Genomic DNA, 72,089 nt, shown 5'->3' with positions numbered 1-72,089 from the left:
TAATACCACATGTCATGTCTTAAATAGGGTGGCCATTTGACCCATCCTAGAGAAGACACCCTATGAGTTACTCAAAGGTATAAAATCAAATAGTTTTACTTTTGCGTTTTCGGTTGTAAATGTTTCGTTTTAAGTAACGGAAAGGAAAATATTGGTAAATTTGATGCTAAGTCCAATGAAGGGATATTCTTAGGGTACTCATCTATGAGTACAAATTATAGGGTTTAAAATCATAGAGCTGCTTCCATGGAAGAATCTATTCATGTTAAATTTGATGAGTCTTCACCCCAAAAAATGGGGAAATATATTTGTTCTGATATTTCATGTGATAACGAAGAAGTTGATCAACGACGAAAGTTCCAAAGACGATCATCATCCTACACCAAAGGATTAAGATATTATTGGAGATAAAAAGTAAATCTTACACGAGGATTATAAACAAGATATCCCAAACCAGCTGCCTCAGGATTGGACAATCGCAAAGGATTATTTGTTGGATCAAATTCTAGGAGATATCAAAAGAGGTATAAGTACTAGAGTATGAGTCAATAATTTATGAAAGTACTATGCTTTCATCTCTCTGATTGAACCTAAATTGATATATGATGTCTTACTTAACAAGGAATGGTTACATTCCATGCAAGAAAAACTTATCCAATTTAAACGTAACGACGTTTGAGACCTTATTCAGCGTCTAGTTGATTAAACCGTCATTGGCACTAGATGGGTATTTAGGAACAAGATGGATGAAAATGTCATAATTATTAAAAATAAAGTAAGATTACTGGCAAAAGGATATAATCAAGAGAAAGGAATAGACTACAAGGAGACTTTTGCTCCTATAGCTCATCTAGAAGTTATTAGACTCCTTTTGGCATTTGCTTGCTGCCTGGATTTTAAGCTTTATTAGATGGATGTTAAATATGCTTTTCTTAACGACTATATAAACAAATAGGTGTATGTTTCACAACCTTTGAGTTTTAAGGATGATGACAATCCTGAATCTGTTTTTAAAGTGAAAAGAGCCCTCTATGGTCTCAAACAAGCTCCAAAAGATAGATATGAGCGATTAAGTGGATTTTTAATCAAACAAGGATTTAATCATGGTAAAGCGGACACCAATTTGTTTATTATATGTAAATAAAAGCATATTTTTTCAATCCAAATATATGTCGATGATATTATTTTCGATTCTACTAATGAATCTCTTTGTAGAGAGTTTGCAAGTTTAATGTTGGGTGAAATTGAAATGTCTCTTATGGGAGAGCTAACATATTTCTTAGGATTGCAAAATAAGCAAGTCGAAAAAGACACTTTCATAAGTCAAATAAAATAATCCTTAGAGCTTCTGAAGAATTTTGATATGAAAAATTTGAGAAGTATCTTGTATTATCCAAAAAAAGTAAGGTGTGTGCGTGTCCCCCCTGCAGAGGAAGGGAGACTCAAAGTTCCTAAAAGGTATATTATACGAAATGGGTGAGGGCTAGCCCACGGAGGCGAGTATCCATTTTTATTGTGGTTTTTGAGATTATTTATTGAGGCAATTCACGTGAGATGAGTGGTCCTAATGGTGACTGGCGTTGCTAGGTTGCAGGCGAGCGGTTAGGGTGGTGTTTTAGGTGGTTACTCGGAGCAGAGAATTATTTGAGTACTATTGGGTGGTAACAAATGGTTGTGACTTGAATGAATGAGGATCCTTTATCCCTTTGGGGGGAGAGTATTTATAGGGATTCTTGGCTCTTAGGATTTTCTTGGAAAATGTCACCGCCCACTCAGTCAAGAGGTGGATCGTTGAACTCGTATTTCTAAGGGATACATGGGTTAGTAAGTATCTTTACTTTCCAACTATCTAAGACACGTCCTATCCCATGTTTCCTCTTTTTGGGGTCGAGGAAAACTTAAAGGGTGAGGTGATTCTTCACTTTGAGCGACCTAGTGTCGTTGCCCTTTTCTATGGCGGTCCCAAAGATATTACCCTATGCAAGATTATGCACAAATATAACACTACAGAGTCCCTCATGCACGAGTCCTTTGATATAGGGCAGAGTTTATTTACTCTATATTAATGGGAGTATCCCGAGGTCTACTGTTTTCCCTTATGAGGTTTTGTTTTACCTTAGAGAATCCATACTTTTACCGCTCCATGTGTAACATCCTAAAATTTAGATTAAATTATTTAATTGATTATTTATGAATTATTGGTGAATTTGGGTGACATATGATGATATGTGTAGGATATGTTATGGGGTAGTAGTGGATTAAGGTGATGATTAGGATTATTTAGATTTAAATAATCGAGTTTATAGTATTTAGATTAATAATAATAATAAAATAAATAGTTAAGGAAAGTTGAGTGAGGGCATAATGAGAATAACATAATAGGGGTTTATGGGTTACAAAGTAAAAGAGAAAAATAAGAGAGAAATCGATCATTCTGTGCGATCGTAGAATTGGGAGAACGCGAAGAAGAGGCCAGGGCTCAGAGGGAAATTTTGTAGAACGCGAATGTAGAAATCAACTTGCTAGGAATTTGAGGTAAGAGGTGTAATCGAGTTTATTATGATTTATATGGGGTTAGGGTAGATGTAGGTTTGTTGTATGTGTGGGATGAAGATTCTGTTTTTAAGTCAATTTCATGTTTATGCCATTGTTAAAATTTTGAAGGTTTTATGTATAATGCAAAGTAATGAAAATTGTTGAATAAATGTGCTTGGATTGATGAATTGTATGAAAATTGATGCATATATGTTATGTTAATGGTATGCGAATTATATGTAATATTAAATTATTGATATAAGATGTTTGGGTATGTTAGAGCATATTTTGAGATTTTCGGGATCGATAATCGATTACCACGTATTGGTAATCGATTATTGCAGACTGGAGGGAATTTTTTTAGTCAAATACTGTTTTAATCGTAACTTTTGATCCGTAAGTCCAAATCGAGTGTCGTTGAAGCATTAGAAAACTAATGCATTGAACTATAAAATGATATAGACCGGAGAATCATTTTAGTATTATGTATATGTCCAATATGTTTGTGAAGTTGATTGTTTACGTGTTTTGTTAATGAGTTATTGTACTGTTGTGATGATGTTGCGTTATGATGACTTGTTATGATGATGAAGCTTAATGTTACTGTTATGAAGTTGTTATGATGTAATTGATGTGATTCATGATGATATTTTAGTGATGTGCATGTTTAATGTGTTTACATGCTATGTGAAGATGATTATATGAATGATGATTCAATTGACTAGTCGTGGTCGAATTCTATATGACGTTGTTGTGCATCATGCATTCATAGCATTTTTGGACGGTGGTTCGCTTACGACGAGCCTCAATCCCATTGTGTGGATTGTGTGCATTTTGTGATGTGCTCCGGTTCCAAGAGAGAATCGATCCTATGGTGGGGATCTTTGGAGGGTGATGAACCAATTGTTCATAAATTTTGGTACCACATGCATTGAGTCAGTTGTGTCGCATTAACATCCTATGTGACATTGCATAACTTTTGTTGATGAGTTATGATGTGATGATAATTGTGAACTAAGTGAATATATTATGATTATGATGATGAAAGATGTACAAGTGATATTATGATGTATCTGTGAGTATGAAGTATTGACGAATAGTATGTGTTGTTATGTGATGATGTTGTCATAATAAATTATGTTTACTTACCCTTTCTGTTTGAATGTTGCTTCCACGTAGGTAACACGCTGGTGATCCGGAGTAGTTCGTAGAAGCTTTGAGAATAGCTTCAAAGTATGTTATTTATTTTAGTTAATTAGAGGTGTCTTGCTCTGATATGTAACATCGGGTTGGAAATGCTATGCTTTGCGAATGACTATGTTTTTATGATGTTGTCATACTTTATGACGATCTTTGATTGTTAAACCAATTTTAATACTTGATGACAATATAATATGATTTTTAAGGAGTTAATCAAGATGACTTGAAGTTGATTCCGCTGCGATGATTTTTGTTAATATATTATTAGATGTATTATTTTAATTGATGTTCATCGTGATACGGAGCAGGATTGTTGTTATGAAGTTTTATGTGATGTGTGACACCCTTGTGCGGTGCATTTGTTTGATTTATTTTCGTAAATTATATGTGAAATATTTGCGGGTTTAGAAGGGTGTTACATTATTGGTATCAGAGTAGGTCGGTCCATCCGACCAGGTTTTTATATGATGTATATCCCTATTAGGCGATTAATGTGAAAAACATTATCGATATGTGATTCTCTTGATAATTGGTTGTATATGTGAACAATATGGCTGGAGGAAGAAATGATGATTCTATTGCTCCAACTTTGGAAGTAATGGCTCATGCTCTACAAAACCAACAAGGTCCACAAAACTAGAACAATGGAAACGATGATGAGGCTCATGCTTGGGGGAGGTTTCAGAGGAACAACCCACCAATCTTCAAAGGTAAGCACGAACCCAATGATGCTCGGAGATGGCTTAAAGAAATTGAGAAGATTTTTCAAATAATGATTTGTTCGGAAGAGCAGAAGGTACTGTTTAGCACTCATATATTGGAAGAGGAAGTTGAAGAATGATGGAATAATGCACTTCAAAGGATGGAGATTATGGGTATAGGGATTACTTGGGCCGTATTTAGAGCCGCTTTTTTGGAGAAGTACTATCTTGAGGATGTGCGTAGGAAGAAAGAGATAGAATTCCTTGAGCTAAAGCAAGGGAGTTCAACTGTTGTTGAGTATACTGCTAGGTTCGAAGAACTAGTGAAGTATTGTTTATATTATAACAATTCGTCAGTTGAAGTGTCCAAGTGCATTAAGTTTGAGAATGGACTGCGTCTAGAGATCAAGCAAGGTGTTGGGTATCTTGAGATTCGCCAGTTTCCTATACTAGTGAATAAGTGTAGGATTTATGATCAAGATACTAGAGCCAAGTCTTCTTTTTATAAGAGTTAAAACGAGAAGAAAGGGAAGAATCAAGACCGTGGGAAGCCGTATAGTACCCATGCTGATAAAGGGAAACGGAAAGTGTCTGATGAGAAAAGCTAAGTGGGAGAGGAGCTCCTGTTTTTGTCAAGTGCTTTAAGTGTGGTGAACCAGGTCACCACGCAAACGATTGTACTAATAAGGTGCTGAGATGTTTCAAGTGTGGTAAGACAAATCATCGTGCCCTTGAGTAGGGGTGTTCAAATCCAAACCAATCCAAATAGTTTTGACAACACACATGATAGTTAAGAAACCCAAAAGGTGGGTTAAGAATTTCTCTTTTAAATTTAAAAACAATTAAATTGAAAAGTCTTGGGAAACTACTTTTAGAAAAGAAACCTCCCAAACATATTTTTCCTTTAATAATTTTAAAAACTAAATCAAGTTCTTAATCTACTTTCCTTTTGATTTCTTCATCTTGTCAACTGGGGGATTCCTTTACACAATTTTTGATTACATAGTATTTCTAAATAGTTTTCTTTCCTCTTCCTCACAATCAATACCTTGTGTTAGATTTTACTTGCAAAGAGTTTTCCATGGAGTATCAACTAACTATAACTACAATTAGAGCCGCCTCAAGTTCATAGAATCTTTGTAAGTTAATCTCATTTCAACTATGACAAAATAATTAGAGATCCTACCTCATCACATTTTGACAGTGACAAAATATTTATGACGTCCTATTTAAGTACAATTTAACCATAACAAATTTTACGTCATATGATAGTCTACCCGACACGTTTTCAAAAACGGCTCTACTCCAAGCTACACAAATAATTTGACTAAAACTAAAAGCCAGAGAACAATTTTGAAAAACTACATTAGCTTTATTTATTGAATCTTACTACACAAACAAACATGAATCTCGAGACTACTACACAAAATGTAAGCATTATGTATTCAAGACAAGCAGCATTCTTATACAAGAATAATCACTTATAAGTCACGTTAAATACCAAGAAAGAAAAACCTGAAAGTCCACTATATAGTACACAATATTGAGTAAATGAATTCATTTTCAAAAGCTAAACCACAAACTGAAGCAGTCCTATTGTAGAAAACAGAAACAGCTCCATTCTTTTGTGTAGAAAATGGGAATGAACTGTCCATTGGACTTTAACACCTTAAGTATATCATTTTTTGTTTTATAATATAGGAGCAATCGGAGATGGGGTGGAATGGAATGGAATACTGCTCGTTTATGCATTTTATTATTACACGGTGAAGGGATCTCGTACCCTACGATGTTCTTTCGAAACCGCCACCTACCTGCATATGTAACCATTCTGGGGATGAACCCCTGCTTGGCTCTCTTGTAGCTTGTGAAACAAATGGCATGCCGGCTAGATCATATGTTTGTTGACCATACTGGAAAGAAGAAGAAAAAGTCATGTTTGGTAAACAACTTAATTAAGCATTTATAACAAACTTTCTCAGACATTTTCACGAGTATTTATGCTAGTAGATAAACTCGATTTATCCTAACCGATTTTATCCATAATTTACATAGTAACACAGCACTAAATTTGCAATTGAACCAAAATTCATGGTTTATCAAAAGTAAAATCTTCATATAAAGAGGATTAAAAAAAGCTTTCTACTTGATTAGAGATTCATTGTTAAAAGAAAAACTTGATTATAGATGGAGAATTAGAATCAAGGGATGTCTAGACTTACATCTTTTGGAGGAAAGGCTTCAATGCCAGTGTTAAGTCTAGAATTAACTGCTTCAAGTTTCATCGACAAAAACTGTGACATCCAGTAACATATCCTCAAAAATCAAATTCAAAACATATAATTTTTTCAAAGATTATAATTCAGCAGATACCGTAATCAGAAATAGAATCGATACCTCCACTTGGCGCTGAAGTGATTGAATATAATTAATTATTTCATCAAGGACCAATGCTTTCCCAATAACCTGAATTGAAGCAAGTCTAACAATTTATTATTTCTTACAAATATGATAATATTAGAATGTTTTTACTGCTTTAAGTAACTTCCTTTTATTTATTATTATTAATATTATTATTGTTATTATTATTAATTTATTAATTCTATTTATGTGTATATAAGAGAAGAAAAAGTTTACAAGTAGAAAAAAAATTACCTTATTACAACCAGGAACTAAATCCTGAAGAATTTTCATCCTTTCACTAATCTTTTCCCTTCTAGCCTGTCCAATTAGAAACACAATCATAAGCTCTAATTGCAACAGAATCATAAATTTACATTTTCCTTAAACAAATACAAACAAGGCTTCAAATCACGGCCATAATCGCGTCCTAATTCTTATATTGTGAAGAATCAAAGTCAAATATGGCTGATTATGTTGCAGCCACAATTGTGATAGCAGACTGCTTTTTAATTTTACTACTAGTTGGAGGAAAATTCAAGCTTCTCAACCCAATGATGATTTCTTGTTTCAGAGCCATCTTAAGTTTTTGCGGAGATTCTTTGTAGGTTAGTTACAATGTTGTTGCAAAACAAATAGAGGTCATATTTTGTCACAATTTTTTAACCCTCCTTTTTAGTCATGGTTAACCATGTCAAATTTTGGGCTCTATGTAGTAGCTTGTCTTGCACGCCCTCAAAATCAGTCATGTCTTGTCTAAGAACTTGCTCCTAACAATTAGAAAAAGGAAAAGCACCAAAAACAATAACTCAAGAATTTGAAAAAGGTGTAAACGAAGAGTAAATTACGCGTTCTGCAAGACTGTGGCTATCAGTAGCTTGACCCCTTCTAGCTCGAACATGAATGTAATCTTGCTTCGGAGGGTCGGGAGGAGGCGGCTTACTGCTTTGCTCCGCAGGCTTTCCTGAACTGGCTTCTCCTTCAACTTTACCATCATCATTCCTGTTCCCTAACGCTTTCGACCGTTTTCCATCACCATCATTCTGCACAATCCAAACAACTCTTTCATTAAATTGCAAAGATATCAATAATCAAATACGGGTTAAGATTACACTTCCACAACAATGAAAATAGTTTGTGAAATTGCTAAAATCATCATTACAATTTATAACACTATTTTATTCCTTTAAAATGCAAAAAAAATCAAGAAAAATCTTAAGCGGGAAAATTGCAAAAAATTCCCAAAAATAAAAAACATGTTTTTAGCATAAATACATATTTAACCATAATTAACAACATAATTAGATCCTTTTCTATTCATTATAACAACAGCTCACTTCCTTAATCAACAAATTAAGCAAAAAAAAAAATGGAAGAAAAAAATACCAAAGCATTGGCACCGCCATTACTAGTGGAAACACACTTAGGTGAATCAACATCTTCGGAGTCACGCCTCTTCTTCCCACCACCAACACCACCATGGTTCAAAACAACTCTCTGGTCCGGTCCATCCACATCCCGGTTCGAACCGGTTCCAAATTCCCCAAACTGTCCCAAACCGTTTCCAAATTGCGGCCTCCTAAGTCCCAATCCACCTCCGCCGCCATTAATCGCAGGCGGAAACTGCCAGATCTCCGCTAAACTAAACGGCGTCGTATTCCCACTCCCATTCGGAAATGAACCCTCGTTCATCATCGAACCCGGATCCATCACCCGGGTCAAAATCACCAAACCGGAATCTTCCAACTCAACTCAACATTAATCAAAGTAAACAACACAATGAACTAGAGTAGTGTTGGTTGAACTTGAAGCACCGAAGACTAGAGAGAGAAAACTAGAGAGAGAAAGAGAGAGAGAGAGAATAGTGTTAGGTTCGGTGCGTGATCTCCTTGGACAGTGGAGAATGGTGCGCGCTGTGTGTTTATATCTCTCTTCTCTCTATCTCTTTCTTCACTCACACTGTTCTTACAGACACACTCCTCGGTTGCAGCGTACATTGTCGCTTTCGCTGAGGTTTTTACGGTTCTTTCTTTCCACCGTTGGATCTGATTACTCTCTATTCTAAATAAAAGATCTGGACCGTTGATTTGTTTTAGCCAATTAGGTTCTGCCACGTAAAATGAGGTTGGGATCTGAGATTCAAAGCGAGAGTGCGTGTAATCACGTACCCTTGGATTACGAAAAGTTTTGGATTAATTAATCATTTAAGATACGATTGAGTTTGAGAGAGGTCAATTTGTAGTAAAGTTTTTAATAACGATGGTTATGTATGTTTATGGATATTTTTATAAAATCATAATCGTGTTTATTTTTATAATTTTTTTATTTTTATTTTTGTAGGGTCAATGGATAGATGATAGCCAAAGAACATATGAGAAAAGTGGAGGACATATTAGAAGGCCCACAGGGTTAACTGTCTCAGCATGGAGATTGGTTTGATGTTGAAGCTAAACTTGACTAGTTACATTGATCTTGGAGTGTGTTGGATTAGTTACACCGATAGAAGTTGGTATTCTCGTCTTAAGTCGGTATTGTCGTCTTAAGTCAGATTCGTATAGTCTATAGATCTTTATTTTGATTTTAAACGGAATTCAGTAAATAGTCGGTAAAATTGATTTTTTTTTTTAAATTAGTCGATCATAAGACTGAATATCAAAATTTAAGTCGATATTATTGGTTTAGACATCAGAAGAGTTCAAATTCGAAAAATTTATGGTAGTGGTTACCATTTTGTATAAGGACAAAATAATATATCTATTTATTTTTGCAAAATTATTTAGGGAAAACTAATGTGTGTCTAACCACTTTTTAAGTAATAAAATGATCAACATGCATTAATTTAGTGGCGCCTTGATGAGAAGTGGAGAAAAGACCCAATTAGACATGAGCACGTGAGGGGAGTGTTATTATAAGATTAATTAAAAATGGATTACTTAATGAATCGGGTCTTAATTAAGTCTGCTACAAAGTTAGAACATTATGATGGATTGATTGCACTTAAATTTGGTAGGGGAATCCATAAAAAGAAATCTAAATGGAGTTGTGCTGGGGTAGTAAAGTAAAGGTGTTGGGGTTTTGATGATTGGTGTGGGTGCACTTAGGTTCAATAATTGTCATCTCTTCACAAATGGAAATATGGATTGTAAATATAGTTGAGAAGATTTACAGATAGGAATCTATGACCTACTTAACATCTTTAAGTTAGGCTAAGATTAGGTCATACTTCCTTTTAATAGATAATGTCAAGTTTATAAAATTTACTTTCTTTTAATAGATAATAGAAGTTAGTTATAATCCACTAAACAAATTTTTTTATATATATTTTGTATTATAAAAGGAGGTGGCAAGAGTTTAGGCTCTCATTTTAATGTGTCCGTCCCATCCTGTTTTTTACGCGGATTTTTACGGACACAAATATTTACATAATTTTTTTGCATTTTTAACCTTAAAAGGTGCAGTATCAGCAAACTTTTCCCGCCCTTACTTTTTTGCAGGACGAGATTAAGTTTTAGGTCTGTGCCCGCTTCGTCCCATTTTATTTTACAAGTTTTTGCGGGACGGCTCTAAACGGGAAGAACATGCCCATTTACCATCCCTAGTTATTTGTTACTCTCTCGATAACAAATTATAAACAAATTTTATTTTTTAAATTTATTAAATAATTAATGTATCTGATTTATATATACATCAGAATTATTCAATAAATTTAAAAAGCAAAATTTATTTAAAATTTATTATATTTTACATTTTGTGTTAAATCATAAATTTATAATTATTTTTTTGTAATTTAATCATATTTACTTATATTAAATTTGAATATATTTAAATGTATCGTTAAAAAATATAATTAATATAAAATGACACACACACACACACACACACACACATATATATATATATATATATATATATATATATATATATATATATATATATATATATATATATATATATATATATATATATAATTGTATTTTCTTTAATCTCAAAATAGAATTTAATTATATTAATCTATTAGCTTGTCTATCTCCAATCTTATCAAAATAGAATGTGCATCAAATTTCATACCAGAATGGTGACTATAGTGTCATTGATCCATAACTGACTTGTAAGGGTTAGTTCTATTTATTAGGCTCCCTCATGTTCACATTCCAGGCAATTTTATATTTCTTAGATTCATAGTAGGTCTCCTACTAAGAAACCTAAAACTCTATTCACACCCTATCAGTAAAGCCTCCTATCATAATTATCTATACTTACTAAATTTTGAAAGGTAACGTGTTTGAACTTCTAACGTTAACTTCATTGAGATCTTAAAATAACTCAACCGAGATTCTGTTCTAATCTGAGATTAGTCTTACCTTATCCTAAACATAAACGTTTAGATCCTCGAACATGAGAATAATCCAAGAAATACAAAATTACCTGGAATGTGAACATGAGAGAGCCTAATAAATAGAACTACTCTTACAAGTCAGTTATGGATCAATTACACTATAGTCACCATTCTGATATGAAATTTGATGCACATTCTATTTTGATAAGATTGGAGATATATTAGCTCCATAAGTGGTGCCCCACTTACCATGACTTACCCGTCTCGTCGTATAAATGGAGAATGCACTTAGCCATGGTGGATCCTTTATTACCACTTAGCCCTAAGTAATCGTATAACTGAAGGATAGAAAAACACTTAGAAAGAGGGGGGGTTTGAATAAGTGTGACTTTAAAAACTCTTAAGATAAAAACAATTGCACAATGATTTTTATCCTGGTTCGTTGTTAACGAAACTACTCCAGTCCACCCCCTTAGAGTGATTTACCTCACCCGAGGATTTAATCCACTAATCAACCTTGATTACAATGGTTTTCCACTTAGATACCTTCTAAGTCTCCTAGAGTATTCTGATCACACCTTGATCACTCTAGGAACCTTTTACAAATTAATGTAAACAAATTCTTACAAGAGTATTACAATGCTTCTTAATAAGCTATAATCACAACTGTGATATTTCTCTTAAGTTCTAAGCTTAAATCTCACTAAGATATTACAAAAGTAATGTGAGTGAGGTTGAAGATGAAGTTTGATAGCTTTTGAATTCAGTAGAGTTTCAGCAAGTTTGAAAGTGTTGTTCGTGAATTGGTAACCTTGCTTTTGATCAGAACTTCACTATTTATAGGTGTTTTGAGAAGATGATCGTTGGGAGCATTTAATGCGTTGCGTGATCCGTACAACATTGCATTTAATGTTTCACTCTTTTGTCAACTACCTCGAGCCTTGCTTTTCCTGCTTTAACTGACATTGCCTTTAATAGCTTCTAACGTTCCCTTTGTCAGTCAGCGTAGCCTGCCATCTTGTACTTGCTTCTGATCTGATCTTTGTAGATACAACGTTTGAATTAATAAGAGTCAAACAGCTTGGTGCAGAGCATCTTCTTGTCTTCTGACTTTGAAGTGCTTCTAGCGTGATACCATAAGAACTTCAGTGCTTCTGCTTCTGATCTCAAGTTCTTCTGATGCTTCAGTAGACCATGTTCTGATTCTTCTTGACCATCTTTTGATGTCTTGCGAGAGCATGTTCTGATGTTGCATACTGAACCTTCTGAGTCAGTGCTTCTTGTGCTGATTTGTGCATACTCTTTATATATTTCCTGAAATGGAAAATGCATAGGATTAGAGTACCACATTGTCTTATACCAAATTCATATACATTGTTATCATCAAAACTAAGAATATTGATCAGAACAATTCTTGTTCTAACAATAACAACATAAAAATCCTTACATTACGAGCATATATACTTTCTACACAAAAATCCTGATAACTTAATCATTTATAGCCATGTTCTATTAAAGAGATACGAAGTACATCTCAATCTATTATTCTATATGGGCCTCATACATTTCAACTTATTAGCCATGTTTACATCACAATGTATCATAAACTCTAATGTTTTTTCATCCCACCTTACCTAATAATAATAATCATGTCTTACGAGTGTTTAATGGTCAGTATTATGGTAGTTACTTGAGGGATGCTTGCCTATTTATTTGGAGTTTAAACATGTAACTTAGGGATTTGTGGTCATTAAACAAATGAAATTATGGCATAGTTGTAATTGACCCAGTTGTAGGAAGCCAAATGACCTCCCATAGTGTGAAAGACAAGGGGAATTACGGTCTAGCCATAGTTAAAATTATGACTAGGTTATTGGCCCAGGCCCAAGAATCCAACTGACCTCCCCTAGTGTGAAAGCTTGAGAGAAATATAACTTGGTCGTAATCAGTGTTACGACCATAATTGGCAAAGGTGCAGTCACAACTTGCACCGCTTCCCCCTTTCATTTCCTGCAACAATGCTCTATTTCAGCCAATCCAACTCCCTTACCTCACTCTCTTGGTCCTTACTACCATCCTAGACATGATATCAAGTTTATTACTACATGGATTGGTATCTTAAACATCAACCACGCAACCAGAAACCTAAGGAAATCAAAACGCATTCATTAATTCATTGAGTTATGGTTCACACAATTGAAATTCATAATCTACAAGGGAAAGCCACCTTTATTTCAAAATCACACTATTCACTTGACTCGAATCACACTTAAAGGGAGCTAAGGAAACTTTTCATATTTTCATGATTTGAATCGCATGCTTCATGATTCGAATCACACCACTTTGATTCGAATCAAAAGACTGTATGATTCAAATCACACCAAACTAAATTTTTCCTATTTTGATTCTAGAACTCTGATTCAAATTAACATCTTTCATTACTCGAATCATGTGATCCGAATAATAAATTGTGTGACTCAAATCATACAAATGGGTTCTTATATGTTCATTGTTCTTGATTCAAATCACTAAATTTCACACTCGAATCACACCTATTGCTTATGACTCGAGCCATACACCATTTTGTACTCATTTTTGTACTAGATATCCAACACATATAAAATCTTTTTCTCTCAAAACCTCTCACAATGTTGGAAAACACACACTTCCACTATTGATTTGAAAATTCATAGCTCACGTGTTCTCTCATTTCTAAAGGATTTTGAGTTTTTCTTGAGTGCTTGCAAACGATTTCTTTAATCTTATACCTCATTCTAATTCCATTTTCGAGTGGATCTAAATATGATTTTTTTTGATATTTGTGATTGTTGATGAGATTCTGTTATTGTGTTTAACATTTCTTTAAAGATTTTCTTGATATTTCAGAGGTTTGTAAGGTGTGCGGTGTTGTGGTTGGTTTTATAAGTCCAACAGAAAAGAATGAGGTTCTTCTCTCCATAATTCCTTTGGTAGTGTTGTGAAAAATCCTATGGACAAATTGGGAGTTATTCTCAATATTCGAACAGACCAATCAACATACAAGTAGGCTTGAGGAAACATTATTTTAGAACGGAGACTTTGGAGCATAATTGTTGGGGCTGGAAGATTCAAGACAATTTTGAGTAAATATTTCGTAAGAATTCAATTTTGATACTGTGTACAAGTCAAGGGGTCCAGATAAAAGATTTTTATATTTTTAGCATTATTTGGATATTGTGATTGTACTAAACATCGTATAATTTGTCACAAATTATAGTTGAAGACCAAAAGTTTCAATGGGAAACCATTAGAGAGCTGAGTAGGCTTAGTGAGGACAAAAACCAAACCACTATAATCTGGCGTACACTATATATATTAATTTATAGAATTTCATGTTTAGGTTGTTTTTATTGCTTTCTTATAACCTTATGTTGTTAGGTTTTTGCATTGATAGTGATTTATCGATTAAGTGTAGGGTTTGTTAGAATCAACAATTCGAATAATCTTGTTGTTGATTAAGGCTGAAAATTATCGTAATAGAATCCATATTGTATTGATTTTAAATATTTATACGCCTTGTGTAAATTTGATATTAATACAATACATTGTTTTAGTGTTCTTTTGGTCAGCTGTTTGATTCGATCTTTACAAAATTATATACCGATTGAGGTGTTTCGTGTATATACCATTTGATAAACATAATCATTCTATACGAACATTGCTTCCGCCACACAAACTAATTTTTGTTTTCAAACTCTGATAAACTTTTCAAAACTATTTTTCAATTGGTCAATTTCATTTTGGAGGACTATTCATTCCCCCTTCTTGACCATAGCAACCTTGTATTCTCATCCAACAATTTGTATTAGAGCTTGGTCTATTGATCATGTCTAAGCGATCCAAAAGTTTGAGAATATGGGTAATGATGATCTGAATGAAGCATATAATAAAACACTAATTTTCAAATGTAAAAATTATGCTTATTGGAAGGGAAATATGTATGTACACTTAACATTAGTAGATAAAGTATTTTTGGTAGCAATCACCGGCGGACCTTTTATTCCCAAAAACGAAGGCAATGGTTCTGTTAAACTCCCTACAGATTGGTCATATGATGAAACCAATATGTCATCATATGATTTGAAGGCGAGGAATATACTTATCTTCATGTTAAGCTCTAAAGTATATTAATTTATCTCACATCATAAGAGCTCATAAGAAATGTGGAACGCTCTTCAAATCCTTTACAAGAAGGGGACTGAATACCTTAAGGGTTCTAAGATAAACATGTTAACAAAGGAGTATGAACTTTTCTGTATAGAACCCGATGAAAGTGTGGAATCCCTGCAGACTCGTTTTCCCCATTTAATCAAAAAGTTAGATAATTTGGGAAATTCCTTTTCTAACAAATATTGTGCCAACAAATTTTTAAGGTCTATGTGAAGGGAATGGCAACTGAAGATTACATCCATGAAAAATTTAAATAATTTAAATAATTTGGATATCACAAAACTATTCGGAAAGCTGGCCGAACATGAGTATTATAATACCATACTTCCCCATTAGCTAATTATAATTAACAAAAATATTTTTTTCGCAAAATAATCAGAGTTTACACAAGTAGAAATGTCACATCCCGTAAAACATCACGGAGTATCAAGTCACTTAATCTTTTATTGCTTAAAATTTTAATCAAATAGCGGAAGTTAAAAATTAAATTATTTTTATGGCTCCATGGCCTTAACAAAAATAAACTCCACCAACTTGTGGTTTAACATAATCCAAAAAAACAAGATACGTAACAATGAAACAAATAAAGCAACGCAAATAAAATAATTACATGTTCCCTGTGTTACATATTAGAGCGACTCCTAAGACTCGACCAAGCAACACAAGCTCCATGCTTACTCAAGTACCTGGATTATCTGTACTTTCTAATTAGCATAGACACAACAATAGAAAAGGGGTGAGAATTTCATTCAAATAATAATTGGTGAATATCACATGCTAAAGAGTAATATTCACAGAAATAACACAATAAGTCACGTACACAATTAATTCGCACAACAGAATCCCGTAAATTTACTATACACAATCCACATTTAAATTATGTATGCGAAGTGATCGATTCACTTATCACGATACTATGCATGCGGTACCAACTCAAACAATATGGTTCACAATTACGGAAACACCCACAAATGTGTCAAAACGTTGGAATTTTGAGATGAAAATATATTTAGATGAAAGTATTTTAAATCAACTTTCCACAGGTTCAAACGACACGTCAAACGGACACCCGAGTCAAAAGTTATGGATTTTTGAAGTTTAAATAAATCTGCCCTACACAGTGATGTAACCGGTTACTTCAAAACATGTAACCAGTTACATGCATTCTAGTAGCCAATTTATGCAAAAGTTTGAGTGGTAACCGGTTACCTCAAAACATGTAACCGGTTACCACTGTACCAAAGGTACTTTTCTACATATTTTTCAAATATGAAATTAGTCCCGACACGTCCCAAAATGCTGATTTTATCAGATTAAAACACGAATTCAATTACGGGTCTGTATTCCTGTCAACACGCAACAATTATATGTTCATTCATAGATCAAATTCATCATTCCTTGCACATACAAAGCATCAATTCCAACACATTAAGAGGAACAACATGTAATTGCAATTCAACAACACAATTTATCATACCCACATAACACAACAATGAATTTCATCCAATGATCCCACAAGCATACACACAATTTTAGAATTCAAGCATATTACTAAAAATCCTAACGAGAGGAAGGAACCCTCACTACCCTCTCATGTTCAATCACCATTAAAGAACCCATTCTCACATTTACCTTAACTCCAAGCTTTGATCCCCTTGACAATGGTGAAAGTAGTTGCTTCTCTCTTCCTTTCTCTAGTTCTCCTTTTCTCTTTTTACGTAGAATGATTTTCTAACTTTTCTCTTCTCTCCCTTTATTCTCCATTTCCTTATTATTATAATTATTAGTTATTTATCCCAATAATAATAATATGAATAATAATAATAACTTATATTATCTATTATTAGTATTCCCTTACTATTATTTTATTATTCTAATTCTACCTCAATAATTAGTTAACCCCTTTAACTCACAATCTACCCTCGCACTAGTGCCCTTAGACTCGTCACAATCAATTCAAATTATTATAATTATAACACAAATGGCTATATATATTTAAATGGGGTGTTACAAGTATGAGCTGAAATGACTCACTCCAAGCAAAGTAAGCTTGAAAAAAGAAAAAGAATGTCAAATAAGAGAATCAAGATATCTCCTTGAAAGTTTCGTCATCCAAAGACAAAGAAGGTAGATGAAGATAGTGATAGTTATAACATAGACTCTTCTAAAGAAGAAGATACGGGGTTATTCGTCGAGCGCTATAATCAAAATACAAAGAAGCTAAAGCTCAAACGTTTTAACAAAAATTTGTTCAACTTCAATATTTCTCATCTGTACAAAAAGGAAAATAAGAGAAAGGAAGAAGATGTCATATGATTTGAATCTGGAATGTTAGGTTATTACCAAACAACGTGTCAGAGTCTTAAAAAGCACAATAAGAAGAAGGATAAAGACTCCTACAATACAAAGGGAAATCGTGCCAAAGGCCATAGGGCCTATATCTCTTGGGAAGAAGAATATGAGAGCTCCTCTTCATCTTCTAACTTTAGCTCAAATGTTGAATGTGCAAATATGTACTTGATGGAGCACAATAAAAGTAAAGACTTAGAGGTATACGATTCTGATCCTTAATTTAAACCTTCTTACAAACAATTATGAAAAGCATTTAAAGAAATGCATGCAAACGCATCAGACACTTTTAAGAAAATTTATTTCCAAAGAAAACTTATTTCAAAATTTGAAAAGGAGACTAGTGATTTTAATAGTACTTTAGATTCCTCAAAAGAAGAACATGCTTCTACCATAAGTGAACAATTTAATGTTTCTAATACTTTAGCTGAAAAGATAGTAAAGATAGATTGTGATACTTGTCCAATTTTGAAACTTGAAATGAAAAACTTAAAAGGAAAATTAGAACAAACTATTTCTCTATTCACTATTATTTCTACTTCTTCTAGTGAAAGTGAGAATGAATTTAAGAAAAATCCTCGCTTAGCTAGAAGAGATAGAAATAGTATTTTATCTAAAGTAAATTGACATTATTATGGTGGTAAAGATCACATCAATCCTCTTTTCCATATTAGGAAAGTAAAAGTTCCTAATGGTACTATGGATTGGATACCTAAGTATTTTTTACCTAATTATTTGACAAGGCGTACTCAATTGTTTTTGATAGCTTGAGTTGCTTAATTGAATATAAGGCAAGTAAAAGTCTTATGTTTAAGCGTTCTAGAGTTGATAACATCTATTTGCTTGACTTGGATAATGTGTCATTGTATGTTACAAATGTTTAGTCGTTAAGAATGAAGATTCTTGGCTATGTCATAGACGTTTAGGACATGTGAAATTTGACTTAATAAATAAGATAGAATCCAAAAATATAGTAGCTGGTCTACCAAAAATAAAGTTTTCTAAAGATAAACTTTTTGATTCTTGCCAAATGGAAAAGAAAATTAGAGTGTCTTTTAAATTGAAAACTATGTTTCAACTTCAAAACCCCTTGAGCTTTTCCATATAGATTTGTTTGTCCCTTCAAGGACAAGAAGTTTAAGTGGTAACAATTAAAAGTTTTTAATTGTGGACTACCGTTCTAGGTTTACTTGGACGCTTTTCTTAGCCCAAAAGGAAGAAACCTTTAGAGCTTTTGTTAAGTTTGCTAAGCTTGTCCAAAATCTTTACAATTTGAAAATGATCACACTCCTTAGTGATCATTGTGGTGAGCTTGTAAACCATTAATTTAAAAAAATTTGTTACAAAAATGAGATTACTCATAACATCTGATGTTCGAAAACTCTATAACAAAATGGTGTTGTTGAGTGCAAAAACACTCTTTTAGAAGAATTGACTCGGAAAATGGAAAGAGAAATGAGTTTTCCTAAATACTTTTGGAAGAATGTGATTAATACCAATTGCCATGTTATTAGGTACCAAATTGTGTTAATATATAGTATAGTTTTTGGTACCTTTCGATTCGTTTTATCGCGTTTTCCTATTATTCTCCTTTGTTTTGATATAAATATTGGTAGTTTATTTTAATTAAGTTTATATTTCATATTCATCTCTTTTTAGGTAATTTTATTTTAGGCTATGCCTTTATGGTTGGAACTTAGAGCTTGGAGAGAAAAGAGGAATTTCAAGAAGAAAAGTTAAAGTTTTCAGCAAGCTTCAGGGGCACGACACGCACTTGTAGCACGCTTGTAGAGCGTTCTGGGACTTATTCAAGGCTTCTGGAAGTTTGCAGCGCGCAATGCACGGAGAGGAGGGCACGACGCGCCCATTAGGGCGGTTTGATCATTTAATGAAAGTGCATGTAGCGCGCTCTGCGTTTATTTAACTTCTCTATAAATAGGTCAGTTCAAATATTTTGAAAGGCTAGATACTTTTGAGAGCTAAAAGAGCAATATACCACTGTAGAAAGTTTGAATCGAAGAATCAGAGCATCAATAATCGAGATATCACCTTTGATGCTTGATCATCTTCTCCTCTTCCTTCTTGTGAAAGCTACCATGTCAATGGATAGCTAAACCACTTTGGTATCAAGACAAGATGTAATCTTCCTTTCATGTTGTATGTTTTTCTTATGATTATTGTGAATGAACAAGTTATGAATCAATATAGATGATAATGTTTGTTTTATCTTGGATTTCTATGTTTAAATGTTTGTGAAATACAACTTTTATATCTTGACCTAACTATTATCACCTACCAAAGACTAGGTCTAAACATGAAATTAGTGTTTGATATTCACTTTGTATAGGTTTATAAATGTTATATGTATTGTTTAATCAGTTGAGAAATTGTTGGTTGAACAATACGGTAAAACTTGTTATACCGTTGCGGAAATGAACGGTATAGACGAACGATACATGATAATATTGATTGGTAATGAGTTCATATGCATGATAATTGGAAGACATACAATTTAGGTTGATGAAATCAAGTCTTGATACGTTTTTTAAACCTTAAAAACTTTTCAAATTTTAATCTTTGCTACTTAACTTGTGAATGAAATTTGACAAATCAAAATCCAAAGTAAACTCTAGCTACACTATAAATTGTAGAACAACGGTAATATCTCATCAATCCATGTGGAAACGAATTAAAAGTACTCCAATATACTTTCAACACATGTCTTAAACATGTATTCATTCGACCCATCCTAGAGAAGACACTACATGAGTTACTTAAAGGCAGGAAACTTAATATTTCCTATTTTCACGTTTTTGACTACAAATGCTTTATTTTAAATAACTAAAAGTACAATCTTGGTAAATTTGATGCAAAGTATGATGAAGGTATATTTCTAGGGTACTCATCTTCAAGTAAAACATATAGAGTTTACAACCATAGAACGTTATCAGTAGAATAGTCTATTTGTGTAGCTTTTTATGAGACCACACCACAAAAGTCAAGGAAAGGTAGGTCTTATGAAGTTTCAGGTCTGATAACAAAAAATGGGTCAACGTAGATATTCCTAAAGAGGATCTTCCTTCACCATTACAAGAGCACATTATTGAAGACAAAGAGGGAAGTGAACATGAGGAATACAAACAAGAGACATCACCTTAACTACCTCCAATTTGGATTATTGTGAAAGATCATCCATTGGATCAGATACTGAGCGATATCACGAAAGGTGTAAGTAGAAGATTTTATATTAACAATTTTTGTAAGTATTCTACTTTCATATTTGAAATTGAACCTAAAACTATTTTTGACGCTTTACTTGACGAGGGATAACTCCTTGTTATGTAATAAGAACTCAATCAATTTAAACATAATGACGTTTGGACCTTGTTTCACGTCCTAAAGATAAAACCGTCATTGGAACTAGGTGGGTGTTTATGAATGAATTGGATGAAAATGGCATAATTACTAGAAATAAAGCTAGGCTAGAGGAAAAAGGGTATATTCAGGGTGAAGGAATTGACTATGAAGGGGCTTATGCTCTTGTAGCCCATCTTGAAGCGATATGACTCACTTTGGCATTTGCCTTCTACATGGATTTTCAGTTGTACCAGATGGATGTTAAATCACCTTTTCATAACGAATTTATAAACAAAGAAATCTATGTCTCTAAACCTCTTAGTTTTGAGGACCATGAAAATCCTGATTATGTTTTTAAACTTAAACAAACCCTCTATGGCCTTAAATAATCTCCTAGAGCTTGGCATGAGTGACTTAGTTAATTTTTGATAAAACAGGGATTTAATCGCGGTAAAGTAGATACTACTTAGTTTATTAGACATAAAGAAAAACATATTATTTTAGTTCAAATTTACGTTGATGGTATTATATTTGGATCCACGGATGAATCTCTTTGCAAGGATTTTGCGAGTATGATGCAAGTGGGTTCGAAATGTCTCTAATGGGAGAGATTACCTATTTCTCAGTATTCTAGATAAACAAAATAGAAGCTAGGATGTTCATCATTCAGACAAAGTATTACTTATAGCTCCTAAAGAAATTTGATATCTAATATTCGAAAAACATCTTAACTCCCATGGCTTCAAATGTGCTGATAGATAAAGATGAATAAGGAGTAGAGATTGACATTACCAAATTTAGAACTATAATAGGATCTTTACTCTTTTTAACTGCGAGTAGACCAAATATTATGTTTAGTGTGTGCATGTGTGCTTGATTTCAGACGTCACCTAGATAATCCCATTTTAAGATCATAAAAATAATTTTGGGGTATCTTAACAAAACCTTGCATCAAGGTATTTGGTTTCATAAAGGTAGTAAATGCAGCTAAATAGGTTTTTCTGGTTCTGATTTTGCTGGTTGTAAGTCGGATAGGAAAAACACTAGTGGTACTTGTCATTTGTTTGGAAATTGTTTAGTTTCTTGGCACAGTAAGAAGCAACATAATGTTGCTCTTTATACCATTGAGGTTTAGTATGTAGACACTGATAACTATTGTGCACAAGTCTTAGTGTTAAAGAAACAATTATTAAGTTATGATTTAAAACTCAGTTGTGTTCCAATTAAATGCGACAACACTAGCACAATAAGCCTGACTAAGAATCATATGCTTCATTCATGTACTAAGAATATTGAAATCTTGAAACATATCCTTAGGGATCATGATGAAGAGGGTGATGTTATTTTTGAATATGTGGATACGAAAAATCAATTTCTTGACATTTTTGCAAAACCGTTATTCACAAGATACATATGTTAGATGGGAATATAAATGTAAAAAAGGTCTATAAGGGGGATTGAATAGACTGATCCCTTCTGAAAACTATTTCAAAAACTTTCAATATAAAATCAGAGTTTGATGGGAGGAAGCTGAAACAAAATAGAATGGAAGCATAAAATCTCTTTAATATGAATTATAACCACTGAATTTCAATGTATGACTAAGAACATGATCATACAAGGACATAAGCCAAATAGGATAATTCAAGTTGCTTGATCCAAGTAATTTAATATCCCAACATGGTCATGCTTTTTATCGCGATTGACTTAAAGATAATTCAAAAGGTCTTACGCGACACGGAAATACGGTTATAAAATAAACCACTACAAGCATGATCTAACTTAGATGACATACAAATTATGCTATGATTTAACTTATACATGATGAAAGAAGAAAATTAAAGAAAAATAGGGAATAAGAATAGTATATAGAGATATATAGTGGTTTGGTGCTATCGTCATTGCAGGCACCTACTTCAGTCTTCAATGGTTTAAAACCATTAGGAAATAATAATGTCTTCCACTATTTTTAAAATTTAATATACAGGTATTTTGATACAATGAACTACCATCAATACGAACACTAATGGATACATTGCATTAGCCTACATACAGATAAAATGAAAATTCCTTTTGTTAATGTAAATACTCAACTGCTACACCCAAAATCCTCAATTATATTGCTCTAAAAATATTGTTATCCACAATAACCCGCTCCAAGCTTCATTTTTGCATCATATTCTTTCTTGAGTTGGTAATAATCCTTAGTGTGGTGTCCATTCACTTGTGAAAATTTCACCATCTACCTAGTTTTAGACCCATCATACATGCCTTTAGGGCTGGAAGTATGGGAATGTTGTGCAAGTGAAGAACCTCATGCCAGATTTGTTTACGGTGAGTGTTCAGAGGCGTGTGGCTCTCCACCGTCTTTCCTATTCTCTTGAATTAAATTTTGTCTTTGATGGGAGAGATATAATTACTCTCCCTCTAGTGGTGTGAACCTTCGACGTTATAAACACGTTCCTTGACGTCTCGCGACTTCTTCTCAGAGTTGCTCTCCTCGCTATTTATGTAACATTCTGCTATTGTGACCACTTTTGCCACCAAAACCGCTGGTTTTTGGGCGAGAGACACGTTGAAGTGTCTCACCATGAGTCCATTTTAGAATCCCCTTACAAACATTTCTTGGCTTGGGGGAACGACCCTGATGGTGGCTTCATTAAATCGGACAAGATATTCCCTTAATAACTTTGATGAACCTTGTCGTATAATAAAAATGCTAGTGGTGGACATTTCCTGTGATGGCTGACGAAAAATTGGTGCACATGTTTCTTTACAAGCTCCAGATGGATTGCAATGGAGGCACGAGGTAGACTCATATACCATCAAAGGGCAACGTCCCTGATGGTGCCAAATAGTAATTTGCAATTTTTCAGGGAGTCAACTTCCCCAATGATGGCCACCTATGTGTTGGTGGAGGCAACATGGTCGTAGGGATCACTGCGCCCATCAAACTTGGCTTGAGAGGGGGGGGGGAGGGGAAGGGGTTTTAATCCATCGAATATAGGCGGGCCCATATCTCATCTAAGAGTGGCTGGGGATCCAACACTTCCACCTCCTCCGAGGGCTCGGATTTTTACTGGCGTTGTATTATGTTGAATACATTGTCCTTCAGAGTCTCATTCCATCAGTATAGTTCTTTCATGGAGGACCACATCTCGGTAAGGACGTTGGGATCATCTCCACCAATGGTATTCTCCGGTGTGTGGGATGGAACCTTCCTGTTAACCATGATCGAAAGAAGCTAGGTGCATGAGTCAAGGGTGTCAAGGAGTGTGGTGATTGTGATGAATAAGGTGCAGAGCATGTTAGTTTTACCATGGCCCCACAGTAGGGGCTACATTAATGGTCAAAAAGTACAGGTGTGAGATTGTGGCACTATTCAATATCTGACAGTTTGCTGCCAAGGGAAATAATTGATAAACTACGTTGCAATTGGGAAAAATCATGATGCGACGATGAACACTGTAATATGCTATATAAATGGAAAACTTTAGTAATTTTCATGTTCTTGGAATTTTTACAGAGAATAAGCGGCTGCCAATTTTCTAGGGAAATGGATTAATGCTTCTACACCATTGGAGTTAAATTTTTACCTTGTAACTAATGTGTTAGTTTTTGAACTTTTTATCTACGATTAGTTATATTATGGGTATCTAAAATTCCCTTTTATAGGTTTTTAATATGAATTTATTTTGAGTTGCTTGAACCAAGTAATTTGTTTGGTACTAATTTATGAAATTTCCTACCTAATGTTATTGAGTAAAGTTTATTCTTAATGTTTTTATATATTGATGAATTTTTAAATTGATTCCAAGTTTTGAATGCTTACTAATTGTAACTTTTACAACTCAATCTAACTTTATTGTTCAACAAATAATATTTCTAGTCAGTGTACTATTTGAATATGATTGTAAGAACTAGATTACCGACTCGTGCTTCGCATGGGTATGTTAGAAATAATTTTATTAATAATAATTGATATTTATTTGTTATTTGGATATAAAATTATTTTGTAAGCCATATAGATTATATTTGCAATTATACTATGAATTATTTAATGAGAAAGTCAATAAATTAGAAAATTAAATTTTATGATAATTTAAAATGTATAAATTTGAAGAAAGAAAAATTAAGTAACTAAAGAATATTGTTAAATATTTCTTTGTAAATTAAATTTGATGTTGTATCTAAATCTTCACATTCATCATTAGTCACCAATATATTCAACCCTTTTTTTTGAAGTAACCCTTGATATGGCAACATATAATTGTCCATTAGAGAAAATAGGTTGTGGTAGATATACTCCAACATGTTTGAGTGACTGCCCTTGACTTTTATTGATAGTCATTGCAAATGAAACAACTAAAGAAAATTGGCGCCATTGGAATTTGAAAGGGATTCTTTTATAAAAAATAGTCAATGATAACCTTGGGATATAAACCTTTTGACCAATATTGCTTCCCGAAATGACCTTTGTTTCAACGACGTATTTTCCCATTTTTGTAATTATTAATCGTGTTCCATTACACAAACCTAAAGACTGCTCAATATTTCTCAATAATATTACTAGTACTCCAACTTTTAATCTTAACTTGTGATTTGGAAGTCCAGAAGAAATAATTGTGTTTAAAAATTCAGAAGTGTGTACATCGTCCGGGATGTCAACATTTGGGTTTTGATAATACAGAGGATCAAAACTCAAATATATTACTTCTTTTCCACTTATTAAATCCAGCATATAATTATTGAGTGAGTCAACAATGGTATTTTTAGGAGCTAATATAGCCCTATTTGAAAAAAATGTCTGGTCAGTCATATTTTGAAAAAGATTTGGATATGTGTTTTGAATAATAGCGGCAAGTGGATCACCAAAACTTGGAATAAGAAAATTGTTTGGTATATTGATTGTGATATCTACATCATTAATTTGCCCAATACTTCCATCACCAATTCCCAAAATCCACCGAGAAAATTCCGTTCTTTCATCAATGTCAGACGTTGAACTTCCAGCTATAAGCCTCATGTTTGTAGTTAATGTAAGAACTTCACAAAAATTCCAAAGATAGGAAGAATTTATAGTAACATGAACAACGTCTTGTCTAGTTCCTTTAGGTATGACAAGAAGGATTTGGTGAAAATCTCTACCCAAAGCAACTACTTTTGCACCAAATGGTATATCCAAACTTCCATTATTATAAGATCGAAGAATATCCCTTAAAGTGCGAACAACAGCTTCAAAACAATGCTTAAAATAATAGTTATCACTAATTCACCAACAAAAATTGATTATTTGTGTTTGCAATGCATAGAAAGTAGTCTGATGATGTTAGATGTTTCTTTTAGTACAGTATATGCTGTTTCTTCTTTCTTCTTGGAAACTTGTATTAACCGTGAATACGTTGACATAACGTTTTTAAATATTAGTTTGAACATTTTGTGAGGGTGTCATTGAGATGGGATTTAAAGATGACATGGAAACTTTTAGTACATAACTTTTTTAAATATTAACCGTGAGTAAGTTGAAATGGGATTTAAAGATGATATATAAAATTGTCACTAAGATTTGGATAGTATTATAAGTAGAGTTTTATGAAACAGGGTTTAAAGATGTCATTGAGATTTAGTCAATTGTTGAGTTTCATCTTGAGATTTAGATATTTTGGTCTCTTGTTGAAGCGGTAAAGCGGCAAGCAACAAAAGTTTTGGAAGTATTTATCCGGGAATTTATCGTCTCCACAGGGACTAGTGCATTGAACTGCCGTTCAACAGTTTCCAAAGTTATGAGTTTGGATTGAATTAGTAAAGCATAAAAATGGAACAGTAAATAATAACACAAAAGAATTCATTCTTCGGAAAGATAAGACTTATCAAGCCTGGTATATAATCTACTTCTCACAAACTTAAACTTATCGACCAGTTACAATCAACCTATAATACTCGTCAATGTCATCCGACATCGCTCACACCCTAAGTCATTTCTAACCCAAAGTAGAGAGAACTACTATATCATCTTGGCAACGATCTCTCAGCACACCTCAACAACATAGCAGACATCCATGTCAATCGTATCGACGATCTCTCAACCAACACAACCAACACGAAAGCATTCTATATAAGCTAATCCTAAAGAAAAATGGATGAAATTGGCATGGGAGCACAAACTCCCCAGAACCAACCACACAAAACCTAAAATGAACTAAAATAGAATATATACAAAGTTTTGCCCCGACACGCTCGCCCGACGAGCCAATTGCTCCGCCCGGTGAACGACTTTATTCTGGCCACACAGCTTGCGCCACATCAACAAATGGGCAAAAATATCTTCTTTTGCCCGACGAATGAATTGCTTCGCTCGACGACTCCTTATTCTTCCGCCAGACGACTAAGAGGCGAGCCAAGGCAGAAGCAAGACACTTGTTTTCCACGCTCGCCCGGCGAGCCAGTTGCTCCGCCGGGAGACTCACACCAGTCTACAACTTTTTATTTCTTCAATTGCTTCTTCTTTTATTGATCCAAAATTGCATCCTTGAAGCTTTATTACTCAATGCTTCATAAATGCTCAAATACCTATAAAATAAATGAAAAACTATTAGTCGGTACATAAATGAATTAAAAACTCGATTAAACACAAAATCTACATATTTATGTAATATATACTCAAACTAGTCTAAATTAAGGACAAAGAGAAGATAAGTGCCGCAAAACTATACACAAAAATAACTACAATTTGGCACTTATCATCTCTTTCAACCTATCTTTTTAATGATGAGATTTGGATATATTGGTCTCTTTCAACCTATCTTTTTAATGATGAGATTTGGATATATGGGTCTCTTTCACACATGAGGATTGGTATCTTTTAATTTGAGGTATTGTTAAGCTGGATCTCATGCTCAACTATATTTCCAATTTCGTTTTTGCAACACACAGAATTAGGTGAGTTAATAAAAATATATAATTCGATGATAATGCAATGATGTACTGTTGAGGAGAAAGCGGGAAAAATATTGATGCTAACTCGATGATAATATACATCCATTAGTGAGCACAATGAAGTTGTGAGCTACTGTTGTTGTTGTGGAAATAAAGAAACAATGAAGTTAAAGTCCCACATCGGAAGATATTCTTAAAATCTAAGGGTTTATATACCTCTTTCACACAATGAAATTTGAATTGATATTGGACTGTATTGTGAAAGAATAAGGGCTTCAGGCCCAATACTATTATTTTAATAATTAAATTACATAAAAAATTAAATACATTATCGAAAAAAGAAAATTAAAAAAGAAAAAATAACAACGTAACTATTTCCAATACACTTAAAAAAATTAAAAAATGTTAATAAAAATTAAAATATTAACTGTAAAAAAATATAATATATAATTAAAAAAGAAAAAAGATTAAAAAATTCCATATGAATTAAAAAATAATTAAAAAATAAAAAATACCACGTGGAGAATACCAAAATAATTTGAAAAAGAAAAAAAATTCCAGCAAGACTGTCAGCTCCATTAAAAATGGAATCTGTACATTGCAAGGAGGGGATCACAATTTTTTTCAGGGGCTAAAACTAAAATTCGCTAACATTACAGGGAGAATTTCTATATTTAACCCTTTAAAATAATAGCTTCAAAATGATGAATAGGTATCTCCGCAGCATTCACTTTGAATAAGTTTGTAGATCCTATAAAATTAAGCTTGTACTTATGGTTTATTGTTCTGAATGAAACATCATTCAGAGCAACCAAAAACTTTTCAAACAAAATATGAAGAACCTTCTAAAAAATTTTCCTTAAAATATGGTTAGAGATTTTTTTAAATTGTTGCATGAATTTTTTTACACTATTCATAAATAAAAGAAAAAATAAACATATTAGTTTATATATATAATAAAAGAAAATTTTAAATCATATAGAGTAATATAAATAGTATCTTTTCATCCAACAAAAGCATATGGAGACTTCCATTCTCCGTTGGATTTGTGCGATCAGGTATAATCCATAAATGTATTACTCGAAACTTCAAATTAATTTCAATTTTGCCACCCAAAATTTCAGATACAGGAGTTATCATGGAAGGAATACCTACAAACAAAAAACATAAATTTAATCATGTACAAATTACAAAATACAGTAAAGTGATAATATATTTTTAATACTAACTATTGGTAGTCATTTTTCTTAATTCAGAGAGATACATAAATGATGAGATGATGAAAGTAAGATAATAAAATATGTATTTATAAAGAACAACCAAAATACAAATATATAATGATGAAAGTAAGATATTTAATATGTATTATCTATATTTATATATTATTATTACTATTATTATTATTATTATTAATATGGGTGATTTAAAATTAATATTATTATTATTATATAAATATTATTATTATTATTTTATTATTATTATTATTATTATGTATATTGCTAATTGCATTTGTATTTGTTATTATTGTTAGATGAATATTATATTATAATTTACTATTTACATTATTATTATTAGATGAATAATTTTCGATTACAATTAATTGGCCTCAAAAAGTTTTTCGCTTACCGTTAGAACATTATTTTTATTTGATTGTTCATCTTTTCATAATATTTAAAATCATCATTAGTTAAAATAGATTTCAATTATTATTTAAAAAGAAGTTTAAATAAAATTAAAATTCTAATTGCTTCTAATAAAAATATTTTGTAATTTAATAACTTGTATATTTCAAAAATATATTTAGAAATAATTTACTATTTATACCACCAATATTATTTATATTAGAAATAATTCATTATTTATATTACCAATATTATTTACATTAATATATTATTATTATTCTATTAAAATTTATATTTATATTACCAATATTATCTATTAATAACACGTAAATGTATTGCATTTATAGCTTGATTTACTTAATTTATTTTCCATTTTTAATCTAAATTTAATTACTTTGTATTGGTATTACACTGGTATTTGTTTATTTTGTAGGTATCTATTTATTTGAAGACTTTATGAGAAAATGAAGAAAAGGGGGCACAAAATAGCAAAAAGGGAACAAAAAGAGAACAAAAGAAGAAACCAAGCCCAATCCCAATGGAGTCTCACACGTGGTTCACTTGAAGAAGCATGCAACGAACGACATTGCAAAAATCCATGACGAACGACACCCCCTAGTGATGAACGACATGGATGCCTTTTAGGGCTTGACGAACGACATGCATGTCTTAGGCCTTGACGGATTGAGACGCCCGTCTCTCTTTTCCTCATTCCTTTTCTGCCACGTCATGAATTAGGACCAAATAATATGCAACTGAGACGCACGTCTCAAAGACTTCTTCAATTCCCCCATTTTTGTGGCACGTTCCAAGTCAAAATTCATTATTAAGTGGGCTACATTTCAGGAAGACTAGGACCACGATTGAGGAAATGGAAGTTAGGAAGCAAACACTATATAAAGAACCGAATGTCTGTGTGAAAGGGGTAGAACCATCTTTTGTCCCAGACATAGTTTTTTCTTGAGCATTATTTTCATTCCAACATTTTATTTCCAGCAATTGTTTTCTATTCCGTTCATCTCTTCTCACAACAATTTCTACACCGGAAATTGTTGTGAACCTTTAACTGGTCTAACCTTACGTTAGATTCAAGTCTTTTATTTCCTTCTTTATTTTCTGTTGAATAATTAATCAAAGAGCAATCCAACCCACCTGTGGTGGAAGGTTCTTGTATTTGAAGATTCAAGTTTAAATTCAGTATTTCAGGTTTTTATTTATAGCTTTTAATTTATATTCTGATTATTGTATGATCGTTATTGTATGCCGATGAATATATATGAAATTATGAACCTAAATCTTTTATGCATGTTTAATTCAAATAGTATGTGTAGTTAAATCGACCTGGTATCGGTATGTAAATTAATCTAACCGAAGGGATCCGAAATAAACTGGCCTTAATAATGTTTTATTGAAAATCACCTTTTTTTTGGTTTTAGTGTCTAATTGAATTTATAAAAGTTTATAAAATCAACAGAGCGAAAGTTTGAGATTTTAGAACTGGACTAAGGTTAGAAATCAACAGAGCGAGAGTTTGAGATATTTAACCGGATAGTAGACACTGGACATTAGTTTTAAGGACAGCGGGAGCGTATTAGAACTAATTAGATGTTTATTTATTTTCAAAAAGTGTTTTTAAACTCGGCGGGACAGTGAGAGCGTACGTCAGGGGATATTAGCATAATCTAAGTCAATAAAGCGAGAGTTTGAGACAAGGGTTTTAAGTGAATAATATTTACACGAAAAAGGCATTTTATTAATTATGTTGTTTTCAAAAAGCGTTTCTAAATCTGATGGGACATCGAGAGCGTACATTATGAGTTAGGATCGTATTCTAAGTCAATAGAGCGAGAGTTTGAGAGGAGGGCTTCTAAACTGACATATTTAATAAAGGATTTTTGATTTGATTAAAAACCTGGCCAGTGGAACTTCAGATTTCCTAAGTTAGACGAATTACATACCGGTATCCGTTTATTAATATTTTATCTAGATTTAGTATTATTTTCCCCTAGAACATAATTAAAATATCGCTAGCCTTAGCTTTACAAAGCAACAATAGAATACAGTAGGTTGACATTGGTCCCTGTGGATTCGATATCTTTTAAAACTACACGTCAGGACTGTGAACTTGCAATCTCCCGATTTATAGACACGTAAAGTCACGGTCAAGTTTTTGGCACTGTTGTCGGGGACCAAAAGTCAATATTGTTATTCCGTTGTTGCACCGTATAGACTAGGGCGTTCTATTTTCAACTACTATGTATCACCCATATTTCTCCTACAACCCCCACTCCCAGTATTTCGAGGAATCACCTGAATCCTATAAATCCGACCTCGAAATACTATGTGAGAATTTCAATGTTGCGCCACCAATTCATTCTCACCCAAATTACCTCTGCAACTCCCAATCTTAACATTTCGAGGCACCACAAGAATCCTATAATCCAAACCTCGAAACATTAATTGGGGATTACAATTCAACATTAGCTTATCCTTAACCGAATTTCCTCTACCATCACCTCGCCCAATATTCTGAGGAGTCGCAAGAACCCCAAAATTCCACTCTCGAAACATTAATGGAGGATATGAATGCGACACTAAATCGCTCTAGGCTAGAAACGATGATGATGGAGCGCTTTATGGAAACACAAAATGCGACGTTAACCCACCTTGAGGAACCGCAAGAATCCCATAACTTCAACCTCGCAACATCAATGGAGGATTTCGATGCGACACTAACTCACTCTTGGTTGGATTCTATGATAGAGCACTTTATAGAGGCACAAACTGTCCAAAATGATGAGATAAGAAATGAAAGCTTTCAAAATAACGAAACCCTTAGGCAGCTGAACAATGCGGTTGAGTCCCTCGCGACTCACAACATGGCCTTAGAGACCCAAATCTCCTTGCTTGAACAAAAATCTCTAAGACCCTTCCTTGAGGAGCATGTGGATGCAACCAGTAGTGAACAACAAAGTGAAAATCCTAAGGAGAGTGACAACGGGTTTGAGGAGAGTAACGATGAGTTCGAGGAGAGTTCCAGTGAGAAAAGAGTAGAGATTGAGGAAAATCCACCGACACCACACAAAAGGGATATTGTCGAAGAGGTAGAGAATGAAGCACCTATTGTTGTTCCTCCTCCCTATATCCCACCCATTCCTTCCCCGCAAAGTTTTGTGGAAGCTAATGTAAACTCCCGATCCAAAATGTACGTAGAGGTATTGGAAAATATCGACACCAATACACGCTTGTTTGAAGTCTCCCATAAAAAGAGAAAGTTAGAGGACCACGAAACTAGGGATATCATTTATGTTAAGAGGGTAAGATTAGCATTTGAGGTGGTGGGTGAAATCAATAAGCCTAAACTTGAAAAGCTGATGCTTAGGATAGACCCAGAACCGCCACCACGAGTTCACAAGAATGAATCACCCCATAGAAGAAAGAAAAGAAAAGGTGAGGGATATGTGTGATGGCTCGATAAGTGGCCATGGAAAACGACGATTACTAAAAGTTCAACCGAGAAGTCATCCTCGAGAGAACCACTGTGAGTGCTTGCAGTTTTAAGCCGTCGAGCTATCGATGTTAAACAAAGCGCTGCGTCGGAGGCAACGCACGAGATTTTATTTTTCGTTCTTATTTTTATTTTCATTTTTCTATTTTAGATTAATTTAAAATTTTATTCGATTATCTATGCACTTCTTATACTGATACGATTATACTACTTCCATGAAATATCGATAATTGTACTGACACTCGATTTTACCTTGAATCTATTATTCGAGCTTACGTTATTAATATTATTGAGTATTTTACTATCTATATTTCTTTCTATCAGTATACTGAATTAATATTTCCTATCATTTCCTATTTTGATGCTACACATTAATATTATATATATATATACTAAGCTTATGATCCATTATTCAAATATATATATATATATATATATATATATATATATATATATATATATATATATATATATATATATATATATATATATATATATATATATGCATGTGTGACAGCACTAGATTCAAGGCATATTTTGGTCCAATAACGTTGCATGCATTGGTCAAAAGAGACCTTGTAATTTGTCTTCATCCACCCAATATGTCCCCCTGCCGTCTATAAACCTTGTCTGCCGACCGTCAGCTATGTGACTATTAGCTGAAGATTTCGACTTAAGAATTGTAATGTTTTGAAGTATTGGATTATGATAAAGAAATGGTTTTCGTAGAGCTATTTAAGGGTCTTTCTCTTTGGAAGAGATGTTATTCGACCAAGGATAATTTTTATAATCTTTTACAAGTATTCGATGGAAGCGCTGACATAGTCGAAGTGTTGAAGCGGGAAGATTTGAAATTCAAATGGAGCGACTTTGTCTAGCGGACGCGTGGGAACATCTGAAGAGAAGTAAACGTTCGAAACGTCGAACGTGGCAGAAATCTATGTAGAGACCGTTAGGGTCGAAATAGTATAAATAGGAGTGCTATTGTTTAGATTGATATGTTCGAATTAATATACAGAAAATTCATAAAAAATACTCGAAGTACCAGCGTGAGAGAAAAGAGTCTTTGCTGAAACAATGTATGTGTGAAGAACATCATATTTATATTTCATGTTATTTGTTTAATGCAAAGTTATATTTAAAGACGAAAGTCATGTTGTTTATGCATTTACGTTATTTCGTTTTAAAGTCATTTACTTATTGCAATTTACATTAGAAAGTTGTATATATTCACAAACTAGAAAGATTATTGAATATGAATCAAATCACTGAAACACTATTTGACTATGTCCTAGGATCAATCTAGTCGATCATGCGAGTAACCAGATTGTTTAAACACTTTGGAGGACTAGCGGTTGTTTATCAGAAATCACTAGTAAACAAATTGGCACGCCTAGTGGGACTGTGTCATAGTGTTATTGTCAAGTGTTTTTCATTTTAGTTAGTTTGTAGAATTGGTGATTTCGTTGCCGTCTGTGTTGTATGAACCTTAGGAGTGGTAAATTTTTTGAGAATAACCAACCAATACCTAAGAGGAAATATTCTAAAAGAATGGTTAACAACACCAACAGAGGGGGACAACAAGATCCTCCACAGGGATCGGGAAATAAAAATGCTACTGCAACAGGCACTATAGGTTCCAATTCCCAATCACAGGCCATGTCTGCGCCCACGCACTCAGTGGCCGTAATTGGTTCAATACCTGGATCTATAGGAACGATCCAGGGAAATAATTCAACATTCGTTGCCGCTACAACCAGGACAACCACCCCGTCAAATGCACAAGTGAGCCAAATACCACCATTTGGTACTCAGGGGACACCCCCTCCGAACCAAGGATTAGAAACCCAGAGACAATGGAGAGAGCAACCTTATGGGATGCCATATTCCTACATGGTAGGTTTAAGTAGTAGTATACCTGTTTATACAACACCTAATATGTCAGCTTTTTCCCCATTACAAAATTCTGGTTCTGGTGTGAACAATGTGGGACAAAATGTCCAAAGCCAGAATGTCATTCCCACACTAACAACGAATAATCAAGCAGCGTTCCAATAACACGTGGACGCCAGTAATCAAGATATGGTGGGATTATTGGCCAGAGAAGTGAATGCTATCTTTTCCCCTTTAATACAAAACATTAATAGAGCCAATCAAGATAACTCTGAGACATGTCAACAATTGTCAGTACAGATGGGTCGAATAGCAAAATTTTTAGGTGCTCCTGAGACCTCGGTGCGTCGAAGGACAAACCAAATAGTCATTCAGGAAGATGAACCAACCATAAATCAAGTTCGACCACCAAGACCACCCCCCGAAACGGAACCCTTGAGGGCAGGATTAGAACAACAACCAGTTCGACAGGAGATCCTTGAAGAACAACCTAGGAGGGTAGTGATGGTTGATAGAAACCAAAATGATGACGAAGTGATTCACAGGGTTAGACAAAATAACCAGATGGAGACTAATTTGACTGCTATGATAGAGAGGATCATGGCCCAAAATGGTCTGAACACCAGACTTCGAAGGCCAAATTATACATCCCCTTTATCAGATTATGTTTTACAAACTGAATTACCCAGGGGTCGCAAGATCCCTAAGTTTACCAAATGGGGACACTAGTGAATCTACCACAAAGCACATAGCCAGGTATATGATAGAGGCTGGAGATTTGGCGAACAATGAGGATCTAAGGATGAAATATTTCCCTAGTTCTCTAACCAAGAACGCTTTCACATGGTTCACAACACTGCCACCAAACTCTATAGATACTTGGCCTCAGTTAGAGAGGTTATTCCATGAACAATTCTATATGGGCCAAACCAAGATAAGTCTTAAAGAATTGGCCAGTATTAAGAGGAAGTTTACTGAACCTATAGATGATTATCTAAACAGGTTCTGTTTGTTAAAATCTAGATAATTTATAGTGGTGCCTGAACACGAATTAGTCGAAATGGCTGCTGGAGGTTTAGATTATTCTATCAGGAAGAAATTGGACACTTAATATCTACGAGATATGGCCCAATTGGCTGATAGAGTTCGCCAAGTCAAAAGATTAAAAGCTGAGAAGGCTAGGGCAAGTAAAAGCTATAAAAAGGAGAGGGTTACCTACGTCAAAGTAGACGAAGGAAAACCAGAGATCTCCGAGGACCAATATGGTTTCGAAGATTGCGAAGTAGATCTAGTCGAATTAAAGGAAGCAGGCCCTTTACCTGCAAGATGATCACACCATCGAATGGAAAAAATCCCGTTGAAATTGAAAAGAATGATAAGTTTCCTAAGAAAACATACACATTCGACATAACTAAATGCGATGAAATATTTGATTTGCTTGTGAAAGATGGCCAAATGGTTTTGCTTCCTAACATTAAAATTCCTCCGTTAGAGCAACGGAAGAAGAGAGGCTACTGTAAATACCACAATTTTCTGGGCCATAAAACCTCACAATGTTTTCTTTTCAGGGATCTTATTCAGAATGCGATCAAGGAAGGACGTCTGAAGTTTGCAGACAAAGCAAGAAATCAAATGAAGATAGATGTTAATCCCCTCAACATTACTGACACAAATTACACTGAGCCTGTCGAGATCAACATGGTTGAAGTTGGAGCAAGAGGGACCCCATGGGATAAAGAAGATGTCCAAGTTAGAAAACAGGTTGCTGATGACCTAAAGGAAGATGTCACATCTGAGACTTCAATCGAACCAAAGACTACTGAAGGTCTTGTCGGAGAGGCAACTTTGGCTACTGAAGGCCTAAGGAAGAAGTTCAAAGAAATGTCAATTGCTCATGGCATCAACTTAGACGTCAACATTGTCAATCTAGAACATTCAACTCCAGAAATGGAAGAAGTTGAAAGTTGTTTGAAGAAAGAAGGGGTGTAGTCTCATCACTCCAAACTTGACAAAACTATGAAGGAATACCTCTGGAGATGTCACAAACAAAGTTCTGAAATGCTGTTATGCCCAAGATGCAGTATACAGGTGATACCAAGGTTGGCTGAAGACTATTGTTATACCCCAAAATTTGCCCGCATCTTTTTCAAAAAGAAGGCAACAGACTTCTGTCTAAAAAATTTGGGAGTTTCATATAATCTTGGATTTTATTTCACAAATATCCTGATTTTATGAATACTCGGTTTTTAGAATATTTCTTATACGGTATTTTGGTTCGCTGTTGAATTTATTCTTACACAAACGCCAAATACTGTTTATCACTTCACACACGCTATTTATTTGAGATTTATTTGCAGATAAATAGTACTGACGCAATTGGTACAAAATTAAATTTTGCAGGCGCAAAGTCTGGGGATTCAGACTGTACTGGTAACAATTAAATTATTATTAGTTTTTGTTTCCCACTCATTTTTGTACTATATTATTATTTTCAAAATCTCTTCCTTTCTTTTCAAATCTCTTTCTTTCAAATCAAATCATGACTTTATTCCATACATCTTTCTTTTCAAACCCTACCATACACTTTCTTTCAAATCCTACTACCACTCAAATTTTCTTTTTTTTGTACGGTATCACTTCATTCCCCAACGTCTCTATCCTTCTTTTCACTCTATAAATACCTCTCATTTTTTCCATAAATTCTCACATCAAATTTCACTCATTTCTCAAACTTCTACCTCATAATTATTTTCTCTTCTTCCCCGGCAAAAATGGCAAAGTGGATGGATACGTTTTTTCTTATGGTCATCACTGTTTTGGTGGTGATCATGTCCTTTTTCTGTCTGCATAGTCCTGAAAAATGCGGACCTGGGTTGCTTACACTCCCGTTCATCTATATGTTGTTATTTATAGCATGGGTTTTTAATCGTCATTTTTAAAGTTTGTTGTATCTTTCGCTTTCAAATAATGTACCGTTTATTTTATTTGTCGTATTGTTCATTATATTATGTAATATTTGTACTGTCAGTATTAAATGTCGTACTATCTGTCGTACTGTAATTTAATTATTAAGATAATATTATATGTGTTTTCTGCTAGTTAAATATTTATTTTTCTGTGCATTAAATATTTTTCAAGGTTATTATCGGTAATTTCGTTCGTGTACGGTATATTTTATTTATTTATTATGTTTTGTGTTTTTCTAACAGCTCAGGTAAATAAATTTTCACCATTAACACAAAAAAAAAACAAAAAGAAAAATTAACTTTAACTGTTGAATTTTCACTTTAACTGTTACGTTAATTCCCGGACAGCCAGTTGATAGTCAAGCCCGCTGACAGCACGATTCTTCGTGTTTTGTACCATCAATCAAATCAATCTTTTGCATTTCAAAATTCCAAGATTTTTGTTCTAGAAGTCTTCTGATAATCACATGATCAGCAGAGACTCAGCACTGCACAAAAATCAGGTACGCTTAACTGTCTCCTACACAAACAGTCCTTAACTAGGGTTTTTGTTTTTTTCAGGAGAACAAGTTTTTTGAGACCTCAAGTGGATTTCATGGACCTCCATATGTCTCAAAGTACCACCAGAAAAATTTTCAAACTTCAATTCGCTCAGACGCACAGTCAGCAGCTCAAACAGTCAACAGACGACCAGTTTGACCGAAAAGTCAACAGACAGTCAAAAATGAAATTTTTTGTCAATATCCATATTTTGTCAAAAGATTCATCATTTGATCAATGGTTGATCATAATTCATCAAGAAAAGATCAGAAATCAACAAAACCCTAAGTTTCAAAATTAGGGTTTTCTCCTAAAAAGTCAACTGTGTAACACCCTGGATTTCCGCTTACCCCGCAGGGCTTCCGGCCTACCAAGCATGTCACCAGCTTAATCAATAATCCCCCCTAGGTCCGCTTATCGGCTGCCCAGGAAATATTGTTTTTGCCTTCCGCAGGAATCGAACCATGTACCTAGGGGTTAAATACATATTCATAGCACTTCCTGCTACCAATTGACCATATGGTCAAGTGGTAGCAGGAATTGCTATGAATATGTACTTAACCCCTAGGTACATGGTTCGATTCCTGCGGGAGGCAAAAACAATATTTCCTGGGCAGCCGATAAGCGGACCTAGGGGGGATTATTGATTAAGCCAGTAACATGCTCGGTTGGCCGACACGGTTGATGCGTGCAGCGGATATCGGGGTGTTACATTAAAAAGGCGCCTTTTTAATGTAACACCCTGGATTTCCGCTTACCCCGCAGGGCTTCCGGCCTACCAAGCATGTCACCAGCTTAATCAATAATCCCCCCTAGGTCCGCTTATCGGCTGCCCAGGAAATATTGTTTTTGCCTCCCGCAGGAATCGAACCATGTACCTAGGGGTTAAGTACATATTCATAGCAATTCCTGCTACCAATTGAGTGGTCAATTGGTAGCAGGAATTGCTATGAATATGTACTTAACCCCTAGGTACATGGTTCGATTCCTGCGGGAGGCAAAAACAATATTTCCTGGGCAGCCGATAAGCGGACCTAGGGGGGATTATTGATTAAGCCAGTAACATGCTCGGTTGGCCGACACGGTTGATGCGTGCAGCGGATATCGGGGTGTTACATTAAAAAGGCGCCTTTTAATGTAACACCCTGGATTTCCGCTTACCCCGCAGGGCTTCCGGCCTACCAAGCATGTCACCAGCTTAATCAATAATCCCCCCTAGGTCCGCTTATCGGCTGCCCAGGAAATATTGTTTTTGCCTTCCGCAGGAATCGAACCATGTACCTAGGGGTTAAGTACATATTCATAGCAATTCCTGCTACCACTTGACCATATGGTCAATTGGTAGCAGGAATTGCTATGAATATGTACTTAACCCCTAGGTACATGGTTCGATTCCTGCGGGAGGCAAAAACAATATTTCCTGGGCAGCCGATAAGCGGACCTAGGGGGGATTATTGATTAAGCCAGTAACATGCTCGGTTGGCCGACACGGTTGATGCGTGCAGCGGATATCGGGGTGTTACAAACTGAACTTTGACCGGCCATAACTCTCTCCTCGTTTATTCAAAAAATTCCAACCAAAGCTTGTTTTGAAGGAAATTCAATTATCTTTCAAATGCAATTGATCCCATGGTCATTGGATTTACCATTTGAAAAATATGAGCTCAGACATTATAGGTCATTTTCAAAGTCAACAAAAAGTGATTTTTTGTCAAAGGCCATAACATCAAGATAACTTCTCCAAATGCAAAAAAGTTTCCAAAGTAGCTTGTAGAGGACATCTTGAGGTTTCTAAAAAGTACAAGAACTCCTTCATATGATCAAAATTGAGGGAGATATGCCTTGTTGAAGTTGGCTATTTTTTGGGAAAATGCATGAAACTAGCATTGATCAAAATGATTTTTTTTCCAAAAGAGGCCAAGTTTTCATGATCCAAACATGTTCCCAATAATATTAAAGGGCTTCCATGACCAACATTGGGCCCATAACATTTTTATCTCTTTTTTAATTTAATTTTATTACCTTTAAAATTAAATTAAAAAGAAATGGTGCAAGATCATTATCCAAAGCTTTTGTCTCTTGCTTGAGTCACCAAGGTGGCTTAATTTCTGCAACAAAGAGATGGTACAGCAGGCCTAGAGCAAGAGGGTGAAGAAAATTCAAAGCCATGGCCAAAGAATTCAAAGATTTTTATATTAAAAAATTCAAAGGTTCAAAGATCATCAATGCAAGATAGCTTAGCTTTGCAGCACATTCATTGCTTATAAATGAAGTAGCATACTTCAGTAGGAAGACACACACGAATTCAGAATCAAATCCATGCTTGTAACACACTTGTATCATACTTGAAATTTTGCAAGAAATTTGAAATTTGAATTTTAAGTTTCAGCTCAATTCAATCCAAATTAAATACTTAAACACGATCCCTAAACATCATTGAACCTTTCCAAATCAATTTCAAGCCTTGAAGCTCACTGAATCGAGCTCAAAAGCTCACGGTTTGTCCAAACTGAAATTTACAAAAATACTATTATTCATGCATATTCAATAAGATGTAATCCCATATTTGTGTTTAGTTTTGTGCTCTGATCGTTTCTGGAGCTTTAATTTAATTTTTATGAAGGTTTGAAGCATATACCATTTTAGGGTTCTTGGAGCTCGAAATGGGATCCTTCGATTTAGGCAAAATTAGAATAAACCAGAGGCATATTCAAGTTCAGTGGATCTGGACGAGTCAAATGGACATGTCGCGAAATATTTTTGTATAGGCTTGCCCCTATTCGTTATTTTGCAGGGATGAAGGAGGTGTATTACAGCGCTTTTGGTAAAAAACGCTGTTAAAAGTAGAGGCGAGAGGAAGAAGACGACGAGGTGTCATCTCCTGATTGGCTGATTCAAATTGGTTCGCGCGCGTTTTGATTTTCGTTTGCAGATGGATCACATGTGACATGAAACACGCGTTAGCATGTATCCTCGCACCATCAGTCCTCAGATCTCATTAAAGTTTCATCCAACGTGCCAGAAGCTACAGCGCACCATGGACTCTCAAAGCTTTGCCACACAGAATCGTAATTTAATATATTTTCTATTTTATTTAATTCTTTTTGTGAAATTATTTAAAAATATTTTTCAAAATCAGAAAAATACACAAAAAATATTTTTAGGTTAATAAAATATTGTATTAATTTTTGACACAAAAATATTTTATTTTTCTTAATAATTAATATATTTTGTTTAATTAATCAATATATATTCATATATTTCATTTAAATTATTTCTAACCTATCAAAAAATCAGAAAAAAAATATTTTATTTTATTAAATTTAGTTTATATATTATAAACTAATTTTGTACATATTTAGAATATTTTTCTCTTTAAGTTTAATTTATGTGTATAATTATTTGTATAATTATATGTTAATTAACTTAATAATTTCAAAAAACAATTTCAAAAATCCCAAAAAAATTAATTTTATTTTAAAATTAATTAACAAGCAATATGAACATATTTTAGACTTAATTTTTAGGTTTAAATTTTATTTCTACCTTTTTCCATTTAATTAAATTAATCATGCATTAATTCTAATTAAAATCAATCATCAAAAATCCAAAAACATTTTCCCTTTATCTTATTGCAATTTAAATTCATAGATAAGTGTATAGGTTTTCAAATTCATGTAAATAGTGTAGTTTACATTTCCCGCACAATCAATGTAATAGCGTAGATTTACTTTCCGCATTTTACATTCCCGCACTTTAATTTCTGTACATATAAAACTGCGTGTATGTCAAGAACAAAAACTGAAGCGCTAGATCACTAATCTCAAAGATAAAAATATCTAAAAATAAAACACAATCACACTTGCACCTCTTAGGGTAATCCCTCTGTTACTCTTTTCAAAACCATTTCTACTGTTTCAAATATAACTCAAATAATTTCTTTCTGTATCTAGTCAAAGAAAAATTTTCTAAAAGAAAATAGGAAATGACCTTATGAACTTAGGGTAGATCTCCTAATTGCTTGCTCAAATCAAACAAAACAACAAATGTTTCACATATCACTGTTTTTCAAACAAAACTTTCAAAAAAGACAACATTTTGTATATATCCAAACAAGGATCATTACGAAATTAAAGATCTTTTTTCAAAACATCTTTCGAAAGATAAAACACTTTGTATACATCCGCGCAAGGATCATTACAAAGTCAATTTACAAAGGTATTTTAAAACCACATACAAGCATTTCAAAGCAAGACAAATGATTCAAACAAGTGAGCCAAGCAATTAAGAGCCCATGGATAACCATGGATACAAAGGGGTGCTAATACCTTCCCTTTGTATAACCTACCCCCGAACCCAAAATCTCTTAAAGGTCTTTTTCTGTTTCTTTTATAAACCTTTCCTTAATTGGATAAAATAAAAGTCGGTGGCGACTCTCTGATTTTCAAAAACTCAAAAAATAAAAGAAGAGTCAGTTCGTATCTCACGAAAAAAACTGAGGACGACAGAACTGGCGACTCTGCTGGGGATTTCAAAAACAAAATGTTTTCAAAAGGGTACCCTTAGAGTTTAGATCACTTCGATGTTTTCAATTGCTTGTCTTGTCTGCTTTATTTTTCAAAGGTTTGTTTGGGTATTTACTTGTGTGAAAGATTCTAACCCGAATCTCGAGATACCTTAAGTATGTGACAATAGACCAAGGAAACTGTACGGCATGTACCGATATGGTTGATCTGGTAGTCACCGTTAGTGCGACATTTGGTCTGTACTGATATCCCTTGAAAACGATCAAGGAGTATGTTAGGCTTCCGAAATGTCATTAAACACTAATTTGTCTTAGAACCTTTAGTTGAACTTGACTTGTGGCCTATTAAGTGATTGGCTTTGAAGTTGATCAAAGTTAGTTATCCTCGAGGAATGTTTTGATCGGCCGTCCGAGTGCCGTATTGAGATGTTGTCTCCAAGGATCATAGAACCCGGATACTATTTTAAGACAGGTTTAAACCAACTCAACTTCAGTGGGGAGGGTATCACCTATGAGCCTCATGCAAGCCTTTAAGCCTAAGGCTATTGTTTGACTTATTTGTGTGTGCCACATGTTTGACATCATGACATCATAAGCATCATAAACATATCATTTTCTCACTAATCATTTCAAGGATCGAAGAGTTTACCTTTGTTCTGTTGTTGCAGGTAATGGCTCCCGCTACCAGAGATTATATCAGGATCAACATCTCAACAGTACCATCTGACCTTAAGGACTTAATATCTGAATTTCCCAGAAATGCTCAATTCACCGAAAAGCACGGTCACCTACTCCATTTGGTTACCTCAAAATTTGAAGAAGACATGATACGAGTCCTGTTCCAGTTCTTTGATCCCGAACATCATTGATTTACATTTCCTGATTACCAGCTAGTACGCACCTTGGAGGAATTCTCTGAATTAATTGGGTTACCTGTTCGAGATCAATTACCTTTCACTGGTTTAGAAAAGATTCCAAAACCTGAAATCATTGCTGCTGCCTTACATTTACGAAAGTCAGAAATCGAGTCCAATTGGGAAATAAAGAGTGGAGTCAAGGGTTTGCTTTCTAAGTTCTTAATGGGAAAGGCTCGATCACTATTAAAAGATAGAATTTACCAGGCTTTTGAAGAAGTTGTGGCTCTTTTAATTTATGGGTTGGTTTTATTCCCTAATCCTGACCAGTTCATAAGTGTGCACGTTATCAACATTTTCTTAACCCGCAATTCGGTACCTACTTTGCTGGGATACATTTTACATTCTTTACACACTCGTACCATGAAAAAGCGAGGAACTCTTATGTGTTATGTACCACTGCTGGCTAGATGGTTTACATTACACCTTCCCCGATCAGTGTTGATAAATGAACAAAGGATGCAATGGTCTCGCAGGATTATGTCTTTGTCTCATTCAGATATCCGGAGGAACAACTTCTTTCAAAGATACATCACTCTCATTAACCATTGCGGGGAGTACCCTAATGTACCACTCCTTGGCATTAGGGGAGGCATCACTTACAACCCCTCTTTAGCTTTGCGCCAATTCGGATATGCACGAAGAAATGATCCTCATGACATGATTATCCGTGGCATTGTGTTTGACTACGAAGATGATCCCCAAAGATATCGACGAATGTTTATACATGCTTGGGGAAGTGTCTACAAAGTAGAAAGCAAGACTTTAGGACAATGGAACTCTATTCCCATGGAGCCTTACCTCAAATGGGTGCGTGCTCATGCTCAGAAGTTCATCATGCCATATCCCGCTATCCTGCCTGTGACCATTGAGCCAGAAGTCGAAGGGGAGGAACCTCGAGTTATTCTACATCCAGACATGCCAACTGACCTGGAAGAGCTGCAGAAATCTTGGGTTCAACTAAAAGGAGAAAGAAACACCTTCAAAGCACACTGTCAAGACTATGAGAGGAAAGTGTTGGAGCTCACCAGACAACTCCATGAAGAACAGCAGATTAACACGTTCCTGGGAGCAAAGAGAAAGCGTCCATGGGAGGCTTGAAGAATCCTTTATTTTCTTTATTTTATCTTGTAAGCCCGAAAGAGGCAAAGAAAAGAAAGAAAAAAGAAACAAAAAAAAGGGGAAAAGAAAAAAAAGAAATAAATTGTTTGACTAATAAATGTTTGTTTCTCTTTTGTTTAAACAAATTTAAATTCTAAGATCCTTGAAAACATTGCATATACATTTCATTCATAAACATTGCATAACAGGTTTCTCATCTCCTCGTTGTTTATTTCACGTTAGAAGGGATGGATTCCGAAACAAGCATCAAGAATCTCGAAGCACAGAACGCCCAAGTTCAGATAGCAATTCTGGAGCTAGCAAAAGGGCAACAAGAACTGAAAGCCCTGATGACTAAGAAGAAAAAGAAGCCCAAGGGATCTGTAGGTTTAAGCCACCTCGTGAGGAAAGTCAGAGTCCCAGTCAGGATGCCCAGAAAAGCGCCAATCCCTGAAGTAGTAGGTGAAGGTGATCAAGAAGACAACCACAACAACCAGGGTTCTGCCAAACTCTCTCTCTCTCTCTCTCTCTCTCTCTCTCTCTCTCTCTCTCTCTCTCCTGATGAAGAGGATTATCACTCCGAAGACGAACAGGGTGATAACAAATACCAGCAGTTGGAAGAACGCATGAAAGCTATGGAGATACAGAAAATACCTGGTTTAGACTTCAATGATCTTGGACTCGTCTCAGATATTGTTATCTCTCCAAAGGTCAAAGTTCCTGTCTTTGCAAAATATGATGGGGTCTCTTGCCCAAAGCTGCATCTAAGGTCCTATGTGTGGAAGATACTACCTCATACGTCAGATAACAAATTATGGATTCACTTCTTCCAAGAAAGTCTGTCGGGTACACAACTCGAGTGGTACTACCAACTGGAAAGTGCAAAAGTTCACACCTGGGAAGATCTGGCTGCTGCTTTCTACAAACAGTATCAATACAACACTGACCTTGCACCAACCTGTACTCAACTACGAGGCATGACTATGGCACCAAAAGAAAGTTTCAAAGAGTATGCACAAAAGTGTAGCGATCTAGCTGGAAGAGTTCAACCACCCTTATCTGATCGCGAGTTGGTCGACATGTTCATGGGCACTTTAACTGGCCCTTTCTACAGTCATTTACTGGGAAGCTCGTCGTCTGGTTTCACTGACCTGATATTAACTGGAGAGCGTGTCGAAAGTGGCATTCAAAGTGGAAAAATTCAAGTAGGCTCCTCCTCTGGTACTGCAAAGAGGCCCATCAGTGGGAGAAATGAAGTCAATACAATGCATAGTCAGAAAGGTCTCAAAAGTGAGCATCACCAATCTGTAGGGGTTGTTCTGATCTCTGCAGCCGCACCTCAAAAAGATCAACCGCCGAAGTATACGTGTCGACCAGATGCACCGAGAAGAAACTTCACCAGAATAAATATGCCAATCTCTCAAGCATTGCAGCACTTGTTAAAAGCAAATTTGGTCACATTGAAAGACCCTCCAAAGAATGTCAACACTTCCTCTCCTAGTTATCGCCCCGACGCAACATGTGCATATCATTCCAACTGTCCTGGACATGACGCAGATCACTGTTGGGCCCTGAAAAATAAAATCCAAGACATGATAGATGCTGGGGAAATTGAATTCGATCCTCCAGAGACTCCAAATGTCATCACTGCACCTATGCTAAAGCACGACAAGACTGTTAATGCTATCATATATACTGTTTATATCTATGATGTGAGAGAATTGTCAACTCCGCTCCTTGAAGTCAAAAGAAAGCTAATACGAGCTGGTTTATTCCCAGGTTGTGACCCTGATTGTTTTTATTGTGCACACCTACCCAATGGGTGTGAGAATTTGAAAGGAGGAATTCAAAAATGGATGGATCGTCGTATCATTATGTTTGAGAAGCTCCCTTCTATAGACAATTTGTGCGAAGTTTTTCCAAATGGGATGAAGATAGAGGACGTTTCAGTGGTTTCTAACATACCATTGAAAATCCCTACCAAAGCTCCCTTCAAAATTTCTGCTGCACCCAGAGTGGCATCAGTAATCATCACCAGTCCGGTTCCATTTCCATACTCCTCAGACAAAGCTGTCCCGTGGAGTTATGGCACTAATGTTTATATCCATGGAGTTAAACAAGACACCTTGACTGAAGAGGCCATGAATTTTACTACTCCAACTGTTGATAATATTGTGGGTACTAGTAAGATTACGAGAAGTGGAAGGATCTTTTCACCAGAAATTTCTCCAAATATTGCTACTAATCTAGTCCAGGTCCTAGTTCCTAATCAAGATATCAACGCTCGAGGCAAAGATCCGCTAGTTGAACCAGTTCAAGTACCTGTGGAAGTCACTATTGAAGATCCTTCGAGGCAAGAAATGGAGGAAATATTGAAAATCATCTGCAAAAGTGATTACAATATTGTCGAACAACTGGGGCACACTACTTCAAAAATTTCAATGCTGTCTCTGCTAAAGTATTCAGAAGCTCATGCCAAGGCCCTGATGAAGTTCCTGAAAGCTGCACATGTACCACAGGAGATTTCAGTCGATCAATTTGAAAATTGTGTTGCCAATCTAACAGTAGATAACGGTCTCAGTTTCTCTGATGCTGATTTAACCCCTGCTGGGAAAAATCACAATAAAGCCCTGCACATCTCTATTGAATGTAACGGCACCACTCTGCCTCATGTGTTGGTAGACAATGGTTCCTCCTTAAATGTGTTACCAAAAGTAGTACTGGAAAAGCTTGACTTCAAAGGAGTTGTGTTACAACCAAGCGATGTTGTGGTAAGAGCCTTCGACGGGTCAACAAGAACAGTATACGGAGAAGTTAAGCTCCCAATCAGAGTGGGCTCTCAGATCTTTGATTCTACCTTTTATGTGATGGAAACTCATCCAGCATACTCCTGTTTACTAGGACGCCCTTGGATACATGGGGCAAGCGCTGTAACTTCTACCCTGCATCAGAAGTTAAAATATCCGGTAAAAGGCAAGGTCGTCACAGTTTATGGCGAAGAAGAATATGTGGTTAGCCACCTGAGTAACTCCAAGTATGTTGAGATGGATGGAGAATTCATCGAAACTCCCTGCCAATCTTTTGAGGTGGTCCCTCCAGCTATCTCTACTGCCAAACATATTTCTACTACTCTTGCTACAAAAATAACTCCAACAATGGCTTCTCTCAAAGATGCTAAAGCTGTGATCGAAGAGGGTGGATGCACAGTATGGGGACAACTCCTTGATGTGCCTTACAAGTTCGATAAGCTAGGTCTGGGCTATGCTAATGGAACTCAGAAGAATGATCAAAGTCCTCGTTCTGGAGGATTAATGTCAACCTCCTTTGGGCTAAATAACCGGGTGACGGTTACCCAACTTAGCGAGCCGGTTGCCTTTTACCGCCTTTTCATCATTTGGTGCCAACTTTATATCCTTTATTTTTTTCTCAACCAATCATCATGCATGTGAATCTAATTTGTGCCAGACTGTATCAATAAACTACTCGAGGAGTACTTCTCAGGATACAAGTACTATGGTGCAAATCTACACGTTGGACTCGTATTTCATTTAGGGAACCAAGGGTGTTTAAACAAACCTCTTCTTGTCACATTATTCCGAACTTCCTGTCCTCAAACAATCCTCACTTCATCTCTATATACTCCTCCCGATCGCTATTTAAGATCAAAACTCTTCAAAAATAAAAATTTCGGTCAAAATTTGGGACAAATATGATTTTGTAGGTCTTACACATATTATAACAGCAATATAAATTAAAATGCAAAGAGTAAAACCTCCCCCAAACTTGAACGAAACATTGACCTCAATGTTTTAGAACAAGCTCGAGAGAGGTGACTCACAGAGGGTAATGCACTCCATAGCTTCCACTTGAAATGCCCCTTTTATTTCCGGAAATAAAATAAACAAAAAGACAAAGTAATTATTAAAAGTGTGGGTTGCCTCCCACGAAGCGCTTCGTTTAACGTCGCATGGCTCAACGGTCCATTACCCTTTATTATGGAGGGTATTTTCTATTCCACACCTGGTTGCTTTTCACCTCCGCAACCAAAAACTCATGAAGATGAAAGGCATGGACAACTTTTCTCTTCAATTCACTCTCCACATTCTTCTTGACTTTTTTATTCTTTTTAGGACTTTTGATAGCTCCTTGAGTTGTTTCCACCCGAGAAGCTATGCTTGAAACTTTTTCTTGGAGCTGCTCAGGCCTTTTGTCTTTTTTCTCACTTTCTATCATGCCACCAGAAGTTTGATCATTTACAACCGCCCTATGTTTTTTAACTCCTAACATCTTCAAGGTTACTTCTTCATCAAAAGATCTCAGCGTTAGTGTCCCTTTTTCAATGTCGAGGTTGCAGCGGCCTGTAGACAAAAATGGCCTCCCAAGAAGGATAGGAGTTTCTTCGTCTTCCAGAATGTCCATGATGTGGAAGTCCACAGGGAACACAGACTTATCAACTTCCACTAGTACATCTCCAGCTACCCCATATGATTTCTTAATGGTGTGATCAACGAACCTTAACTGTGTCTTACTCTCACTAATCTTTTCCAATTCAAGCTTTTTGAAAATGGACAAAGGCATTAAACTCACACTAGAACCAGAATCGAGGAGTACCTTTTTAAATGTTATATTATTGATAGTGCATGGTATCGCCACCGCTCTAGGGTCTTTCCTCTTTATTGGGATCTTTCTTGCTGACGAGATTATTCCACACTTCTCAGTTGCAATTTTTGATTCTCCTTCCACTGATCTCTTCTTTGTCATTACCTCCTTCAGAAATTTCTTATACAATGGCATGTGCTCAAGTGCTTCGAAGAAGGGTAAATTCACCTCTAGCCTTTTTAACAATGCAGTAAACTTCTTAAAGTCATTCTCTTTTGAATTCTTCTTTGTCACTCTGGAGGGGAAAGGTAGTTTGATCACCGGTTCAGCATCTTTCTTACTTTTTTCTTCAACTGGTTTAACCGGTGGTATCACAACTTCTGGTTCTTTCGGATTCTCTCTTATTTCCAAATCCACCTCTATTACCATAGGGTCATCTATTTCCTCTTTTTCTTTTTCAGATTCAACCACTCTTTTGCTCCTTGTTGAAACTGCATTAATCTTCTCTTGGTCTTTCGGATTTTTCACAGTTGAACTCGGAAAGTTACCTTGTGCCTGTAGAGTGAGGTGCTGTGCTATTTGACCCACTTGAACTTCTAGATTTTTGATTGAAGCTGTGGTGTTTCTATGGTTGTTTCTTGTCTCTTCTTGAAACTGAGAGCATTGTCCAGCCAATCTCTCGATAGCTACTTCCCACTCCGCCTTCTGAGGGCCTTGTTGTTGTTGTTGATCTTTCCATGCGAAGTTGGGATGATTCTTCCACCCAGGATTATAGGTGTTAGAATAAGGATTATTTTGCCTCAAGAATTTGATTTCTTCAATTTGCTTGGGAGTCGCAACACAACAAACAGTTTGATGAGAACCATTGCAAATTTCACAGATTACATGTTGAGCTTGTTGCACTTGAGCGACCTGTTGAGTACCTATATTCATAGCCTTTAATCTCTTTTCTACCTCTGCAGCTATTGCATCTTCAACTCGGATTTTTGAGGTTTCCAGTTTGAGATCAATGATTCCTTCTGGTTTGTTAGCACACCTATCATACAGCTCCAAATGCTCATTTGCAGCTATTGCTTCAATGATCTTTGTGATGCCGGAGGCTGTTGTGAAATTTGTTGAGCCTCCAGCTGCTGTATCAATCAACTGCTTTGTTTTCATTCTGAGCCCATTGACAAATACTTGCATCTGTTCATTCTTGTCCATATTATGAGTGGGACATGCTACTAGAATTCTTTTGAATCTTTTGTAAGCATCTCCTAATGGCTCACCCTCCTTCTGCTTGAAGTTCAAAATATCATACCTCTTTCTTATAAATACCGAGGCGGGGAAATACTCATTCAAGAAAGCCTTCTCCATCTCTTCCCATGATGTGATACTGCCTGCTGGAAGAGAATAGAACCACTCTTCTGCTTCTTTGGCTAATGTGAACGGGAACATTCTCAGCTTCTTCGCTTCTTCTGTATGCCCTTCAATTTTTAAAGTGGTGCTCATGGTCAGAAATCTCTGTAGGTGCTTGTTTGCATCTTCATTAACCTTTCCGGTGAAAGGTTTTCTTTCCAGCTGATTTATTGTGCTCGGATGCAATTGAAAATTTGCCGCATTTACCGGTTGGTTGACAATTGTGAGTCTTCCTCCCGGGTTGTTTGCAACACCGTAGTCACCAAGGAGCCTCTCAGGAGGAGGAGGATTTTCACCCATGGTTTCTTCTTCACTTTCAGACTCTGAATCGGAATGAACTGACACAATTTCCTCTTCAGGTTCCAGATTAGCCAACCGAGCTTGTCTACGCCTTGCGTGCAAAGTTCTTTCAATTTCTGCGTCAAAAAGAAATTCAGCTGAGGCCTTACCTCGCATACACAGATTAGATAAATGTGAGAATTAGGAAAAATAAATAGTGCAGAAAATAAAATTTTAGTCGCAGAGCAACAAAATTCTAATTGAAATAAATCTAGAACTCTATAATCTTTGGCAGTCCCCGGCAACGGCGCCAAAAACTTGATAGGAAAATAGCAAGTGTACTATTTTTGCCTATGTAGTAGTAACGGGAAAATACCAAGTATCGAATCTCAAGGACTGCTTGACGATACAGAGTTTCACAGCAATTTCAATTAAACAAAAGTTCAAAAGGTTGTTTTGGTTGGTTTTGCAAATAAAGTAAATATACAGAATAATAGAACGATGAACAGAGATGAGTAGGTTGCTAGGGGTCGGTGAATGATTCTTCCTGTAACAACTATCCTTCTCAATACAATAACATGCTTTTCATAGTTAATTACCGGTTCTTTAGAGTATCTAATCCTAAGGCCTTAGTGAAAAGATCTTTGACCTCACAACCTAATTACTATGTCCATAGATAATTACGGTTATGATCAAGCATTCCAATAACAAGAATTTCCGGTTACAATATGATATCCCTAGTCCTAGGTGATATAGATATTATATGTTCTTAATCATGTCCACAAATAATATGCCGTCCAGCTACACTATTCATTCATATTCAGAATCCGTTTTTCCGACGGATAAAGCATTATTAACAGATAAAGAACAAATTAACAAATATGAAAAGTAAAATAGTTATTGCATCAATTGAATAAATTCATCACAATCGGAATCAGGGTCACCCCCTAGCAATGGGGGGTTTAGCTACTCATAAAAATAACGGAAAACATAGTTTTGATTGTAGACATTACAGATAAATGAAGGAATCAGATCTTCAATGGCTAATGCTCATAGAATCCTTCACTCGCATCAATCTTGAATTCTCCAGCCTCTCTAATGTATTTTCGCACTCCAAACTGTCCAACCCCTGTCCAAACGCATTCTGGTCCTTTTATTTCTGTCTGACTGGGCTTTTCAGCAAGACAACCCAAATTTCCTCGTGCACACGCGTGTGGGCACGCGTTTGGTGTTGTGACACGCGTCCCGGGACGCGTCCTGGCAGGGGGTGGCATTCCTTTTGCAATTCTGGCTTCTGGGACGCGTGTGGGCATGCGTCTGGTGATTTGGGACGCGTCTGGGAACGCATGTGATGGTCTGAAACGCGTCTGGGCACGCGTCTTGTAACACCCCAATTCTACCCAGGCATATAGGTACAAATATCAGAGTATAAAAAATTAAATTCATAAAAACAATTAGGGCGTTACACTTAAGTAACCACATAACCAAACATAACATACTCGCAAAAGATGCGTAACACGAATAATCAAGAGGACGGATACACATAAACACCTGAATGTATTCAAACTTATATAAATGCATCGGTAAACAAAATATCCATAACATTCTTCCAAAATACATCGCATGAGAAGGTATCCACAATACATAATACGAATGCATCTAAAGGATCAAATATACATCAAAAGGATCCTATAAGCATTATCTACAAAATAAGTGTTCGATCCCCCCCCTTAGGTGTTACGTATCACGAGCGGACGACACCAAAACGGACGACTACAAAGAGAGCACCTACACTTGCGGATCACCTGCACATTACCCACGAGTAGGTAACATTAAGGCAGAAGGGTGAGAATACAATTCATAATGAAAGCATGATCAATATAGTAATTCCAACAATATCATTAAGAGTCATGTAACAAGATAATCCAATAAGTCAACCACAATCAATATATAAATAATGCGATACATGGATGATAACATAAATTATAAAGACCGAAGATGATGAATGAGACTCGACTATGCGTATGCATGTGGTACCAAATCCGGAGTAAAACTCCTCCTTGTCATTATGACAAATACACCTTGCCGAGCATTATGCTGGGACTTCTTTCCCTAAGGAAAATACACCTTTGTCGAGCAGTAAGCTACGACTAACCGTCATCGAGCATCTAGCCCCCACTGATGACCTCTTGCCACTCGGGCAAATACACCTTTTTACCGAGCATTAAGCTCCCACTGGTAATAATTGCCAATTCAGGCCACCTGTTAATAGCATTCCGCCATTAACGTAATGAAATGTCATGCTGTGCATACAAACGACTCAATTACATAACAACAACAACAACCATATAACTCGGTCACATATCTACATCACACCGGTTATATTATTCTACACGGATATATCATCAAAATTGCCACTCAGGCGTTCATATTCACACAGCACACGTATACCGTCAAAACATACTTGATTAGCAAATATTATTTCACAAAATACATTTATGGAAAAATCATTCGACCACCAACACACTCCTCTTTATCATAAAGCATACTCAAGGGTTCCCATAATACTTCAAACGGCGCGTAGAAACGACCTACGGTTCAAAAGATACAACAAAACAAAGTTTGGAAAAACAAAATTCTACACAGTCCGCTTGAACTCCGCTCAGCGGACCCAGACAGAGAATTCACCAACGAAAATACAGAACCTCCGCTCAGCGGACCCAGACAGAGATTACCTGCAAAAGAACCTCCGCTCAGCGGACCCCCCTCCGCTCAGCGGGCCTGCGTAAACCCAGAAAAACCAGTCCTGTAACAGACCGTCTCAGTCCCCTCTAAATCATTCAAAACCCATTTAAAACTTCATCCCAACACCAATACAACACAAACATGCTATATATACACCTAATCCATGATTATCATATGGTTGGATCATCACATATTGTCTTTGACCTAAATTTCTTCATAAGCAAGAAAACATGGAGAAATGAAAAACAAACATGATCCATGGGAATATCTAACATCATAGCACACATACACACCATAAAATCAAGTTTATATCTTCAAAATTCACAAAACACACAACTTGCCATTGTTGAACAAGCTTGGAAAAGAGGAAGAACAAGAACAAAACAAACAAAACTACAAGAATCATACAATCAAGATAAACTATATTCATCCCCCTTACCTTGGTTGGATTCTTGGCTCTAGCTTGGTTTGGATTCTACAACTCTCTTCTTCTCTTTGTTTTTCTCTTCTTTCTCTTCTCTTCCCCAAGTTCTCTTCTTTCTTTCTATCTCAAAATATCTCATTTTCTCTCTATATATCAAAATATCTCTTTCTATTTCTCTACTTCTCATTTTCTCTCTATATATCAAAATATCTCTTTCTATTTCTCTACTTCTCATTTTCCCCCACTCAACTTTCATAATTTCTAATTTTGGCCCAAATGTCACTAAACATTAATTCTAACCAATTAACACCCAAAACATAATAATTACACACATGGAAAGTAATAAGTAAAATATTAGCATAATTAATATTTACCGACTGACTCGACTCGAAAACGGTAAAATTAGGAAAATGTAGCAAACATCACAATTAATCAGAAAAACACATTTATGGGCGTTACAACCCTCCCCCACTTAAAAGATTTTCGTCCTCGAAAATAAGATTACCTGCTACAAACAACTCAGGATAGGAATCTCGCATCTTGCTCTCCAACTCCCAGGTCAAACTCTCACCTGCCGCACTTAACCATACGACTTTCACCAAGGCGATCTCCTTGCCTCGCAGAGTCTTAGTCTCACGATCTTCAATACGCACTGGTATCGTCTCAACCGTCAGGTTCTCACGCACTTGCACATCATCCATCTGAATCACATGGGACGGATCCGCAATGTATCTCCTCAACTGAGACACATGGAATACATCGTGCAGATTAGAAAGACTTGGCGGTAACGCCACCCGATACGCAACTTTGCCAACTCGCTCCGATATCTGATAAGGACCAATAAAACGCGGAGTAAGCTTCCTCGATTTCAAAGCTCGTCCAACACCAGTCATAGGCGTAACTCTTAAGAATACATGATCACCGGCTTGGAATTCCAAATCTTTCCTTCGCTTGTCATGATAACTCTTTTGCCTACTCTGTGAACTTCTCATCTTCTCACGAATAAATTTCACCTTCTCTGTAGTCTCTCTTACTATTTCAGGTCCGAGTACCACACTCTCGCCCGATTCAAACCAACACAATGGAGTTCTACACTTACGACCATATAGCGCTTCAAAAGGTGCCATTCCGATACTAGAATGAAAACTGTTGTTGTAAGTGAATTCTATCAACGGAAGATAAGTATCCCACGAACCTCCCTTCTCTAGAACACATGCCCTCAACAAGTCTTCTAACGATTGAATAGTCCTTTCGGTCTGACCGTCTGTCTGAGGATGATAAGCCGAACTCAACCTCAACTTAGAACCTAGAGCCTCTTGCAAACCTTTCCAAAAATCTGATGTGAACCTTGGATCTCTATCCGACACAATACTCAACGGTATACCATGTAGTTTCACAATCACCTTGATATAAATCTCAGCCAACTTCGCAACTGGAAAAGTGATGTTAATAGGAATAAAGTGAGCAGACTTTGTCAACCTATCAACAATCACCCAAACCGCATCGAAACCTCTCACAGTATTTGGTAAACTCGTCACAAAGTCCATAGAAATACTATCCCATTTCCACTCTGGAATATCCAACGGTTGCAACAACCCTGCAGGACGCTGATGCTCCACTTTTGACTTCTGACATACCAAACACGCATACACAAACTGAGCCACATCCCTTTTCAAACCAGACCACCAAAAGATCTTCTTCAAATCCTGATACATCTTATTGGCTCCCGGATGAATACTCAAACTGCTTCTGTGACCTTCCTCTAAAATCATCTTTTTCAGCTCGGAATCATCAGGTACACAAATTCGACCACGAAATTTCAAAACACCCTGACCATCCACTCTGAAGTCGCCATCATCACTTTGATTTGCCACCATAAACAAATCAACAAGTTTCACATCCATTTTCTGTCTCTCGCTAACAGTTGACAGAAAGTCATTCGTCACTTTCAACATACCCAATTTCACACTATCTGGTGTCAATTCACATACCAAACTAAGATCACGAAACTGCTCCAAAAGTTCCCACTCCTCCGCCATCATAGCGGACATATGCAAAGATTTCCGACTCAAAGCATCGGCAACCACATTAGCTTTACCAGGATGGTAATTCAAGCTAAAGTCATAGTCCTTCAAGAATTCCAACCACCTACGTTGTCTCATGTTCAACTCTTTCTGATCAAATAAGTATTTCAAACTCTTATGATCACTAAAGACCTCGAACCTTGCACCGTAGAGATAATGCCTCCAAATCTTTAATACAAAAACCACTGCAGCTAACTCTAAATCATGGGTGGGATAATTCTTCTCATGAATCCTTAACTGTCTCGAAGCGTAAGCCACCACCTTACCTTCCTGCATCAAAACACCACCTAACCCCATATGCGATGCATCACAATACACCACAAACGGTTCCTCAGGATCAGGTAAAACCAAAACCGGAGCTGAAGTCAACCTCCTCTTCAACTCTTCAAAATTCCTTTCACAAACTATGTCCCAAATAAACGCCTTACCCTTGCAAGTAAGCTGAGTTAACGGAAGTGCCAACTTCGAAAAGCCTTCAATGAATCTTCGATAATAACCCGCCAAACCTAAAAAGCTTCTGATCTCAGTAACCGATCTCGGAACCTCCCATTGTAGCACTGCATCTACTTTGGATGGATCCACTGCAATCCCGTTACCTGAAATCACATGACCAAGAAAACTCACCTCTGATAACCAGAACTCGCACTTGGATAACTTAGCATACAACTGCTTCTCCTTCAAAACCTGTAGTACAACTCGCAAATGCTCCTCATGCTCTTCCGGAGACTTAGAATAAATCAAGATGTCATCTATGAAGACCACAACAAACTTATCCAACTGATCATGGAATATGCGATTCATATACTCCATAAACACACCAGGTGCATTAGAAACTCCGAACGGCATCACCAAAAACTCATAATGCCCGTACCGAGTCCTAAACGCAGTCTTCTGAATATCTTCTTCCTTCACCCGAATCTGATGGTAACCAGATCTTAAATCAATCTTGCTAAACACACTGGCTCCCACCAACTGATCCATCAAGTCGTCAATTCTAGGAAGCGGATACTTATTCTTAATCGTCACCTTGTTCAACTGGCGATAATCAATACACAACCTCATGCTTCCATCCTTCTTCTTTACCAACAAAACTGGAGCTCCCCAGGGTGAAACACTAGGCCTCACAAAATGTTTTTCTAGCAACTCTTCCAATTGTTTCTTTAATTCCACTAACTCTGATGCCGACATTCTATACGGCGCCATAGAAACAGGCCTCGTACCAGGAACTAGATCTATGGAAAACTCCACCTCTCTCTTTGGCGGCACATCAGAAAAGTCTTCAGGAAACACTTCGGGAAATTCTCGCACTACTGGAAAATCCCCAACTGCAGCTCGACTCTCCACAGTCAACGATGCAAACACACCAAACAACTGTGCCCCATCTTCTAACAGTCGATTCAACTCCTTGGTAGATAAGACATCAAATTCCACATCCTTCTCAAGAAATGGAAACCTCACCAACTTATGATAACAATCGATATGGACACGATTATTCATCAACCAATCCATTCCCAGAACCACGTCTAACTCGCTCATCGGCAAACAAATCAAATCAACAGTAAAGTCCTTGCCGAAGATTGATACCGGACAATTCTTACAAACTAGAGAAGTAATCACCGACCCCATTGCTGGTAAATCGATAACCATCTCACCACCCAAATCGGATAGAACAAGACCTAATCTTTTAACACAATCATTGGCTATAAAACAATGCGAAGCACCCGTATCAATAATAGCAATTAAAGGAATGCCATTAATAAAACAAGTACCTCTGATCAGTCGATCACCCTTGTCCGTCTGAGTTCCAGCCAAAGCAAACACTTTCCCACCAGCTTGAACTTTCTTCTTTTGACATTGACCGCTCATGTGTCCCTCTTCACCACAATTAAAACACACAACTCCTTTGGATGCACAGTCGGATGACACATGTCCTACCCTTCCACACTTGAAACATTTCTTTGCGTCACTAAAGCAGGCATTACTTTTGTGGCCAGGTTTACCACACTTAAAACATACAATCTTAGCAGGAGCATCTCCCCCACTAAACCTTGGTCCATAATTCATCTTTTGCTTACCCTTCCCTCCATCATACGGCGTCCCACGATTCTGCGGACCTTTGTTCCTCCTTTCATTAATCACCTTATGATGAGCATTATTATCCTCATCATAAATCCTACAGCTGTCCACCAAATCTGGAAACACCCGAATCTTCTGATACCCCACCGCCTTCTTGATATCAGAACGTAACCCATTCTGGAACTTAACGCACTTAGAGAATTCTGCTCCCTCACCAACAAAGTGCGGGTAGAATTTCACAAGTTCATTAAACTTGGCCGCATATTCAGACACAGACATGCTGCCTTGAACCAAAGCCAGAAACTCAGTCTCTTTCCTTCCACGGACATCCTCCGGATAATACTTCCTCAAAAACTCCCTCTTGAACACCGTCCAGGAAATCTCTTCACCGGTTGCTTCTAACCTTGCCAAAGTCTCCAGCCACCAATCATCAGCCTCCACAGCTAACTGATGAGTGCCATACCTGACTTTCTGTTCTTGCGTGCAATCCATCACACGAAAGATCCTCTCCATCTCCTTCATCCAAGTCAAGGCTCCCTCGGGGTCATGCGTTCCCTTAAACACAGGAGGATTCTCCCTCTGGAAAGTCGCTAAACTCCGAGACCTTGCATTCTCATCCGTATGCATAGCTTCAGCCATAGCTTGCAATGCAGCAGCAATAGCAGCGTCGTTACGTCCAGCCATCTCTAAACTTCACAATAACACCAAGAGAAGTAAGCCCAAAAAAATAACACAAGAATTGTTAGACCAAACGACACGACACTTGGTCGGACAAGACCGACCCGCTCTGATACCACTAATGTAACACCCCAATTCTACCCAGGCATATAGGTACAAATATCAGAGTATAAAAAATTAAATTCATAAAAACAATTAGGGCGTTACACTTAAGTAACCACATAACCAAACATAACATACTCGCAAAAGATGCGTAACACGAATAATCAAGAGGACGGATACACATAAACACCTGAATGTATTCAAACTTATATAAATGCATCGGTAAACAAAATATCCATAACATTCTTCCAAAATACATCGCATGAGAAGGTATCCACAATACATAATACGAATGCATCTAAAGGATCAAATATACATCAAAAGGATCCTATAAGCATTATCTACAAAATAAGTGTTCGATCCCCCCCCTTAGGTGTTACGTATCACGAGCGGACGACACCAAAACGGACGACTACAAAGAGAGCACCTACACTTGCGGATCACCTGCACATTACCCACGAGTAGGTAACATTAAGGCAGAAGGGTGAGAATACAATTCATAATGAAAGCATGATCAATATAGTAATTCCAACAATATCATTAAGAGTCATGTAACAAGATAATCCAATAAGTCAACCACAATCAATATATAAATAATGCGATACATGGATGATAACATAAATTATAAAGACCGAAGATGATGAATGAGACTCGACTATGCGTATGCATGTGGTACCAAATCCGGAGTAAAACTCCTCCTTGTCATTATGACAAATACACCTTGCCGAGCATTATGCTGGGACTTCTTTCCCTAAGGAAAATACACCTTTGTCGAGCAGTAAGCTACGACTAACCGTCATCGAGCATCTAGCCCCCACTGATGACCTCTTGCCACTCGGGCAAATACACCTTTTTACCGAGCATTAAGCTCCCACTGGTAATAATTGCCAATTCAGGCCACCTGTTAATAGCATTCCGCCATTAACGTAATGAAATGTCATGCTGTGCATACAAACGACTCAATTACATAACAACAACAACAACCATATAACTCGGTCACATATCTACATCACACCGGTTATATTATTCTACACGGATATATCATCAAAATTGCCACTCAGGCGTTCATATTCACACAGCACACGTATACCGTCAAAACATACTTGATTAGCAAATATTATTTCACAAAATACATTTATGGAAAAATCATTCGACCACCAACACACTCCTCTTTATCATAAAGCATACTCAAGGGTTCCCATAATACTTCAAACGGCGCGTAGAAACGACCTACGGTTCAAAAGATACAACAAAACAAAGTTTGGAAAAACAAAATTCTACACAGTCCGCTTGAACTCCGCTCAGCGGACCCAGACAGAGAATTCACCAACGAAAATACAGAACCTCCGCTCAGCGGACCCAGACAGAGATTACCTGCAAAAGAACCTCCGCTCAGCGGACCCCCCTCCGCTCAGCGGGCCTGCGTAAACCCAGAAAAACCAGTCCTGTAACAGACCGTCTCAGTCCCCTCTAAATCATTCAAAACCCATTTAAAACTTCATCCCAACACCAATACAACACAAACATGCTATATATACACCTAATCCATGATTATCATATGGTTGGATCATCACATATTGTCTTTGACCTAAATTTCTTCATAAGCAAGAAAACATGGAGAAATGAAAAACAAACATGATCCATGGGAATATCTAACATCATAGCACACATACACACCATAAAATCAAGTTTATATCTTCAAAATTCACAAAACACACAACTTGCCATTGTTGAACAAGCTTGGAAAAGAGGAAGAACAAGAACAAAACAAACAAAACTACAAGAATCATACAATCAAGATAAACTATATTCATCCCCCTTACCTTGGTTGGATTCTTGGCTCTAGCTTGGTTTGGATTCTACAACTCTCTTCTTCTCTTTGTTTTTCTCTTCTTTCTCTTCTCTTCCCCAAGTTCTCTTCTTTCTTTCTATCTCAAAATATCTCATTTTCTCTCTATATATCAAAATATCTCTTTCTATTTCTCTACTTCTCATTTTCTCTCTATATATCAAAATATCTCTTTCTATTTCTCTACTTCTCATTTTCCCCCACTCAACTTTCATAATTTCTAATTTTGGCCCAAATGTCACTAAACATTAATTCTAACCAATTAACACCCAAAACATAATAATTACACACATGGAAAGTAATAAGTAAAATATTAGCATAATTAATATTTACCGACTGACTCGACTCGAAAACGGTAAAATTAGGAAAATGTAGCAAACATCACAATTAATCAGAAAAACACATTTATGGGCGTTACACGTCTAGGCAGAGGTGTGCCTTTCTGGCTCCTTGCTGGTCATGGGACGCGTGTGGGCACGCGTTTGCTCAGCAGACTGCACTTTTCTACTCCCACACGCGTGTGAGGACGCGTTTGAGCAGCAGGGGGTCCTTTTTCAAGCTCCACACGCGTCTGGAGACGCGTTTATCCAGTTTGTGCGCTTTTCTTCAGTTCTGTACTTTTTCGCACTGATTTACCCTCTTTCATTCACCTGAGCCTACAAACACTGAAACACACAATCAAAGCATAAAATGCGGAAAAAGGAAATTAAACAATAATTAAAATACTTCAAAGACAACTAAAAATAACGGTAAAAACATGTGTAAAAACCACTGATCAAGTACACTGCTCCTCAGAGTTCTTTTATTGCCATTGAAGACATCGTCCCAACTGGATGGGATGATCAGTTCGAAGATTACAAAAGTTTCACAAGTTCCATTACTGAGCAATACCAAAGTCCACCTAGTCCAAAAGAAGTTTGGGATACGCTGGGAGAACCAAGTGGTAAGTATGACTTTATGGTGAAGTATTCCGCTCCCTTGAGCTCGCAAGTCGCTATTGAAGACATCACCCCAACTGGATGGGATCAACATTTTGAAGACAATATGACACTCACAAGCCCTGTCGCTCCTGAAGAAGTCTGGGAAACACCAAATAACGAGAATGATTTTCTGATACAGTACATTGCTACCCAAAGTGCACAAGTCTCTCTCAAAGACATCATCCCAACTGGATGGGATGATCATATCGGGTATCTCTCTCAGCCAACAGAAGTATCTCAGCCTGGACTCTCGTATCCAGCAGAGTATCTTGCTCATCCTGAAGGATCAACATCTCATTTCACCACCAAAGAAGTCAATGCTGTGGAAGACGAAGAAGACAACTGCAACTGGAGCAGCTGGATATTCCCTACTCACAACAATGGATTGAACAACTGGGAAGCCGAAGATGTTATCTCCTTTGATCAGGAGTAAATGCAATTTCCTGTTTTCGTTGTTTATATGTTCAAAGATAAAAATGGTTCCTGTACTATCGAACCATGAACTTAAAAGCCAGGTGCCTTGCCCGAAGCACACTGGTCCTTTTTATAAGGGTTTGTCATACCATGCATATGTTCATTCAATAAAATCATGGGACGTTTGCATATTCAAATTTTGCGATCCTTTTTGTTTCTTTCTTTACTTTATTCACTTTCAAATAGCTATGTGTTCTTACACACACCCACATAATAAATGCAGATTCACATTCACTCTGGATCCTGTTGATAACGATTCTGCTATTGCCAATCATGACTTTGAAAATCCGATCTACCATACTGAGGACGAAAGTGAGGAAGATTGTGAAATACCTAGGGAACTTGCAAGGCTATTAGAACAAGAAGAAAAGACTATACAGCCGCATGAAGAGCCAATTGAAGTTATCAACCTGGGCAGTGACGAAGAAAAGAAAGAAGTCAAGATAGGGGCTGATTTAGAAGACACTGTCAAGCAAAGACTGATTCAAATGTTACAAGACTACATTGAGATATTCGCTTGGTGCTATGAAGATATGCCTGGCCTTGACACGGATATTGTGGTTCATCGCCTGCCAATCACAGAAGGAAGCACTCCAGTTAAGCAGAAACTGCGGAGAAGTAGGCCCGACATGTCCAAGAAGATTAAAGACGAGGTTGAGAAACAATTCAACGTTGGTTTTCTAAAAGTTGTGAGTTATCCTCCATGGATAGCTACCTAAAAAAGACGGGAAAGTCAGAATGTGTGTAGACTACAGAGATCTGAATCGGGCAAGCCCCAAAGATGATTTCCCTTTACCTCACATTGATGTACTGGTTGACAATACTGAACAATGCAAGATATTTTCCTTTATGGATGGATTCTCCGGTTACAATCAAATCAAGATGGCGCCCGAAGACATGGAAAAAACAACCTTCACAACACCCTGGGGAACCTTTTGTTACAAAGTGATGCCCTTTGGTTTAAAGAATGCAGGAGCAACGTATCAGCGTGCAATGGTAGCTTTGTTCCATGATATGATTCATCAAGAAATAGAGGTTTATGTGGATGATATGATTGCAAAGTCCAACACCGAGGAAGAACATCTGGGTCATCTGCACAAGCTGTTTGACAGACTCAGGAAGTACAGGTTGCGACTGAATCCGAACAAGTGTACCTTTGGAGTAAGATCCGGTAAACTCTTAGGTTTCATCGTCAGCAGCAAAGGTATTGAAGTTGATCCTTCCAAGGTCAAATCCATTCAAGAAATGCCCATACCCCGTACCGAGAAACAAGTCAGAGGATTCTTGGGACGTCTGAACTACATCGCCAGATTTATTGCCCATATGACTACTACTTGTGTGCCGATCTTCAAATTGTTGAAGAAAAATCAAGTGGAAAGATGGAACGACAAATGCCAGATATATGCCGACAAAGTACATGTACCTCCAGTCCCATTAAACATCCTGACGGCTCCTTGGCCTTTTGCAATGTGGGGAATCGATATGATTGGAGAAATCAAGCCTACTGCTTCCAACGGACATCGTTTTATCCTGGTCGCTATTGATTACTTCACCAAATGGGTAGAGGCAGCCTCGTTTGCTTCTGTCACCAAGAATGTGGTGGCCCGGTTTATCAAGCACAATCTAATTTGTCGGTATGGCATCCCTGAAAGGATCATCACAGACAATGGCACAAATTTAAACAACAGGATGATTACTGAACTCTGCACGCAGTTCAAGATTAAACATCACAATTCATCCCCATATTAGCCAAAGATGAATGGTGCTGTGGAAGCTGCCAACAAGAACATCAAAAAGATCATACAAAAGATGACAGTAACCTACAAAGACTGGCAGGAGATGTTACCTTTTGCTCTTCATGGTTATCGCACATCAGCGCGTACTTCAACAGGGGCAACTCCATTCTCCTTAGTCTATGGTATGGAGACAGTTCTTCCAATTGAAATTCAGATTACTTCCCTAAGGATTATGAAAGAAGCTGATCTAGACGAAGACGATTGGATTCAGACTCGGTTGGACCAGATAAATTTGATTGATGAGAAGAGGCTTGCGGCTATTTGTCATGGTCAGTTGTACCAGAAACGTATGATCAAAGCCTTCAACAAGAAAGTCAAAAGTCAGGCATATCAAACCGGTGATTTGGTTGTTAAACGTATCATCTTACCACAAGGCGACCCCAGGGGCAAGTGGACTCCCACTTATGAGGGACCATTTGTAATCAAGAAAGTATTCTCCGGCGGAGCCATGTTGCTTACCACTATGGATGGCGAGGATTTCCCACACCCTGTAAATGCGGACATAGTCAAAAAGTACTTCGCTTAAAGAAAAAGCTCGCTAAGTTGAAAACCTGAAAGGGCGACTTAGGCAAAAAAATGAGCGTCTCGGTGGATTGAAAACCTAAAAGGGCGATCCAGGCAAAAATTAGAGACTAAATAAATAATTATCCTGGTAGGCTAAAAACCTGAAAAGGCAGCCTAGGCAAAAGTTAGGGAATAAAGCGTACGAGTATGTCCCGTTTGGCTACCCACTCACCTTCAAGGTTCAACACATCAAAGGCACTAATCAGTCCAATCATTTTCTTCCAACAAGTGAGGGATGAGATACTCGAAGACAGATTGGCAATAGCAGAGTTGAAACTTGACTGGATTGTTTTCACATAGCTATTTCCCTTTATAAGTACTTTTCAAAGTTTTATGACAATTTCCTACTACTAGGATTTTCGTCTCCTTGTACTAATTAGCCTATTATGGCTCTCTTTCAAAATCAATACAGCTCATGTTGAAAATCAATGTTTTCACTTTCTCTGTTTTGAACGCGTAAACGTCCCAATGATTATTTTGAATGAACATATGCATTTGAATATGATTGATGTTTATAAGAAAAACAGGAATAGCATTCAGGTAATGTCCCAATCATCTGGATATCATCCCGAAACCAGCATCAGAAGAAAAGTTCCCCAACAGAGATAAGTTTCTCAGCAGAATCATCAATGAGATTTTTCTCTCCAACAAAGTGATTCGAGAAACCTTATTCCCCAGCAGGGCTGTTCAAGATCACTATCCCCAGAAGGTGTGATCCTCCACACCAAGGCTTGATCAAATAGTGCATCGGAGGATTACACATCTTTCTCATTCCCATTCAAGGTGCATCAAAAATCAGAACTTTCAAATTACCTTTCATCTTCGAGCGGTAATCAAAAATCCCTCAACAGAACACCCTGGTCCGTAAGGAAGTTCCCCAGCTAAGTGAACTCGAACAAGATAGCAAAGATCATCAACAATCACAATGCCTTCGTTTCCAAAATAGCAAGCAAGGATTTATTTTCCCAACCAGAAGTTTGATACGCTCTAAATTGCATAAGTCATACATCATATGCATATTCATACATAGCATATGATGTTTCATGACAAACACATACATAACATGCACGGTTCTCATTTAATTTGAGAATCTCAACATATACATTACCTGCATCATGACATGGCATGTCTCTAACTTGAATTTTCAGGTGGACGAATATTCACAGCAAAGTTATTCTCAATCACATGCAGTATTCTCCTGGATTCTATTCAGACAAACATTCCTCTCAGATATAATCAAACCAAAGATTCAAACTGAAGAGATCTCTCTTTTCGAACCACCCATAAACTCAAAACAAGCAACACAGATCTAAGTCGATACCTTGGACGGTTCCTTAATGATCTACCTTCAGATCTAAGTCGATACCTCAGACGATTCCTTAAAGCAGTCAATCTTCAAGATCTAAAGCGGATACCTCAGACGGTTCCACAACGACCAACTTCAAAGATCCAAAGCGGATACCTCAGACGGTTCCACAATGATCAACAGTCAAAATCTAAAGCAGAAAAACTTTGGACAGTTCCGTAACAATCAGCCTCCAAGATTTAAAGCGGTAACCTCGGACGGTTCCGTAACGGTCAACGCAGAGGTTTTCAAATCCTTCATCAAGATATAATCAATGGATTCATTCTGATGAACAAACCATCAACACATTCGCTAGATGGCATCTGAAAGCCCATCTCAAGTAATGTTTTGATCTGCCAACGACATTTCTCAGACAGCATTCAGTGCAATTTCCAACAGCACTTCCGGTGGAGGTAAGTGCAAATTTTCAGGGCATCTAAATATTCAATCATCTTCTACCTTCAGATTCCAATCGGTCTCTTCAAGTTTAAGAAGATTGAATAGGGGCAACTGTTATACCCCAAAATTTGCCCGCATCTTTTTCAAAAAGAAGGCAACAGACTTCTGTCTAAAAAATTTGGGAGTTTCATATAATCTTGGATTTTATTTCACAAATATCCTGATTTTATGAATACTCGGTTTTTAGAATATTTCTTATACGGTATTTTGGTTCGCTGTTGAATTTATTCTTACACAAACGCCAAATACTGTTTATCACTTCACACACGCTATTTATTTGAGATTTATTTGCAGATAAATAGTACTGACGCAATTGGTACAGAATTAAATTTTGCAGGCGCAAAGTCCAGGGATTCAGACTGTACTGGTAACAATTAAATTATTATTAGTTTTTTTTCCCACTCATTTTTGTACTATATTATTATTTTCAAAATCTCTTCCTTTCTTTTCAAATCTCTTTCTTTCAAATCAAATCATGACTTTATTCCATACGTCTTTCTTTTCAAACCCTACCATACACTTTCTTTCAAATCCTACTACCACTCAAATTTTCTTTTTTTGTACGGTATCACTTCATTCCCCAACGTCTCTATCCTTCTTTTCACTCTATAAATACCTCTCATTTTTTCCATAAATTCTCACATCAAATTTCACTCATTTCTCAAACTTCTACCTCATAATTATTTTCTCTTCTTCCCCGGCAAAAATGGCAAAGTGGATGGATACGTTTTTTCTTATGGTCATCACTGTTTTGGTGGTGATCATGTCCTTTTTCTGTCTACATAGTCCTGAAAAATGCGGACCTGGGTTGCTTACACTCCCGTTCATCTATATGTTGTTATTTATAGCATGGGTTTTTAATCGTCATTTTTAAATTTTGTCGTATCTTTCGCTTTCAAATAATGTACCGTTTATTTTATTTGTCGTATTGTTCATTATATTATGTAATATTTGTACTGTCAGTATTAAATGTCGTACTATCTGTCGTACTATCATTTAATTATTAAGATAATATTATGTGTGTTTTCTGCTAGTTAAATATTTATTTTTCTGTGCATTAAATATTTTTCAAGGTTATTATCGGTAATTTCGTTCGTGTACGGTGTATTTTATTTATTTATTATGTTTTGTGTTTTTCTAACAGCTCAGGTAAATAAATTTTCACCATTAACACAACAAAAAACAAAAAGAAAAATTAACTTTAACTGTTGAATTTTCACTTTAACTATTACGTTAATGCCCGGACAGCCAGTTGATAGTCAAGTCCGCTGACAACACGATTCTCCGTGTTTTGCACCATCAATCAAATTAATCTTTTGCATTTCAAAATTCCAAGATTTTTTTTCTAGAAGTCTTCTGATAATCACATGATCAGCAGAGACTCAGCACTGCACAAAAATCAGGTACGTTAACTGTCTCCTACACAAACAGTCATTAACTAGGGTTTTTGTTTTTTTCAGGAGAACAAGTTTTTTGAGACCTCAAGTGGATTTCATGGACCTCCATATGTCTCAAAGTACCACCAGAAAAATTTTCAAACTTCAATTCGCTCAGACGCACAGTCAGCAGCTCAAACAGTCAACAGACGACCAGTTTGACCGAAAAGTCAACAGACAGTCAAAAATGAAATTTTTTGTCAACATCCATATTTTGTCAAAAGATTCATCATTTGATCAATGGTTGATCATAATTCATCAAGAAAAGATCAGAAATCAACAAAACCCTAAGTTTAAAAATTAGGGTTTTCTCCTAAAAAGTCAACTGAACTTTGACCGGCCATAACTCTCTCCTCGTTCATTCAAAAAATTCCAACCAAAGATTGTTTTGAAGGAAATTCAATTATATTTCAAATGCAATTGATCCCATGGTCATTGGATTTACCATTTGAAAAATATGAGGTCAGACATTACAGGTCATTTTCAAAGTCAACAAAAAGTGGTTTTTTGTCAAAGGCCATAACATCAAGATAACTTCTCCAAATGCAAAAAAGTTTCCAACGTAGCTTGTAGAGGACATCTCGAGGTTTCTAAAAAGTACAAGAAATCCTTCATATGATCAAAATTGAGGGAGATATGCCTTGTTGAAGTTGGCTATATTTTGGGAAAATGCATGAAACTAGCATTGATCAAAATGATTTTTTTTCTAAAAGAGGCCAAGTTTTCATGATCCAAGCATGTTCCCAATAATGTTAAAGGGCTTCCACGACCAACATTGGGCCCATAACATTTTTATCTCTTTTTTAATTTAATTTTATTACCTTTAAAATTAAATTAAAAAGAAATGGTGCAAGATCATTATCCAAAGCTTTTATCTCTTGCTTGAGTCACCAAGGTGGCTTAATATCTGCAACAAAGAGATGGTACAGCAGGCCTAGAGCAAGAGGGTGAAGAAAATTCAAAGCCATGGCCAAAGAATTCAAAGATTTTTATATTAAAAAATTCAAAGGTTCAAAGATCATCAATGCAAGATAGCTTAGCTTTGCAGCACATTCATTGCTTATAAATGAAGTAGCATACTTCAGTAGGAAGACACACACGAATTCAGAATCAAATCCATGCTTGTAACACACTTGTATCATACTTGAAATTTTGCAAGAAATTTGAAATTCAAATTTTAAGTTTCAGCTCAATTCAATCCAAATTAAATACTTAAACACGATCCCTGAACATCATTGAACCTTTCCAAATCAATTTCAAGCATTGAAGCTCACTGAATCGAGCTCAAAAGCTCACGGTTTGTCCAAACTGAAATTTACAAAAATACTATTATTCATGCATATTCAATAAGATGTAATCCTATATTTGTGTTTAGTTTTGTGCCCTGATTCGTTTCTGGAGTTTTAATTTAATTTTTATGAAGGTTTTAGGAATATACCATTTTAGGGTTCTTGGAGCTCGAAATGGGATCCTTCGATTTAGGCAAAATTAGAATAAACCAGAGGCATATTCAAGTTCAGTGGATCTGGACGAGTCAAATGGACATGTCGCGAAATATTTTTGTATAGGTTTGCCCCTATTCGTTATTTTGCAGGGATGAAGGAGGTGTATTACAGCGCTTTTGGTAAAAAATTCTGTTAAAAGTAGAGGCGAGAGGAAGAAGACGACGAGGTGTCATCTCCTGATTGGCTGATTCAAATTGGTTCACGCGCGTTATGATTTTCGTTTGCAGATGGATCACGTGTGACATGACACACGCGTTAGCATGTACCCTCGCACCATCAGTCCTCAGATCTCATTAAAGTTTCATCCAACGTGCCAGAAGCTACAGCGCACCATGGACTCTCAAAGCTTTGCCACACAGAATCATAATTTAATATATTTTCTATTTTATTTAATTCTCTTTGTGAAATTATTTAAAAATATTTTTAAAAATCAGAAAAATACACAAAAAATAATTTTAGGTTAATAAAATATTGTATTAATTTTTGACACAAAAATATTTTATTTTTCTTAATAATTAATATATTTTGTTTAATTAATCAATATATATTCATATATTTCATTTAAATTATTTCTAACCTATCAAAAAATCAGAAAAAAAATATTTTATTTTATGAAATTGAGTTTATATATTATAAACTAATTTTGTACATATTTATAATATTTTTCTCTTTAAGTTTAATTTATGTGTATAATTATTTGTATAATTATATGTTAATTAACTTAATAATTTCAAAAATCCCAAAAAAATTAATTTTATTTTAAAATTAATTAACAAGCAATATGAACATATTTTAGACTTAATTTTTAGGTTTAAATTTTATTTCTACCTTTTTCTCATTTAATTAAATTAATCATGCATTAATTCTAATTAAAATCAATCATCAAAAATCCAAAAACATTTTCCCTTTATCTTATTGCAATTTAAATTCATAGATAAGTGTATAGGTTGTCAAATTCATGTAAATAGCGTAGTTTACATTTCCCGCACAATCGATGTAATAGCGTAGATTTACTTTCCGCACTTTAATTTCTGTACATATAAAACTGCGTGTATGTCAAGAACAAAAACTGAAGCGCTAGATCACTAATCTCAAAGATAAAAATATCTGAAAATAAAACACAATCACACTTGCACCTCTTAGGGTAATCCCTCTGTTACTCTTTTCAAAACCATTTCTACTGTTTCAAATATAACTCAAATAATTTCTTTCTGTATCCAGTCAAAGAAAAATTTTCTAAAAGAAAATAGGAAATGACCTTATGAACTTAGGGTAGATCTCCTAATTGCTTGCTCAAATCAAACAAAACAACAAATGTTTCACATATCACTGTTTTTCAAACAAAACTTTCAAAAAAGACAACATTTTGTATATATCCAAACAAGGATCATTACGAAATTAAAGATCTTTTTTCAAAACATCTTTCGAAAGATAAAACACTTTGTATACATCCGCGCAAGGATCATTACAAAGTCAATTTACAAAGGTATTTTAAAACCACATACAAGCATTTCAAAGCAAGACAAATGATTCAAACAAGTGAGCTGAGCAATTAAGAGCCCATGGATAACCATGGATACAAAGGGGTGCTAATACCTTCCCTTTGGAAGATAAAAAAAATCAACACAATAATTTTTATCCTGGTTCGTTGTTAACCAAACTACTCCAGTCCACCGCTTTATAGTGATTTACCTCAACTGAGGATTTAATCCACTAATCCAACTGATTACAATGGTTTTCCACTTAGATACCCTCAAAGTCTTCTAGAGTCTACAGATCACAACTTGATCACTCTAGGAATCCTTTTACAATCAATGTAAAATAAAGTTTACAAGAGTTTGAATGCTTCTAATAAAGCTGTAATCACAACTGTGATATTTCTCTTAAGTTCTAAACTTAACACTCACTAAATATTACAAAGAGTTTGTGAGGTTGAAGATGAAGTTTGTAAGCTTTTGAGTTTCACAGCATTTCTGTATATTTTGCACAAGTGTTGTATTCAGCTTCTGATGAGAACTTCTATTTATAGGCACTTGAGAGGAAATGACCGTTGGGATGCATTTAATGCTTTGCGTGAATAGTACAACGCTGCATTTAATGTTTCACACTTTTGTCAACTACCTCGAGCCTCGCTTTTGCTGCTTTTACTGACTTTGCCTTTTGTAGCTTCTAACGTTCCTTTTGCCAGTTAGAGATTTGACGTT

At 36.0% G+C, this 72,089-nt stretch overlaps 1 protein-coding gene and 1 pseudogene across 1 annotated transcript; both read right to left on the bottom strand.

The window, feature by feature from the left end:
• Positions 1-5,787: 5,787 nt before the first annotated feature.
• On the bottom strand, positions 5,788-8,787 carry LOC131635053 (transcription factor BHLH089-like). The gene is made up of 6 exons (XM_058905656.1): positions 8,223-8,787; positions 7,685-7,879; positions 7,092-7,157; positions 6,834-6,902; positions 6,659-6,730; positions 5,788-6,349 (listed from the first exon to the last, which is right to left on the bottom strand). Exons 1-6 carry the CDS (start codon positions 8,544-8,546, stop codon positions 6,221-6,223), a joined length of 855 nt encoding a protein of 284 aa, XP_058761639.1. The 5' UTR covers positions 8,547-8,787; the 3' UTR covers positions 5,788-6,220.
• Positions 8,788-25,227: 16,440 nt separating this feature from the next.
• Positions 25,228-32,216, bottom strand: LOC131635052 (uncharacterized; annotated as a pseudogene).
• Between the last annotated feature and the right edge of the window lie 39,873 nt (positions 32,217-72,089).

This window comes from Vicia villosa, unplaced genomic scaffold, assembly GCF_029867415.1.
Source record: "Vicia villosa cultivar HV-30 ecotype Madison, WI unplaced genomic scaffold, Vvil1.0 ctg.001416F_1_1, whole genome shotgun sequence".
Classification (NCBI taxonomy): Eukaryota; Viridiplantae; Streptophyta; class Magnoliopsida; order Fabales; family Fabaceae; genus Vicia; species Vicia villosa.
The sequence above is the reverse complement of the archived record's forward strand: the minus strand, read 5'-3'. Positions and strand labels throughout refer to the sequence as shown.

Excerpts from the sequence above, each read along its gene's own strand:
- LOC131635053 (XM_058905656.1), bottom strand. The coding sequence starts at position 8,546 with ATGGATCCGGGTTCGATGATGAACGAGGGTTCATTTCCGAATGGGAGT. Across the intron at positions 7,158-7,684 it reads GCCACAGTCTTGCAGAACGC|GCTAGAAGGGAAAAGATTAG; the intron begins GTAATTTACTCT and ends CTAATTGGACAG. Across the intron at positions 6,903-7,091 it reads TAGTTCCTGGTTGTAATAAG|GTTATTGGGAAAGCATTGGT; the intron begins GTAATTTTTTTT and ends GCTTCAATTCAG.